We start from the raw sequence: 65106 nt of genomic DNA on the forward strand, positions 1-65106 counted from the left end.
ACATGGTTTACATGCTAGATTTAGCAGGATCAAATGGAGAGATTATCTCGAAGTCTTTGGCCATTTTGTGGCAATTCAAACACGAGACTGACAGATTGCGACGTACACACAGCACAATCGTCGTATAACTTTTCAGGAGTGCTGAAAGGTTATACTACTGACAAGTTGTCAACTTTGTGGCATATGAACTGTAAACAAGGTACATGTCCACATTCTGACTTCTTGAGACCATGCCCTGATAATCCTCCACGGGACTGAGAAATCATGAGGGCAACAGCAACAAGTAGCCTATATCCTATGTAATTAAAATAAAGTGGCCACTAGACAAAGGGACATTGGTATGATCCTTGCAAACATCAAATGTGCTGCAGGGCAGAGAAAATGAAATATTTTATTTATAAAGCTAGATCATTTATCACTTCCTCAAAATCACCTTAGAGTTAGAACAAAACATTTTATAAGTGGTTTAACACATTAGTTCAACAAAGTTTGTGCAAAGATTAGGTTTGCATTGTCCTAAAGTAAAACAAAAACGAATATAGGCTGCATTTTGGTGGGACTATATATTGTCAGCATTTACTTTATATATATATATATATATATATATATAAAGCAGAACATACAAGGATTTAAGGCGTTGAAACATTAAAAAATATATGTTTTTCTATTTCAACATTTATAGCCATTCACCAGGAGGAGACATCAATTAAAATGGAGACTAAAGAAAACCATTAGAACACCATAGGGTCATTAATATTGTACAGTTTCAGTCTAGCATTTAAAAATATTTATAGCAAATAGCAAGTATTTTCAACATATTTCAGTTAGGATTGAAAGACAGATTATATTTGACTCCCTTAAAAAAATATTGGAAGGTGATTGCTAGGGGCTGGCTAAAGCTAACAGATGTTACAAGCCACTTTTTGGGGTTTATGTTCTGAATAATTGCTGATGTTCCCCAGATCTGAGTTGGAAAAAAAAATACTAGAATGCAGTTATGCAAATGCATCCATACAGCCCACTTGTAAATATAATTTCAATACAAGTTACAATATTCCAATTGTTAAATTAGAAGAGAAATCATAACACATGGTCAATTAATGCAATTAAGCACATGATAGTCATTACAATGTATGACTTCCCACATTTATCCAGGGTTAAATTTTCATATGATAACTTTGACGGGACCTGGATTTGTTGTATAGGTCCAAAATAAGTGTAGGTATGTGCACAAAATGCTAACGCCCCTGACCCTGCTGTAGTCATATTCCAAATACACTCAAGACCAGACCATATAAATTACAGGTCCACTTAATGACCATCATTTCCCTCTCATAATTTCACCAGACTTTGTTGGATGCAGCCTTGCAACAAACAAACAGCCATGTGTCAAACCGTGACTACAATGTTAGCGGAGAGTACAGTACGTCAAATTGTGCGTTACATTGCAAAATACCCACCACTCATACATTCAGTGGTGAAGCAGGCTGTTGAAGCAGATGTGAGGTGGCTAGTATTCAGTGGTTAATGGCAGTCAAATAAACCTTTGTTGACACTGGTTTTCTTTGCCTACTAAGCTCTCTTGTCAACCATGTATGTGAATCAGCTTTTGCAAATAACACCCAATTAGGAGTCCTTTTTCTGCACCCAATTCCATTAAACAGCTAGGACTTTTTGTTAACCATTGATTTTTTTCTAGAAAATAAGCATAAAATGGCAATGACTTTTACATTAAATTCTATTCATATTGTTAATTTGCATTGATAAATCTTGGCCACCGCCAAATGTAAACTGTTATAGCTACTGTTCCCTATATGTACATCCCTTATTACCATGTCATTATTACAAGAATTATTGTTATTGAGTTTGATCTGTCTCAAACCTGTAACACACATTTGTTTTTTCAAAGTCACAAAGGTAGAACATACAGTGCAAAAAATTTGATTGAAGACTCAACCCTCTGCAGCCTACAGCCTTTTGGAGTATTTGGAAATTCAAATCTTGCTTTAATCATTTAAGGGTTGCAATATACCTCCCTGTTTACCATGCTTTGTTTCTTTGCATCTATACAAAGACTTCCATGCCTTTGCAGACAGAAAATGTCTACTGGTGAGAATTAATGGCATTAAGTCATTTTAATACATTTAATCTTCCATAAGATTAAATCACACAGGACGTCCCATTCTGAGCCATATCACAATATGCTGCACATTAGAAATTATCCATTAACCATTGAGAAGCTCATCAAAGACTGACCTCTGTCAATTAATGACTAACTATAAATTATCTGATGCCTCAAGGTGGTTTACTTGAATCAAATTTCAGTTGGCTTCCTGTTGTAGTTACTATATTAAATGTCCATGTGATGGTAACCAGTAGCAGAGTGGTGGTTAGAAAACTTACTGCATCAATTAATGTGGTAAGATACATCACTGGTAATATGTGATATGGCAGACAGTATGAAATAGGGACTTCAATACTTGACTGTGTGTTAAATGGTGTGTGTGTGTTTGAAGCCTTCCCTCACATAGTAATGCTTACCTCTAACCAGTAGGGCATCTATCAAATGACTTATGGGATTGGCCTACACACCCAAAACAACTACTACTGGTTAGAAACCTAAACTTGTCACCTGTCTACAAGGTCCTGTCTGTCATCACCACTGATATGGTTTGGAGTTCGAAGACTGTCGTTGAGGCCAGTTGAAATGTTTCTGTTAATCATCTTAACAGTTAAATTTCAATCGGATGAAAATCAGTTTGATTTGCTGTTACAGGACAGTCCGAGTAAAAGGGCAGCCAATCGCAGCTCCCCTAGGTGCTGTTGCTAATGGTCCGCTTCCTACACAGTGGAAGACCGAGAGATAGCGAGGCCTGCTTGCATCACGGAAGTCCAATCCTGACCACGTCCAAATGAACGGAAGCTCTTCCCTCGGCATCCGCGGTCAGAAAAGTGTGTCAGCAGAACGAGGGAAAGCAGCGTCCGAGATGGATGTCATTTACAATGTTACGGTAATAAAAACAATCTTCCTCACTGCTGCCCCGTCAGCCCCGGCTTTGTCCATCGAGTCATCTCCCGCCCCACTTCTGCACTTGAGGGGTGGGGCTTAAGGACAGACCTCAACGCATCATTGGACGCCGTCCCAGGAAAAAGCAGCGTGGCATAGGTCCGTGCGATGCCATGTCTAAGCCCAGGTTAACCGAGGGACAGGGCCCGCCCGTTGACATGGTGTCCAGCCACTCGACGGGGCTCTGGGGAGCTCAGCAGGGCAGACGACGGGTGGCAGAAGTGGGTGGGGTGCCTGAGAGGGATATTGGGGGGGGTGGGGGTCGGTGGAGGATGAGGTCCTCCTCCGTCATTCGTGGACGTCCCAGATCTCGGACAGTAAGGGCGGAAGCTTCTTGTCCTGAAGGCGGAGGGCAAAGACTTGCTCGGAGTGGACGCTGCTGAGGGTACGGAGGCTCACAAGCTTCATCAGCATGCGTGGGAACATCAGGTGGTCCTGCAATACATCCACCAATCAAAAGCCTCAATCTCTCCATCTTCAAAGGAAAACTTTGCTTCACCTATTTAAATCTGTATGTTGTTACTTAAGCTTACGGTTTTAGTAATCTATACCAAACATAGCTATGAATCATAATTATGATGTTTAACTATTTTTATGCAAAATTGGTCCTCTGATTTGGCATTATAATACAATATCTATCAAGCAATTCTCCAACATCTGATAGACATCACAGGCAAAATAAGGAAACAAGGCAGATTACTTGATTGATTGAGAAGCAGCACATACAGAATGAATAGGATGAGACATTTGGAAATAGTAATAATGGCAAGTAGCAGAGAGCATGAACGCCATGAATGCTCATGTGCTTTTGGTGTAACACAAGAGCAGTGTTCTTCACATCCATTTTATAATGTGCGATTTGCCAATTATACTCTTTTCTAAATCAGAACACACTTTCTGTTTTAAATTGAATGCTCCTGAATTACAAATATTTAAACAGGTTAATATGAAAAATTTTAAATTATATTTTCTCTATAGAACAATAATTGTTTTAATTATTGTAACTAAATGTTCTGCTTCCTTTGAGTTTCCTTTGTCATTTTTGGGATAAGCAAGGGTGCACACATCCACAGCACTTACATTTGGTCTTTTTATCCTGATGTAAGAATTAAGTGCATCCACATATGGCTGCTGCAGTCTTTCCACTAAATCATGATCTTGCACATTTGGACGGTCTGAAAAAAAGCATAAATACAGACATTTTAGATATAAATAGACATGCAAATTTATTCTTCAGAAATTGGAAGGCCTAACTCAGCATTTTCTTACATTACATTACATTACAGGCATTTGGCAGACGCTCTTATCCAGAGTGACAATACAACAAAGTGTATAACTATAACCAGGAACAAGTATGACGAAAACCCTAGAGAGAAGTATGGGTCCAAGTGCAGGGAACAACTGCATAGTTCAACTTGGACCCTGAAGGTTAAACTGATTAACACTAACACAACGAGAACAGCAACAACGCAGACTATGGAAAAAATACAAGCAGTAGTTAAGACAGTTAATGCACCTAAGTCACCTACGAAACAGCTACCTAGTTACAACCCTAAGCTTACAGTCATTTAAGAGATTACAGGGAGGTAGGGAGGGATGGGGAGAGGTGCAGCCTGAAGAGGTGAGTCTTCAGTCGTCGCTTGAAATGGGTCAGTGTCTCAGCTGTTCTGACCTCATTCCACCATCATGGGGCCAGAACAGACAGGAGACGTGTTCTGGAAGTGCAGGTGCGAAGAGGGGGAGGTGCCTTGAACTGAATACGTCAATAGCAACAGTTCCAATAAATACTACTACTACTAGCACTCAACATTACATTACATTACATTACAGGCATTTTAGCAGACGTTCTTATCCAGAGCGACTTACACAACTTTTTACATAGCATTTTTACATTGTATCCATTTATACAGCTGGATATATACTGAAGCAATTTCGGTTAAGTACCTTGCTCAAGGGTACAACGGCAGTGCCCTACCCGGGAATCGAACCTGCGACCTTTCGGTTACAAGCCCAGTTCCTTACCCACTGTGCTACACTCCGTCCTCCGTCCATAGTACAGACATATATGACATATAGTCAAATATGAACTGCAGTAATAAGTAATAAGAATACTTTAAAAAAAAAACAGCTGACCAAACACATAAGGTGAAAGGTAAAGCTTAAACACAAACAATGGTAGAGATGCAGTAAATTAATTGGATTAAATGTTAAATAAGCCTTTAATATACAAATTCATCAAATGTAATATAATTTCATAAATATCAAACACTCACATGATATTAATAACTGTCAAAAACTATTCCCACTCTATGCTGCAGTGACATTAAATCAAACTTAAATGTTCTTATGCACAGTTTTGCATGTATATTTAACATTTACACAAGTATTAAGTATGTCCATTTCACATCAACAAGTAATTGCTCTTTTGTTAAGTCGTGTGTGAAAGTGAAAACACCCTCACTATGTGTATTGATACAGGAGCCAAGGAGTTTGTGTTTTAAGCAACACTGGTCCACTGTGTTGCTTTTAAAAAATAGATAAATAAAAAACTGCTACCTCTTGCCTCACTTAATACTGACAAGAGGTAGTGGTGTCATTTCGGTGCCTGAAGATGGCGCCGGTACGTGACGACGTCGTGTGGGCTCTCGTTTTCCCTGTTCTGGTTGCCATTCTGTGTCTTTCTACCATTGTATCTGTAACATATGCTGTGATTATTTATGATCAGGAAACGCTTTGGACATGTGATGAAACTGCAGGGATTTTTAATATTAATTTTTAAGTGCAATTGTAAAGACTTTGCACTCCAAAGTAAGCCTTGGAGTTCAACGCTAAAGACGTAGGAAGGAAAGACAGGTGGTTACAAGTTAAAAGCCTGCCTTTCAAGCCCCCACTTCCTACATTATATCTGGCGAAGAAGCAATCCATGCCAAACAAAATGGATGATTTGATGAGACGCATTCAGTTCCAATGAGAGGCTAAGAACTGTTTAGGTTTTTTCTTTGCCTCACTGACACTAGATAGGACAACAACATGCCGGAGTCTGCAGTGAAGCCCACATCGGTCTCCGTGTTTCGCTTGGACCATTTGAAGGAATATACCGGAAAGACCGAAGGAGGGGCATGCTTCCTTATCCATCAAGACTGGTATGTTACGTGTTTTACGTGTATTTTATCTATTGTATATTTTGATGAGCTCTGCACTTTTAATTCCAATTGCGGTGATCACAAACGGCAAATAAACTGACTCTTGACTCTTGATTGATCTATTCAAGTGTATGCATTCTGCCAGATCCTGCATCCATAATGATCTGAGATTGGTCCCAAGAATATATTTATCAGCTACAAAATACTTCCAGGTTAGGTAGCTGGCTTGCAGTGCTTTTCCACAGACTCGGCAGTGTCTGGTGTTTCTGGCCAGCGACAACTGAATCTAACTCTGAGCCGAGAACCTAACCGGACAGATTCAGTTAAAAATAGCAGCAATCAGCGTTACAGGCAGAAATGCTGCAGCTATGCACCCTCAAGAAAAGGAAAAGCCAGAAGGGCTCCCACCTGCAGAGAATATGTTGATGGCAATGAGCAGCGCATATTCTGCCTCGTCCAGGTGCAGATCATTCATCCCCTTGGAGAACTCAAAGATGGGGTTAATGAACTCCAACTGAAGCCCTGAGAAACAGACAAGAACAGCCAGGTAAAATAACGTTCAAATTACACCTGAGCCCCCCCCCCCCCAGTCTGAGACCTCACAGACCTCCCCCAAAAGCCAGAGCATAATTCAAACCCAGCATGCAAAAATCAAGGTCAAGGTAAACTTTATCATCCCAATGTAGGATGTTCAAGTGGCGACAGAAAAAAATAAAAGGCAAAGAAAAGCCATGCAATCGAAATAAATGTCATATACACATTTCCCTCCTAACCCCTTACTACCTACACATATACACCACACATGCACACTCTCAATATAATAAGAGCAGAAAATGACTATTGTAAAATTGGTCATATAACCTTAGAAACCTTTTCTCTATTATACTCATCATCCTATCAACAATAGTAAGTAGTTACACTGTATATGGCACCCAGGTTCAACATTAAATTAATGTGGGCTTCCGGGTGGCTCATTCGCTAAAGGAGCCCACCACGAGCACAGGCTGGGTCCTACAGCTGTTGGTCCGAGCCTCTGAGATGACCAGTCATGAGCTGCCTGTGGCTGGAAGTGAGCAGCGGCTAGACGTGGTTGGTCTCGTCCCCACAGCAGTAGGCTGGGTTTACATCAGTCAGGGTCCCTCTGGCTACCACCACATTCCTGTTTCCCTGGTGACTCTCGAGATGCTTACTGTCTACCAGCCGCTGTCAGAGAGAGATGTGTCTCCCCTCTGAATCGGCTCTGGCTCTCTACTTTAGTGCTGTGCGGGTGCGTGCGGAGGGTATAAAACAGACACCGACTGGCAGGTAGGAGCAGGGGAGGAGTGCATGCAGTTCGACTGCAGCACTGCCTAGTGTGTCAGTATGGATTTGCCATAGGTAAATCTACAGGCATGCTTGACTGCTCTGTTATATTTGGAATAAAATAAGGTTTTTAAAAAAGAAAATAATCAATTTTACCAGTAAATTTATGGAATGAATGGTATCTTGCTCAAAAGGTTGCCATATACACGTGGGGAGTTGAAAACATCCAACTTGCAAAGGCTTTCCACAGAAAGTAAAATTAAATACCTGCTTTAGCAAAATCCTCCTTGTTGTAACTGAAGTCTTTCAAAAAGGTGATACTCTCTATAGCGGGATTGTATCTCCGTGACGTCTCCAAAAGCATGATCTACAAGGGGAAAAATAACGATGTCTGAGAATGCAAATGGTGAGCTTATTATAATATCACATTTAATATCAGTAATTTCAGACATCCTACACAGCCAGGTTATTAGACGTAAGCTATTCATCTCTTTGGCAAGTAAGCCGCGCAAACCTGTGTGATTAGACAGGCTAATTAATTCTGGGATACACTGCAGCACAAACAATCTCAAAGACGGATAATGAAACAATGGGGAAACAATTGTACTCCTATGGGCGGCTTCATTTACCTCAATAACTGTTAGGAAAATGTACAAAGTTTCAATATAACTGGTTAAGTATTAGCTGGGTAAATCTGCAAATGAGCACACAATGCGGTCCACGGCTGCTTACCAAAATAGGAAACATAATGATTTAAATTAACCTAAAGCACTTGCACTGAAATTTCCTTAGTGAAATACCCAATTAATAGTTACTACTAATAAAACCGAAACCTGTGATTCAGATGTGTTTTTATAACACAGAAGATCAAAGCGGTCTATGCTGGCACTCCAGCAGGATTTCATCCGTTTGGGAGGTGACATTTTGGCAAAAAAAACATTATGAGCGTTAAAAAAAACAAACTGTGAGAGCATTGTGCTCCTCCTGTATCCTGTCATGTCATCACCGAGGGAGAGCAATAGTTTTATTTTTCTCTAATTATAGAACCATGACAATGAGTAATAATGGTCCAAACCAAGTTTGTTGTATAGCTTTGACCGCTACTGCAGTGATTATTACCACATCTTATTATGACATCACAATTCTCTGCTTACAGCACTGGCCAGTAGCTGAGAAGTTATTGGTCCAGAGAGGCAGAGGAAAATTTACCTGAATGTCAAGCCCTGTAATAAGACAGTAAAATCGTATTGTACTTTGTGATGCATAGCTATAAAGTGACGATTCCTACTGGGTATAGGTCACAACACAAGTTGGTTCTATCTTGTTAGGTCACTAGTGAAAAATGATCACATAACCGGTCATCAATTTGATACCAATTTCAAGGTTATGATCCCTAAACATTCCGAACAAGCTCCATTCCCAAAGTGCCCATGTGCCTGTGGTTCCACTGCAGTTGCTGTCAAAAGGCTTCTAAACGAGAGGCTGCCTCTTCAGGCTTCGACTCCCTTGTGGCTGAGCCGAGTCGAGCAAACAGCCAGCTCACCTCGATGGTGGAGGTCTTGAGCAGGGCGATCTGGTCCTCCCGAGTCAGCTCCAAGAAGCCCGGCAGCTGCTTGGCGAAGTCCACGATCTCCTGAACGGACATGATGGCCAGTTCGGTGAAGTGGGCGAAGCGCTGCTGCCGAACTTCGCGGTTCAGCGGGTCCTGGCTCTGCGGCCACGGCTGCGTTGGGGGGTAACAAACGAGAAAGCGCGATTTCACTGATAAATACTGCATGCCACACGTGTCATTGAATATTTAACTTATCGGCTCTGCTCTAGCACAAACGGTTGTGCATGGCTATGGTAAATTGCATATTGTGAAAGTGTATTTTGCTAAAACTAGTGTCTTGTTAGGTTTTTGGCTAATCTTTTTCACATCTTTTTTTACTTTTTGGAAACTGTGAATGTCATTGTGTCCTTGGAGGCCAGACCAGGAAAAGTACTGATCTACTGCACTCACTGTGACTTTGGGCCGGTCAATGAAGGACCGTTTGTTGCACTGCTTCTGCATGGCCACCAGCTTCTCGATCATCTCCTGCTGCTCTGGGGCCAGCTGTGGTGGCTCCGCCCCTGGGGCAGGGTTCGGTGGCGCAGTTGAGGTGCGCGTGGAGTCGTCCTCATGCTGCTTCTTCAGTTTTTTCAGGCGGATCTGCTCTTCTGAGAGGACGCCTGGGGCGGGGATTCAGAAAGCTTTCAGAAGCTCTAAGCTTTCTGCACTGCAGAAGATCACCTTTAAGCCTCTTTCACTCTCTACTCTCCCATTTAAAGGGGCAGTTCACCCTAAAAAGGGAATTAAGGTATGTTTCCACTTATCTAGAGTAACATCTATCTATCCAGATGGTTATGCTGAGGTTTGACAACTTTTCTAGATATCTTCTGCAGCTCACCCTGATACAACAAACCTCAACGAGTCTGTGCTTTTGCAGTGCTCAATGCTCCAAAAACTTACATTAAAAGAAAAACTCAGCAGCAATATCTCTATACAAATATAATGCCATGGTTACTCGCAATCATCCACAAACTCAGCAAAACCAGTACTCTGGGTAAGTGGAAACACAGCTTCATTTCAATTCTGGGGGAATTGCCCCTTTAACTATTTAAACTGCCTTCAGCTAAATTCAATTAAACCACACGGTGTTTTGCCCTCAGTTTGAATAATGGTGTCGAATGACCGGTTTTAGGTATATACAGGTACTCGTACAGTCTACAAGATACAAGTAATGAGCATGTCAGTGGTCCTGCTGTGTTAGCACTCTGCTTTAAAATTAACATACTGTCCCATGCTGCTTTTAAAGTGAACATCTGTTCCAGTATCACAAAGAAATTAGGTAGGTCATAATCAACAGTCACTTTTATACAAAGCAGAGAAAATTAAGGTGAGGAAGGAGTCTGGGTAATATAAAACTGTCTGGGTGGCCATCTTGTGGAAGGCGAAGGACTGAAACACGGGGTGACCTCTGCCCACGTGTTCACCATTAGGGCGGCCGGGTACTCACACTGCTCAAGCATGCCCGCCTCGCGGCACTTGCGCAGGCGGCACTCCTGGCACTTGCGGCGCATGTACATGTCCATCTCGCACTTGCCGCTGTTCTTGCAGACGTACTGGGCGCTCTTGATGACACTGCGCCGGAAGAAGCCCTTGCAGCCCTCGCAGCTCAGCACGTTGTAGTGGAAGCCCGAGGCCTTGTCCCCGCACACGCTGCACACCTCGTTCCCCAGCATCTTGGGGGCCGGGCCCTTCTTCCGCTTCACCGGCTGGGCCTCTGTGGTGGGGACATGCAAGCAATGACGTTCATCCATTCCTCCCCTTCTTCTAAGAGAAAGCAGGCATTGCAATGAACAAGGTAATAATTTGGGATTCAATCAGCAATCTTGAGACTGCCAAGCATTTCATGGAACCATAAGAACATGCTGATGAAACAGCATTAAATGAGTCACTTTAACCCCTTAGCGCACATGCCAAATCTGGCCAATCCTTGCCCATTTAGGGGGTACCCTATTTAGAGCTTTATAACTCCAGATGTGAACACCACAGAGACTTTAAATGGCTTAAATGAAGAAAGACATTATGTACCATTTGTAAATGTACCATTTACAAAACTAGCTTAGATTACTTTATATTCATAATTTTGGAAGAAATAAAGTGCCACAAATGCAACTGTTTAGGCAAAAAATGAATTTGCTCTTTTTTAGTTTGTAATGAAATACTGAGAGATTGCATATATACAGCAGGTTAAAGTATACATGTCCTGGATAAAAAACTTCTTGACCACAAGCTCATAAAATCTAAGGGTGGATATGTAGAACTACTAAAGATCTATGAAGCAAAAACAGTGTACCCAGCGTCTCCAAATCTTCCCAAAATGTCTAAAATACGCATTGCTGTAAATCACAACATATTCACGTATTTCACTACAAATCAACTGTTTTTACTCAAGAAACTCAGTGTTACATCATTTTCAAGTAGGAATTACAAGCTTTCCTTCAGTACAGTGATCTAAAATCGCTAGGGGTCCAAAAACATATCCAAAATCTCTCCAAAATGGAATATAATGCATTTTGTCTATTGTAAAGCATATAAATGAGCCCCTTATGAAGGTGTAAGATGAAACATTAATATCAGATTTAAAAATAATGCAAAGATATTGTCACACAATGCGGTACAGTACCTAAATGTGTAATAATTAACTTGTGTGTATTTCTATACTCTATACTCTCGTATGTTTTCTTGTATGGGGATGGAATGACATGAAAACAATTTTCAACCGTCCACCACATTTTGGCAATGTTCCAACTCTCACGTCATCACTGTTGCATGCTTCAAAAACTATTACACTATTAACTAACGCTTACATTACAGTGTGAAATATCCACATTATATAATACCACTAGCTTATGTAAAGACACTCAATTTCAAAAATAACATATATAACCTAAGTATTTTGAGCAGTAATACTTACACAGCAATGATTAAATCTTATCTATGTTCAGTAGATGGAGACAGAGACAGTAAATCAATGATACTGTTCTATTTGCTTCTGTTTTGCTCCAGAAAACGATGTCAGATAGGTCTGTCAGCAAACATATGGCTTAGCTCTGCCCAGAAGTCCTCAATAATAATAGTATTTTCCAAGAAATTACGAAAAGTCGTTGACAACGTTTCGTTAGGTGCAGCGTCTTTTACTGCTACCACAGAGTGAATGTGTAAGTGAATGCGATGATAAGAAAAATTTTGGTTACGCTGACCTAAAAAACGCTATTCCAAAAGCAAAATTAGACATGTTATACATCGTTAGAAAGCTTATACTCTCACCTACTGAATAAATGAATTGTCAATCAAGCCAGACTTTACTAAAAAAGGGCGACGACCCTGTAAACAACACGTGTGGTATTACGCACAGCTATTTTGGAAGGTACCCAGGCATCACAAATGCGCCTATATTTCACAAACGGATTGTCCAAGACAATATATGACTACTCAGTCTCAAAACAGACATCCCTACGCGTAAAACCAACGGTAAGATTGTATATTAATTCAATATTTAGTCACAGATATTGACTGTAGAATGACATGGTATCATTTTTAAAAACCTTTTCTCGTTTATTTTGTTATTCAGTGAGCAGCGTTTTCACTGCTGTATTGGCATATCTTAGGGCTATTGTCGGGTTTATCTTGTTGCTATGACGGAATACGATTTTTTAGTGGTGAAAGAATATTTTGATGAATGCCAAGATAGACAATATTTCCATTATGTCAAGGGTGGGGGGTGTTTTGAAGATGAGACTGCAGGGAGGGGGTGCGTGTTAAATCAACGACCAGAGCGACAATGGTGGCGCTGCGAAACTCCGTATTTGGCATAGTTGTCATGTATACTAATGAAACTAAAACAGCGTTTCTGTTTTTAACTCATACTTTGGTTGCAGTAGCACTGAATGTCTGAGTTCAGTAATATCGGCCATGCCGGCGTGCCGACCACTAGGGATTTTGCGCTAAGAGGTTAATATGGCGCGATTGCCCTACCTGTTGGCACGAACACAAAAACCACAACTGGATGTTTATTCAGTGAATGTAAAATTACACACCCTAGAGCTGAAGTACTGTTTAAATGCAATTAAACTATTCCCTGCTTTTACAACTGGATTAGCACTTACATACTGTATTCTCTTTTACAATCATTTTAGGAAAAAAAAAAACTCTGAAAGAGATGAAATGCTAAATGCCAGCAGTGCAATTGCGGGCCAGATGGGTGGGGCTACCTGAGTTGATGGGCAGCAGGTCGCCCGTCATGTCCAGCTTGATGTCGGCGGACTCCATGGAGAGAGGGCAGCTCAGGTTCTGGCCTGTGGGCTCTCCCAGCGAGGTTCCGTTCTGCAGGCCCGAACAGCCAGCGAGGTGGGGGAGGGGTGACGGCCCATCGTGCCTGCTGTCCGTCACCATGGGGCCGTCTGCGTCCTCCACTTTCGTGTCCAGCTGCAGCTCGGATGCCACGCCAAACACTTTGCTCTCACCTGGAAAAGCACACGGGTCACTTTACCGAGCAAATATACTTTCCATATCACACAAACGCTTGCCCAATAGAAACGTATGCACATTATCTACACAGACGCTTACATACGTATGCAGGTACACACTTAGCCTGTGTACACAAACACTTCCCTCACCTTACATGACCACCTTCACTCGTGACACGAATACACTTTCTCGCATGCAGTAGGCCCATTTGGCCAATATATTTCATGCAGAATCCAGAACATCTGTCAGACATGTTTGTCAGGAAAGACTTTACACATGTCTGCAGGGCTCACTAATCTCACTATGAATAATTGCTTTTTTCCGGAGAAAACCAACAGTTATATTGTCCTTGTACATAAAGAATAAAATTTAATTACAATTAGAATATACACAGATTGAACAATTCAAGGACCTTCAAGTGTAATTCTGGGAAATCATTTCTTTAAGGACAGCCCACAAAAAATTGAGAACACAGCAGATATTTGAAAATGGACAAAACAACTGACATGCCTTGATACAATGACCATAAAATACAATATAACCGAATATAGGCATTGAACAAACCTGACATAGGAAAAACAATGCATGTGACCTTTGAATTTTTGACCACGGACAGGAAACAAAACCCAGAAATAGACTGTACATAACAATAGAAGGTACATAACAGTGTGTGCACACATGGGTTTCTGAGAAATGTCTCCAAAAACAGCCTCACGGTCAAACCTGAACTGAATGCCATTCAGGACCCAGAACACACCACACAGCTCTTTTGTTCACTTTTTCATCTCTACGCTGCATTCACAACACTAGAGAGAGAGAGAGAGAGAGAGAGAGAGAGAGGAGAGAGAGAGAGAGAGAGAGAGAGAGAGAGAGAGAGAGAGAGAGAGAGAGAGAGAGAGAGAGAGAGAGAGAGAGAGAGAGAGAGAGAGAGAGAGAGAGAGAGAGAGAGAGAGAGAGAGAGAGAGAGAGAGAGAGAGAGAGAGAGAGAGGACGCGTTTCCACCGCAGGAACTATACCCCGGAACTAGGAACCTTTTGAGGAACTCAGTGCGTTTTTTTGTGTCTATTTTCAGGCGCCATGTTTGAAAATATGCAGGCGCAAACCGATTTATTTTCATAATAACTTCAAATCAAACTTGTATGTTATGCGGCGCAGTAGCCTACTTTTGGTTATAGCCTGCCAACGTCTTGGAATTATAACGTGTGCTCTTCTGTTATTTTCTTGCTTTAGTATTTGTTTTATAAAATGCTAAGCATTCGTGCTGGGACAGCATATTACGTAGGCTACCAAAACATTCAAACGGATTAATTCGGTTGCTGAATATTTTCTTCCGGATTCCGGAAATGTGAATGCATTCTGTCGCTTCGGATGTCAAGACATGAAAGCAAATGTTCGCATAAAAACATAATGAATGTGTTTGAGAGGATATATAAAACAGTTATAATCTGACTATTGGTCTGTTATATCCTATTTGTTGCATAACGGTCCAAGTTCAACTACCAACGACAGTTTTGCTTGACAACGGTAAAATATGCCCAAACGGCTGCAGAAGAATATTTCAATTCCATGTGATTAAATCGATAAAAATCAATAAATACAAAAGTAACCATATATAGTCATTGTTGGTAACCCGTTGTATACAAGTGGAATAAACCCCTCCGGGCTATCCCGGTTATTAGAAAATAATGTAGGCTACTTCGGTGGTAGTATGGGGTTACAGAAGAAATCATATGACAGATGGACCGACGACAACGTCGCTTTTTCATACGTCAGTGGGCTAATTTGCCTAATCTTCGTGGGACTTTAGACCCCGGTGGAAACGCAGACAACCATTGGCTGAAGGAACCTTTTAGTTCCTGGTAAAGTAGTTCCTGGGACTGAAAGTTCCGGGTAATTTTGGTGGAAACGCGGCTAGAGAGAGAGAGAGAGAGAGAGAGAGAAACCTCCTGAAAGAAAGCTGACAGTCTAACGGGAGAGAAAGGTTCGCGTTGGAAGGAAGAGGAAGCAGGGCCAGCGAGGGCCTGCGCACGCAGGTCCGTTTGTTTCCACAACACCGGAGGGAGCCGAAGGTGCCGAGTCACAGTCACATGCTGGTCACGGGCACACTGGGGGAAGGGTCAGGGCTGACCGCTTGCGTCCCTCGTTACTCAACTCGAACCCGATCGGGTTTCAACCGCAAAAGGGATTCCTGACCTACTCTCCTCACAGCAGTTTTTTTATCCCGCGTGCGCACTGGTGGACGGGGCAGGCGGGACGGGTGAAACGGTGAAGGACTTGGCCGGCGCGGCCCTCTGTGGCAGCAGTACCAAAACCCCGATATGCACCCTCGCAGTGGTTCAGAGATGAAGGAAGTGTAACAAATCAACACGTCCACCTCCTCACGGCAACTCTGAACCAGACTTGGGCCTAGTACTCTTTAGATGCAGCTAAAATAATTTTTTAAAACAGCCCTCCTGATCCATGAGATAGTTTCACAGAACATGTTAAAAAAAAAAGTAATTACTGAAAATAGATGTTTTTAAATAGTTAATAAAATAATCCAAATTAGTTTTACTAGTGCCTCTAGTTTTTGCCCCAGACTGCACACAGAACTGGCGGGGGAGGGGGGGATGCTCCGCTGTGCCCCAGTTCTTCCCCGCTTCCACAGGCAAACAAACTCCCCACCCCATCACACAACTTGTTGTGAAACATGTGTTTACCAACCCTTGCACCCTTCCAGCAAGTTCACCACGTCCTGCCAACAACCTCTGAAGCCTCTCCAGGAAGGACACGAGGGACAGGCCGTACCGTGGGAAAGAAGGCGGGGGGTTCTGGATCACTTGCTAAGTCTTGCACATCTTTCCCTCCCGGACAGGTGGACACTTATAATTGGCCACACTGTTCACTGTTTCAAGGGATCTCAGCACTGCATAGCTGTAACAAATTTTGAAAATGCTGGTGCGCACTACTATTATTAAAAAAAACAATTTGAAATATACTCTAGGAGTGTAGGGTCATAAATAAATCTTTTTTTTTTTTTTTTGCACAAAACAACTGCAAAAACAGCACTGGTGACTTCTGAGTTTTTAAAATTAATTTGTTTTTACCAAAAAATGATTTTTGCAGCATGCAATCAGCAGAGCTATATTAAAACGTTTCACTGCCAGTTTGTAATCGGTAGAGGTTCTGACACGCTGGACATTACCCGGGATTGCATACACCATTAGGAAAAGCACTGAAATAACAGCAAATTGCACACAATCAACAAAAAAACAAGGATTTTTGAATATTGGAACGAGAGCCGTTTCTCAGTTTCTGCTCCCGTCGAAGCGTAGTCTAGGCAAAACTATTATCTGAACAAAAGCACTGCTCTGATAATTGGTGATTTGATGGGATCCCTGGCTGGCTTCAGCTGCACATGCCCAGATTCTCTCTTGTTTGCACTGTCTGAGGGGCGGAGGGGTCAGCCACGGTGGCAGGGCCGCGTTGACCCACCGAGCGTTCAGCGTCCCCCTGCAAGGGAAGTGGGGTAAAGGCCGGCGCTTCCGTTTGTGCAGATTTGACGCGTCACGGCCCATCAAACCTGCTAAGCATCTCTCAATCGGCCAGCTCAGCTGATCTTTCGTGAATTCATGGATCTATTCAAATTACATGCCAATCTGTGACCAACAGTGACAAGTATACTGCAGTGTACAGTAAATACAATTAGTTTACATCAAATGAACCCTTTTACTGCTGACATTGAAAAAGGATGTCATTGTATAGGAATAATGATCACATATCCCTATTTATGTAAGGTATTGTCAGTGAAATAGTTGTTCATCCTCAAACAATGTGACAACATATTAGTATAAAATAGCTTTTTTTACTGTAATGTACGTTCTGGTTACATACCGTACAGACATTCTTATAAACTTACACAAGCAACTGTGAAAGATACCATTTCTATTAAACATTTAGCATTAAATTAAACAGCATAAGATTTAACTTTAATCACAAGTACAAAACAACCCTTAACGGTGTTGTTCTGAAGGAATAATAGAAACAACAGTTAACTTTAGTAAAAATGTAGTATCGACCCAAGATATCATCCATGTCTGCCGACTGCAAGACTGATTTCTGCTACAAATTTTACAATCTGATTGATTGTGGTGACTTTTAGCCAGTGTCGTGTTCTAGGTCATCAATGTTGAAGCTTCCTCCAAGTGCAGCCCCACCTACAAGATTATGAGTCATCAGCAGTAGTAAATGACCGTTGGTTTATTAGCAACGCATATGTGTGGAACTTGGGTAGAGTTCTCACACCAGTTTCACACTGATTAGGTTGGTGGTGCTATAAGGTTATGAGCCTGACAAGCGAGGCAATATGCAAAAAGATTTGCTCAAGGTAGCATAGGGCAGCAGATCTATCAACTGTTCTTTCTATACATGAATATGACAAAGATTTCTCGCTTAATTAAGTATAATTCATAATTGCACCTTAACCCAACCATTGTAAAACCCAAATGCAAACGCAATGCAACCATTAATGCCAATCAATAAAGACCTATAAGTTTCTTGCGCATCAAAAAACAAAACAGGCTATTTGTCAGAACTGAGCAGTTGGCTTTTCCATTGGATTCCAAACCAGATGTTTTCACATAGTAAGAATACCTATACAACAGGGCTTTTCAGTCTTCAAAATCTATGGTGTACCGTGTTTCATTGTCAGATCTCATTCTGAGAATGAATAAACTAGTGTGGTTGCTTCAGCGGTTGTTTAGCTGTTAGCTGATGAAGAAGTTAGCAAGCCGGAGCACCACAGTCATCCGCATTGCGAATCGGTCCGCTAGGTAACATTACTGGTTGCTGTCCAAGTCACGAATAAGGTTTGGTACTGTACCAAAACCCTATTCATGACTCAAACAGTTACACGACTAGAAGGTAGGCTCTAAAACCTTTGACTACTATTGAAGGTTTCACCCAGCCAAGGGCTCATTCTCTGAAGCTACTCAACAACGTTATACATGCAGCAACCTAAATGGTCTAAACCTGAAAGCCTACAGGATAAAGATAAATGACAGCCAAATTGACCATTCGTGGACATTTAAGTGTTTGTAATTTTATTTCCTTTTGCAATATTGACATTAAGAATGTAATATACATATGTTATGTTTAAGAAAAGTTACAAAGCGGTGCCATAGGCTATGGATTTCATGACAGCAGGTTTATGAAGTCTCTTAGTGACAACAGTCAAATTGACCGCTGTGGCATTTCTACTGTTAAATACTTTTCAACTGTAGCTACCTTGAAAACTGCACATTTTGAAATTAATGTTAGTTAGCCCTGTAGATCCTCTACCGATATACAATTAGTAGATCCAGGGCTCGAAATTGCGACCATTTTGGTCGCATATGCTCCCGAAATTTAATCTGTGCGACCTCGAAATATAATTGGGAGCATTTGTGCGAGTGCAAATAATTGTTCTGGTGCGACCTTTTTTTTTTCTTTTTCCAGTCGAACGTCTCTTTCTCTGTACATTCGCTAGTTAGTACACTCAGCATGTGCCTTGTGAGCTGACAGTGACCCTTCTAACCAATCGTGAGCTTGGCATTCTTACCTTTAATGCTGATTTTAAATTGGTTAATATTAGCCTTCAATCACTCCCTTTCGCTACACTCCACTGTCACGCGACACAGAAAGCTAACGCATTAACTAATGTTACCTGAAGACAAAAGTTTATGTTCAATTTATTAGCGTTATCGAAAGCTGAAAAGTTGAAGCGAACGGTTACGGCATTTTTTTCAGAAACGTTAACGTAGTGTTTTGTGCGGCGACCCGGCTGAAACAGCTAATTTCTTCGATGCAGTTTACTGGCGGTTGATTTAATATAGCGGTATTAATGTGATGAGAAGCGCTTTGTCGTTTGAATGCATAACACGCAATTCCTTGAAGAGTCGACACATTTTAAGCGTGACAGTTTAACTGTTACTTGTAAACCGTACTGTTATATTGTCGTTTTTTATCACTAAAAAATCTATTGCATATATTGTTGGTGCTCCTTACATATTGGTGGGTGCTCCTAACTTTTTGAAGTTGGGAACACCAGTGCTACCAAGTAAAAAAGTTAATTTCAAGCCCTGAGATCTATCATGTATGGAACACTCCATTAAAAACACTACCACTTACTATGACAAAAAATGAAAGTGTTTATCATCAAATGGCTGAATCCATGTCTGTGTTTCTTTGAGCTAGAATGTGTTTGCATGTATGCATGTATGTGTACGCATGTCCCTCTCATACGTTTATAAGCATCATTATCAGTAGGCCTAACTCATAGCAAACACAGTACAAAAATAAATTATATCTGAACAAAAACATATTTTCAACGTACAAAAATGCCAAGTTACACACAAGCACTGTCTATAATTTATTAAAACTTGCTAAATCTAGGCCTGCCATTAAAAGCATAAGTATAAATAGAAGGCCAAGTTACCATAAACAATATTGGCTCTTAACTCACACAAATTAAACAAGCTCTATTCCAAAGCAATGCTATCCAATGTTTCCAAAATTAAAGTAACTTGGCCCTGTGTTTTTTCATTTCATCATCTGAAGAAAATGTGTTCATTAAAATTTTATGTCACATCAAAGTGTCAAATAACAAAAATTGCCTCATAGAAGAAGACATCATTCAGATGGTGGCACCGCGGCAACACATAAGGTACAGATATATGTTCCAGATGAGGAAATTTATCACTAAAGTAAGTTTTAAATGTTTAAAAGGCAACAGTGATTTTAATGAATTTATTAATAAAAAAAATACTGTGTTCTAAAGCGCCATCATATAATTCAACTGAGCCAATACTTAAGGAGGTGGGTTCATGAATCAAGTAGCAATATAGCTACCAAATTTCATCAATTTACATCAAGGTGCTTCGGAGGTTATTAGCATTTTTGTGATAAGCCATGCCCAAATTATTGACTTACCACAGCCATATTGTTGATCTAACAACTATCTTTTAATATACCAAATTTTGTGGCAATTCATTCAGCAGTCTAGGAGGAGTATTCTAAAACATGTTTTTTTTTTTTTTTTTTTTTTTAAATAAAAAATAAATGGCAGAAAATCAAATTCAGAAATTGACGATGATTCAACTCAGCAGGACCTTAGAATCACAGAGAAAAAAGAATTATGACTAGGCAAAATGCTTCAAAAATTTACAGGCAAAAATCTAGCACCCAATTTGGCCTGTTGGTGGCACTAGAGTTCTAGAGTGGCAGCCAATTCAAGATGGCGTTGACCCAATAGACACAGTACTATGTTCCAAATTAGGGCTTTTGTCATTGTAGCAAGACTGAAATCTCTGCAAAGGAACAGTTATTTTCAATGAATTTTTAAATACTATTTATAGTTGTATCTCCATAGCACCAGCATGTGGTTGGATTGGGCTAAACCTTAAGTCTTGATCTAACTGTCAACGTACATACCAAGTTTCATAACTTCATGTCAAATGATTTTGGAATTATCAGCATTTGTGCTAAATAAATGCAAAAAAAATAACTTGAAAAAGGCATGTAGTGTGATGAACCAAAATATTCAATTTCGTGCAAATCGGTCAATTTTTGTTGGAGTAAAAGCATTTCAAATGTTTTTCAAAAAATAAAAAATGGCTAAATGCACAATATGGTGGTCTTAGGGTTTCTTGAGGCAAATTTGTTATGTTACAGCCCAAAAAAAAAGTTTAAAATTAACTTTCTACATACTACGTCACCATCTGTTCAATCTGGGTAATATTTCTCATTTTAGTAGCAGGTGGGAATGGGAACCAATCTGCCAAATTTTGTTGCTCTATGATGTACAGTTTTTTTCTAAGCTAACACTATTATGGCAGACCAATAAAAAATAAAAATCAGAACAATCCCAATAGTGTTCCAGCACCTGTGGTGCTTCGACGCCTAATAAAAGCTGCCCCTGGCAGCAGGATTACCAGACAAGGATCTTACAGGATAGGGAATGGAAAACTTCCTGTGAAAACAATGCCAGAGATACCTGCTTCAAACAGCCACCAGCTGGAAAAGCTACACAAACAAATTTCAAAATGAAACCACACAAATCCTTCCGGCAACAACAACATTATAAAACGAGCATCCACAAATGGCATTAGGACTAGCAGCGCGTCAACGTCAGCCTCCTATCTCCTTGGAAACATTATTAACAACAACCTGGTCCATGCCCAGTAAAATGCACAGACAATATCCCCAAGTTACACTCGCATGCCACACCATCCCTCTCAACAATCCTGAGGAGCATATCCATCAAGGGACAGAATTACAAAGATTGGTTTCTGTAATGACCCTAGGCTAGGAGAATAGACAGCTAGCAGAAGTCACTCCAGTTGTCACTTCAGCTATACTGTACATCCCTACTGTAATACCTCCCAAACCCCAGTATGTATGTCTTCCTCATGAGAGGGACCTATGTACCGAAGAGGTTGAGGAGCCTGGGTGGCTGAATGTGATTTGTTTTTAAATGTGCAAGATAGCGCCACCAGGTGGGTAATCACTATAATATTTTAACCGTGGCATGAGTTTACAAGCCTACAAAATTTGGTAAGCATCGCTCTTTACAACTAAAATTTATTTGAGTGTAAAGAGGAGAATAGCAACAACAAAAACAACAACAACAATCCTAAGAAAAATAAGAGGGTTCCAGGAACTGTGGTGCTTGGACCATTAATAATTGCATGTAGCAAAAACAAGTACACACCAGCCCCTGAGAACTGGATTTGTGAACCCCCAGACAAAGGCCTACCATTACCAAAGAAACTTTTATTAAAACCTTGTTTTTTTTGTACAATTCATTTTTATTGAGGTGTTTAAATTCAAATTATCAATACTCTGTATGACAAGATTTATCAATAGAGAAATAAATAAATATATATACATAACACAACAGATACAACATGTTTAATAAATTCTAATCTAATAATCTAATTAAACATTGTATAGTAAAAATAATAAAGGTCATTGTATAGATTATTTCTTATTTTCTCTTAGTGGCAGAACCCCTGAAATCAGCCAAATAAGAAATTATTGACTTCTATTAGCCCTCTCCTTCATTTTCAACATCAACCAAAGTTTTTCACACTTACTCCCAAATATGGTCAAATTGCCCAATTTTCCCTATTTTCAAAGTAAATACTTTCAATATTTAGATAATATACCATATAATATTTTCATAATTTCCACCCAGGACATCTCAAAGGGTGGATAATAATGTCTCATCCTTGATCGTAAATAAATATTACCTTTAAATTGTAAAACCTTGTTTGATTGAAAGAAAACTGCCATGGTCAGGTTTGAAAGTATGTCTTGTTAAAAAGAAAAATTGAAAGCAGAAATGCAATTTATGTAATTTACTGGAGGTGACACTAACAAATCAAGAAGCCTATATCCAAGAGGTTTAAATCCAAGCTGTTTACTGGTTCTAAAGGTATCCACAAGCAATCATCTGGCTTTTTCCACCTCAAAATTCACATCAGAAACCGTAAAAAGAAATGATTTGATAATAAGTAAGGATGTATGCCTAATTTTATTTGTCACACCAGATGGTAAACAACTGTTGGTGGCAAGTGGCAGACAACATCACAGAAATGTGAACAGAACATAAGAAAATCATGGCTAATTAATCAAATTAAAAGCAGGCTAATGAAAATGGGGAAACCTACAGGTTTACTAATTAAGTAAATTGCATCCAACGAGAAAACGTAGAACAGCAATCATTAAAATCATACTGTTAAGAAAGTGGTATGATAGAAAGCTATTTTTTTCTGTCATGCAATTTTTCTCCTGACTTTTGTTCTTTATAGCAATTACATAATTCATAAGGATATGGTATTTTCTTTCACTTTGTAGTCTATGAATGACTGGAGCTAGCAAGTGAAGGTTATGAGAGTCACTGTGACTGAACAAGGGATATGCATGCAAACTGTTATATGTAATATCCTATGCCCTGTGTAGATGAATATTCAATTTTTTAGCAGCAATGAAAGTGTTTTTAGAAGGTCTGATTAGATCTGAAATCGGCTAACATTGCAGTAGTTTACTTAAAACAGCTTAACAGAACAGCACTCAACTTGGATTTACCACATTTTCATTTACAAAAGTATTCTAAGCAGCACTTTTGTTTCTGAGCCAGTTGGTGGGGATTTAAAAAGTTAGAAACGCAATGAAAGTCCAGAGCATGATGCAGTCCAGAGCCTGACATTTTGAGGTGTGTTCGACAAACTCTGGACCACATCTCCCATAAACCCCTTCACAGAAAGTTCTGCCATACTAGACTGGTTAGGTCTGAAAATGGACATGACACTATTCCTGTGCCCCCTCTCAATGTCCATTGTGTACACTGTCTTTGATATGACGGAAACACATTTTAAAATTATTTTTTAATTTTAGTAGACCAGAATCGAATAGTGCACTGAACACATACTGGTGCTTATACAAGTGAAATTATTCCCTTAAGACATGGAGGTACTGATGAAATTTCAGATCTCTGCTCCAACTGAAAACCTCAATGCTCCGATTGCCAATTTTGTTGTATTTGTTAAATAGCCTTCTGCAAAGGACACCGCCAAACAAAAGACAAGCTGCTTCATCTAACAGCTGACATTGGACTGATACTCATTGATAGAAAATATGTTGACCTTTGAACACTGCGCTGAAGTGTGGGGATTGAGTCTACTGAAAACATACCAAGCAACCCACACAGCTGTGAAATAAAGGCTGTCTGTATGCGGTGCTGAATAATACCTCACATCACACTGAAAGCCTTTATGACACTGGTCACGACTGGACAGAACACAGGACGCTTGCAGACTGCAGCAGATGCAAATGTCAGATTTATTTAATCAAACATGAAATAATGTGAAATAATGAGACTTTATATCAACTGGAGACTATATCAACACTAGGAATGAATACTACTTAAAAGATGTGCCTTTGCATACCCCTAAATTGTGCGTTCTAAATTTTAAGAAAACTTTTCATCATAAAATGATAAAATACAAATACAATGCAAATAACCAATTTAGGCATAGTTTGCACAAAGGTCACCCTTAAAGTCAAATTATTTTGCCAGTAACTGGATTTTCTAAGGCTGGTCCTGCAATAGTACTGGATGCCAAACGCACTCCGGTTAACACCAGCAATGGAAATTCTTACCATGACCAACATCAGTGATATTAGTCGCAGACAATGCGGACATCTTCTGCCCAGCAGCTTGTCATAACGAAATCAATCTTCACCCTGGTGAACCCAAGACAAAATGAGAGACGCAGCATTAATTTTAAGGTGATCCTCTGCATGTACAAACATCACTATATGAAGGAAATTGTCACTTTGTTACCCAACAGCTTTAGATTTCTGGCACACGCATCAGTAAGGCTTTACAGCCAAGCAAATATAAAGTGATATAAAGAGATGAAAGTCAGTGGACAAGTGCAAGATAATTTCACATACCAGGCAATGAAATGTGTGAGAATCTAGTGAGATTAATCACAAAATTTCAGTTTTACTCTCCTACCCGTGATCGTTCCGTACCCCGTTTTGTCGGTCTACTCTGCCTGCCTCTGTCCTCTCGTCTCCAGTGTTTCTGACTGTCCCCTGAGGTTCCTGCCTTTTCTACATGACCAGCAATCACAGTCATCATTTAGCAATCATGTTCTTTCCCCTCTCTTCTGAATGTTCCATGCAAAGTTTCAATCTTGCCCTTTTCTTTTGTCCATTTCGGCTTCTGTGAATAATCCCCTTCCACATTACCCCCTCGCTGTGACTGTATATTGTATATTATGTTGTATATTCCAGATTATACAATAGATTCTGTAATTGATCCCCCTTCAGTTAAACCCTGGGACCCACTATAATGTACTAAGTTCTAAGTTACTGTCCTGGTATTAGTACAGTTTTCACTTTAAATCAGATCACGTCATTCAGAAGGCTCAATCCACCTGGAAAATATCAGACATACAGACATACCTTGGATTCTTAGGGTCTACTATTCCTTAGAACACCATTTTTACCTTACATTATCACTATTAGCAGTACATAATTTTGAACTGTAAATGCATTTTTGCCAGAATACTCACCACACATCAGTCCAGAAACATCATATCACAGTTTTATTTATTTTTAATCATCTCTTTATTGGAACATCTTCTGTATAGCATGTCAACAAAGCCACTTCACTGACAATAGCCTCATAGCAACCATGATGGTCCCTCAAGAAATGTGTCAATATATACACTCGCTTTGTAACATTTCTGTTGCTAAAGTATATAATCTTCAGCCTCATACATTGTACTATCTCTGTTCTGTGTCAACATAGCTATGAAGATATTCTCTTTAGCTAACCAATGCATCAAAAAGAGTAGGGCCAACAGAGTGGGCTCAGGTGGCACGTGGACAGCTGGGTGGGGTCATGCCTCCCAGTCCAGCGGTAGTGAAAGTGATGATCTGCAGACTTTTTGGGAGCAGAAACCTCCACGTTCAGCAGGGCGTCAAAGGTTTCCTTCTTCTTTTTCACCTTGCTCTTGCTGACAAGTGGGAAAATGCTACATGTACAAAGGGGCCCGGGAGTAGGCTACAACCCAGGGTGGAGCACACAAACACGGGTCCCCTCAGCAGTAGGACTTCCTTATAGTTTAACCATTGATATCCCAGAGGTCAGCAAAACAACCAAAACACTCGATTAATCTAGCCTGAACTATTCCCAAACTTGCCAAGTTCAAAACCGGCTTGTCCTTCCTTTAGTTGAATGGTAGACAACTGGATATGGATTCCAGATATTAAAAGTGCAAAAACTGTACATGAAGTAAACTGTATCTTGGTTTCTCCATCCACAAATTATGGCTTTTATTATGCAAAACAAGTCCTTTTTCCCCCACTGCAGACAGCCTGGCAGTACAGAAAAGGAAGATCTTTGCAAACAACAAAAGAGTTACATGTTACATCTAGCCAGGATGCAAATGTAACATACTTTAAAATAACACCACAATACAAATACAATTTTCAATTCTTAATTTATAGCGTAATAATGATTTCACATCCAGAGCTTACTACAGCTGCATTAATACTGCAGCTACGCAGATTAATATATTTGCTCTGCCAAACTTGTAACAAAACCAGACACTTCTGTACAGTCTTACAAGAAACTGGAAACTCCAGATAAAATCCTCTTACTGAGAACACCGAGATCATTCACGGCTGTATGACTCCTATAATTTTGCATATTGCTTCATCCAAGAATAACCAAAATTAAAACCAAAATGATCTTCGGTGATAGGTCTGCATTTTGATCAGGTCAGACCAATCACTTAATTATTAAGCTGAAATGATTCATTGAGTTTATGATGCCTTACTTAAATCACTAATCTGTGATCATCTGTGGATGTCTTCACTATACTATGGGATCGTTTCAGTTTAAAAGCATTACTTCCCTTCAAACTCAACTTCAAAGTTATCAGTACTTTAAAATAAAACATAAGGAACATTTTAAACATTCAGTTTCATTTCTGCTAGATATAAATTTTAATTAATTTAATCATATTCGTAAGAATTAAGACACTACGTAGAATGTGTATTTCTATTTCAAATTTCAATATCATATTCTCTTTAAAAAATGCAAGGAAACAACAAAAAATCCACCTGAGGTTAAACTGGTTCCTATTTAGGGCTTTAAAGAATCTGTGGATTTCAGCACACAGAAAATCAAATATGACCTTTTCCATTATTTTTCAAACAGCAAAAGCAGAACCAGAAATTGTTTCGCTGAGCCTTAAATGAAAATGTTAAGCCAGTGAGGGGCTAAGAGACCAACATTTTTATAGTGATTGTTGTATACCGTATATTTACTTCCCAGGTCTGTGATAAAGTACGATTTCCACAGCAAATATAATGCAACAGATTTACAGATGAACAGATCCACCAAAAGCAGGCTTGATTTTGAACAATGCTGAACTAGAAATGTAGTAAGCTTCTTACAGTCTGGCCAGTGCTGGCACAGACTGGGTAAATCCCCAGCAGCTGAATTTTTCTTGATCGATTATGCCAGCATTAAAAGCAAGGCCTGCTGCAATCTACTAGTTCACATTCCTTGTTAGATACACAAAATTAAATTTTATTCCTCCAAAACCATTTATTAATTTAAGTGATGTGTTCATATATACCTTGCATGCTACCGTAAGTCCTATCAAGATGTTTTAAATAATCGCTGGCCCAAATGCGCCCTGTGGTAGAAGTAATAACTTCCACTTATGCCGAAAAAATCGAAATGTTTTACATGCATCATTTCACTTACGTATGCAATTAGCTACGTATATAAAAGTGCCTAATTAAGTCAACAATTGCATTTGGAACATCTAAATCCCACTCATTGCATGTAAAATTAAACATTATGGAACACTAGTGCCACACTAGCACAGACGACAGCACTTATTTTATACAAAAGAATTCAGAAGTCATATACAGCGGTCAACAGCTTTCTAAGGCTTTTACTATTAAACCTGGCTGTCCAGCCATTTACCAGTAATTTCCAGCAAACTTACAATTTCCACTTACACTTTCTCACGGTATCCTGATTTTGTCGTAAAGCATATTTCCCTTTCAATATGAGTATTTCAGTTCCCCTTTAATCACACATCTTCTGCATTGCTTTATTCCATTATACTGAGTGAGGTTACAGCAGCCTGGGAGCCTGACCATGTGTTATGATATTATTGCTCAGCAACAGGTTCGAAGGACCATTTCCAGGCACTTTGGTCATTGCTAGCTCACTAGTAGTATGGCTACAGTGGCAGCCTACCGAAACACCAATGATCTGAGGGTCTCTCGACCCCTGAACAGCCCATTTAGAAGGCCCAGAAAAAAACACTGGATTTTACACTGTTAAAATGTCAGTGTCCAATCTGATCTTAAAGGGGTCAGAACCCTTCGTCCCATACAATCCTTTATAAAAGCAAAGCAAGTACACAATTTACTCACTGTCCATCTGGCCTATAAAGCCTTCCAGGGCTTAAGACTCCAAAAACAACTTTCACATCTAACATCAGGCTACAGTTGTGTCACACAGTCGCAACCTTCTCAGCAGACCAAATGCCTTCATCAGCCAAGAGCAATAAGGTCTCTGTCCTTTTTACACAATCGCTCCTGTTCTGCAGGTATCACGCATACAGAACTGAGAGGCTTGGCACCACATTAGTCTAGGGCATCACTCTGCGCTGTGGTGGGAGTCCAAAGGTTCAGACTGACTAGCCTGTTTATAACTGCTGAGGCAAAGCTTTTGATTCATTGGACTTCAGTGGACGCATACTATAATCGTTGGTCATTAATCAGGATCCTTCATCTACATGTACCGTAATTAGTACACCCAAGTCTGGCTTCATTTTTCAAGGACCATGCTGACCTCTGGTCATTGTTACTCTCCAAACCCATTCTGAGTAGTTGGCAGGTCTGCTAAAAGCTGAGGCCCGATAGTGTTCCCTTTTGAGGTAAAAATAGAGAAAGCAGCCAATTAACTGAAATATCCATTCCAAAAGCTAGCAAATGCACCAACTCAAATTGTACAGCATTTTCCCATATTCAAGTTTGAACAGGTAGATACACTACATTCCCAAACGCATGTGGACACCTGAACATCACACCCTTATGTGATGTTCAGGTGTCCACACCCATTGAACATCTCATCTTTAATATGGAGTTAGACCCCCCCCCCTTGGCTGCTATAACAGCGTCCACTCTTCTGGGAAGGCTTTCCATTAGATTTTGGAACATGGCTGCAGGGATTTGCTACCATTCAGCCACAAGAGCATTATTGAGGTTGGGCACGGATTAGGCGATTAAGCTTGGCTCACAGTCAACATTCCAATTCATTCAGGTGTTTGATGGGGTAGATGTCAGGGCTCCATGCAGGCTAGTCAAGTTCTTCCCCAACAAACTCATCAAACCATTTCTTTATGGACATTGCTTTGTGCATGGGGGCACTGTCATGCTGAAACAGGAGAGGTCCTTCCGGAAACTGTTGCCACAAAGTTGAAAGCGCACAATTCTCTAGAATGTCATTGCATGCTATAGCATTAAGATTTCCCTTCACTGGAACTAAAGAGCCTAGCCCAAACCATGAAAAACAGCCCCAGACCCTTGTTCCTACAACACCAAACTTTACAGTTGGCACTATTTGGGGCAGTACAGTTGTCATACTGCCAAACCCAGATTCATCCACCAGACTGCCATATAATTCAGCATGATTCATCACTCCAGAGAACGCGTTTCCATTGCACCAGAGTCCAATGGTGGTGTGCTTTACGCCACTCCAGCCTACATTTGGCATTGCACATGGTGATCTTAGGCTTGTGTACGGCTGCTAAGCCACAGAAACACATTTCATAAAGCTCTTCATGAGCAGTTCTTGTGCTGACGTTGTTTCCAGAGGTAGTTTGGAACTCTGTAATGAGTGTCGCAATCAAGAACAGATGATTTTTATGCATTACACGCTTCAGGACTCCACGATACCCTTCTGTGAGCTTCAGTGACCTACCACTTCGCGGCTGAGCACTTGTTGCTCCTATAAGTTTTCATTTCACACATAACAGCACTTACAGTTGACTGGGGCAGCTCAGGGCAGAAATGTGACAAATTGACTTCTTGGAAAGGTGGCATCCTAGAACAGTGCCACATTGAAGGTCACTGAGTTTTTCAGTACAACCCATTCTATTGCCAATGTTTGTCAATGGAGATTTCATGACTGTATGCTTGATTTTATGCACCTATTAGCAATGGATGTGTCTGAAATAGCCAAAACCACTCATTAGAGGGGGTGTCCACATACTTTGGAAATGTAGTGTATTTTACTCAGTTTTCTGTACTGGAAACCAAGGAATGCTGAGAAGGTAAAGATCAGTTGATCGGCAAATCATTATACTGAAATGTTCAAGAAATTAATTCACCGACTTGTTAGACTTTTATATTTTTTCCTCAGTGAACAAGTCTGGATGACTAAAATACAAGGTTAAGATTAGAAATACTGTCAGTGGAATAGTACTTGTAACCAACTCCTACAAGACAAAATATTTGCGGTTATGAACTAGGCTATCGCTTAGTGTTGCTTAGAAATGCTAGACCATGTTAACAGTACATAAGTTATGTTTATGATTTCCTGCACTGACTAGGTTTGCACCCTAGCCTGACACAGTTTCTTGTTTGTGTAGCTATACCAGGTAAAATCTCTTTTACACACAAAATTCTCTTTTTGTGCCAGTACTTATTTAATTACAAACATATTCCATCCTTCCCTATGGCAACAGGTTGAAATCATTTCCAGTGGAAAGCTGTTTTTTTTTTTTTTTTTTTTACCACATTTAAGTTTTAATTTAATTCACTGGTACCTAATCCTGAGTGTACCAGTGTCAACTGTGGCCAACAACCCTGCAGGGAAGCTCATAATTGGTCGAAACATCTCCCAGAGAGGGAGAGCACCAACTGGCTGCATTTTCCAGGTTTCATAAGGCGAGCGTGATTGCTCTACTCTAAATCAATGACACCTGTCAAAGTAACCCTTTGCCAGGGTTGGGAGAGGGTAAAGGAACATAGCATGTTTGGACAGACTTTTCACAACACACCATAAATAGGCTTTAATGAGGTTCTGTCACAGTTATCATCAGATTCCCTGTAATTACAGGTATGAGAGACTTAGATTCACTTTGTCCTTTTCACATCTGTGTAATGCAGATCAGTGTACATCACCTCTTTCCACAAGAGAACACAAACTTAAAGCCATCTGAGACTATAAAACTCAAGAAAAATGTTTGGTTGACTTGCAAGGGTCAGTGATTCAAAGTGTGCTTGGCAAAGCCAAGATAATATATTCCCAAGGGTTCACTTTTAAATAGACTGCAACCCACTTGTAAGAACAGCATGTGATTCATGTATTACAGAAAATGTATTCATGAATTACAGGGATGTTTTAAGATGATATCAGTACTGAAACCCTAAAACACCTCTTGTACAAGAGTTGAACAAAATACAGTACGAGTGGCTCTGTACAGCCGAACAATCTCTCACCAGTTCTTCAGAAGGTTATTTCTACCGAACGAACAAAAATGTGATGCTGCATATAGTATGATATATAATACAGTTGGCTTGCCTACTTATTCCAATGAATAAAAACGTTGCTTCTGCCAACAAAGCTTTTGCAACAAATACTTTCACTCACATCATTGCGTGATTTAGCAGATCACATCGCTACGTTACTCTATGATAAACCCGCACATTAATAAAGACAATTTCTGCACAGTTTTTGATGTTCGGCAATTTGCATTCTTTTCCAACTCCCTTCCTCTGCACAATTTTAACTGTATCTTTGGGAAGTTTTACACGCCCAGGCTGGGAGATGTTCACACCCTCAGCAGCTTTACTTCTTAATTAAAGGTCATTTAGGGACTTTCATACGGTTCAAGCAGGCAATGCTTGTGTCAGCAGAAATTACTTTATGGTGTTAGGTAACTTCCAAAATGCTGTAAATACACAGAACAGGGTTTGCAAATAAAATGATCATGTAATGAAGTGTCATTATTGTGTCACTAATGTGACTACCTCAACAACAATAAAAGGTCTACCATCTGAAAAATGGCCCAAAAAAGTTGAAAAGCACCCAAAGCCCAATTGTGGGTTTGAAGTTAGGATCGAGTCTCCAAAGGACAAGTAACCCACTTCATTACCAGGTGTTAGTGAAATAATAGCTTCTAATAGAAAAACACACTAATAAAAAAGGGAAAAAGGACAGCAAGCGAATTAGATAGCTACTTTTTATAGCTTGCAAGATTGAAAATGCATTGAACCCACAATATGGGGCAGATAAACCGAGTATCATTTTTATAAGTCAGCAAGTAACTGAGCAAGTCACCAGTTTAATACATTTTCAACGCAAAAAAATGGAACTGGCCCATCTAGTCAATGTGCAGCTATATAGCTTTGTCTCTAGTCTCTCTAACTTATTCAATCCACTGCTAAAATAGCTAGATAGCAAACAAGCCAAATCAATTTTCAACCATATAGCTTGCTAAATCAAATAATAAAACATAGCTAGGTAGCTATCAGTTTAAACACCAAGCCATTCCATTTCAAACTCACTCACTTAATATCTATAATGTACTGTAGGCTTTCATTGTGGCTCTCTAGCTAGATAGCCAATTGTCCTGTCAAGTTAGGAAACTAGCAAGCAAGACAGTGTGGCACCACCTCAAGGGTCAGCCATGTTCCACACAAGTTATTTTCTATAGGAAGCTTTTATTCCTACTTCTGTAAATGAAGTAGTAACCTTGGCCATTGCCAATATGTCATCTAAAAAGGATTGTTAGGAGCTTTTAGAATACTCTATCTGCAGTGTCATTGTAGACAAGCTCATAACCACACTATTGATCACCTGATACTAGGCCATAATGAACGCGAGTGACTGCTGGGTGGATGTATCCATGTGGCTGTCTCAATCTGCTCACAACAGACTGCTCTTGTACATTAGGAAGAAAGTCGCATGTTTATGTGGACCTTGGGTCTCACATTTGTGACCACCACTATGAGCAATACATTTGTGAGTTTTGGCAGTGAGGACATGCAAAAACAAAAAATCAAATGGCCCACAACTGAATGCCCATAATGGAAGTCACAAATGTATTAAATGCTGATATGCAAATTTTGCTAATCATATTTATTCAAGTCATCCATCTGCACATTTGACAACACATTTGCCTATCACAATCTATGTTCACAAATCATTTATTTCATTTATTTATTTTTGTTAATCAAGCTCCATTTGTGAACTGCATTCGACATTCATGAAACCTGCTTTGAACTGCACTGTACTTTTGCTAATCGCATTCTATGCATTTATAACATTTTGGCAGCAATCTAACTCCATAACCTTTCTAATTGACATGTTGAAGAACACTTTCACGAAATCTTGTTCAGCTAAGCATTTTATGAGAGCCTGCAAGATATTGGGGTAAGCTACGCAAGAGGATACATATGTTTTGAACCAACATGGCATCTTTTAGCTCATTTTCGGAATGAAAATTGGAGAAATTAACAGTTGCATGGCATTACAACATCCATGAATATTACATGTTTTCATTCAGCCAGAATTCCTCGAAATAGGGTGCATTAATATTATACACACAAGAGTTAAACATCTGAACAAAAGTGAATCCATCCAAACAGTTTTCATCACTAGGTCCACGTTATTTCTACATCTGATATGCCAACAAATGGGTTGCACTGTATGCATGCTGTCCTCGTTTTTTACTAAATTTTCCAAAAGATGCAACATTAACTGCAACCTCCAATTAGAAACGCGTTTTAGGCCTGCGGGATACTTGTAAAGAGATCCACTGATCATTTCCGAGAACAGCCCTAGGTGTTTTTAATGGTGCATTAGTGGCCACCGCTTTTTAATGTACCCTGAAAAGTATTCATTTTAATACGCCAGATGACGCAGTCGGTGTATAAGAGCCTTCTTCGTGAATACATCACTATATAGCATGTGAAACAAATCTGGTAGGTTCAAAGTGACATACAACAACATCCAAGAAATATTAAAATGTGTTAAAGCACTGGTATTTCATGTTTGCCAATGCTACACAGACCGTCTGCCCCTAGATATGAGAGAAAGCGATGATACTTTTGGATTTTCAATAGTTTAGGAGCACAATTCACAGATGGAAAAGGCACCAGTTGATAGTACATAATCTAATAATGTCCCAAAAAGCACAATTAATATTAAATTTCCCCCTTTGTACAATTTGCTTTAACTAAGCCACCACTAAAAGACCATGTTTCAGAAAAATAAATGTGCCTTTAAAAGTCTTGATTGTTGGTGAAGCAATATATATTCATACAAACAATATATGCTTCAAAAAGACTCATCTCAGTTCATAAAACACAAAAACAAAAGGATATAGCCTAATTATTCACACATACCTCTGTATTATTCCAGTTGTGGGTTTTGATTCTTCTAAAGTGCCAGTAGAAGACAAATAAGGGAGGGGTTTTTTTACCCTCTTTCTGTCCCCCGAAAAAATTGGCAAGAACGTCCAGGAAAAAAATATACTGAGAACTGAGCGCTGAAGTGTTCCACCACAGGCAGAAACGGTACCTTGGTTTGTTTGCCTCAAAGTTTAATGTGTCAAGTTCCTGAGGACAACAAACTCTCTCTTGGCCCTGTGGAAACAAGATGAAACACAGAGAGAACAAGAGGGAGATGGAAGGGAGGGAGAGGGAGAGAGAGAAAATGAGAGAGGTTACTATAGGTCATTCACACCACTTATATACCCGCAGGGCCTTTGCAAGTCTCTTCCTGTTCGACAGTCTGCACTACCATCCACCAAGGTAACCACTCTTTCCTTTCCATAATCACAAGCATTTTCATTCTGTTCCATGTCTTCAACAGACTTAACGTAAAGGGTACTTTTATATCAAATTAAGGAATTGGTGTGGGGAATCCATCATATCCTCTTCTGTCTTTGTTGCAACAGAATTTTTTATGACTCAGAATAGTAATCACTTTCCAGTGATGTGGAGGGAAAAGTCCAGAATAAATCAACAAGCTCACTCACAGAAAAGGAGGGGTAAAACCTAATTCCACAGATGTCCACTCTCTAAACAGCTCCATTTCAATCCTCCCCATCAAAAAAACAGGCTTTACCAAGTCTACATCTCAAAACTGCTTTATGTCACAAATATAGGTTTAGGGTTTTGCAATCACTTCTTGCCTGGTGACCCACGCCACATTTACACTTGTACTCTTCTTTAAAACACACAGTCGACTGTAACTTCTGCTTTACTTGTTTAAAGAGAAAGGAGGCTAGCCCTTAAGATTTGAATCACACTGGTTATGACAAATGTGCAGATGTTGAACTGTTTATTTTGAAAGAGTCCCGTAGTGAAGCAGGACGATTAAGCATCATCGGGAGATAATAAGAACCATGTCTGGAATGTTCCCTTCACACCTGCTTTTTCCACACTATGGATTCTGCCAGGGATAAAAAATATCCATATATCAACTTCACAATAGAAATGTTATTACAATGTAGCTGTAGACTGTATGGAATGGGTCTACTACATTAAAACAAAAAAGAACAGCACAATAGAGTGCTGCAGCTACTCCACATCGCCTATCCTATGTCCTTTTTCCCTACCCCCAGAAAAAAACCCTCTTTACCTTCCATTCAACATGTTAATTCTAGTAAAAAGCACTACCTATAGCAGGGTGCTATGGCCAGACCACTGCACTCTCATTAATTGTTGATTTAAGAATTGAGGCCTTTTCTTTTTGCACTAATTAGAAGTCACTCTGGAAAAGAGCCTCAGCTAAATGCCTAAAATGTAATGTAAAAGTAGTCCACCGACATCGCTAGCTGCAGACATGAAAATAAACTCAATGTAGGGGAATGACACATTTAACTCAACAAATGCTGTTGAACTAAAGTAACCCTACAACCCAGAGTCTAATGTCTGTACCACTTATCAGTCTGTGATTTACCTTTGTACAGAGAATAGGTGTGCTGACAAAAGCAGACATTTAATAGACATTTATAAAAAGTAATTAAACCATGAGTTAAATAAGGTTCACAGTTATGCCAACAGTTGCACATGGTGATCATGGAAAATGAATTACAATAAACATTCAAAATACTACCATATTTGTAACTGAAATTTTTTTAACTTTCAAAGTGAAATCAAAATGTATCAAACTTTAATATCTATCAAATTGTATACTTATTACTTACAGAAGACTTGTCTTTATAAATGGGCTATTCTCATCATAGCTATAATCCTTCAGTTAACAATCATTGATAAAACCAGTGGTAAAAGGGATGTTGATAGATTAATTCCTAACAATGAATCTTATTTTCACTAGCGTCTCCTTTCTAGTCTCTTATGTGAAGTTTGATTTTTATCCTCCAAATTATTTATATAGGCAACGTTTTATAAACATTTTATTTTTTAGCAGTAGTAGTGCTGAGCCTTCGCCTTTGTCTAAATCAGAATTTTTTTTTTTTACTGATGGAAAGTGTGACTGCTATTCCTAGAATGCTTATACTTATTAGTATAATAATAGTATCAGTATTAATAAGGAGCTTGATAATGGGTCAGTTCTTTTATACTACACTGTCAGGAACACCATTTGTGGATTCTGATAGGATAGTCCTTTTTATTACCTTCCTGTACAGCATATAGGCTATTCAATTATGGCAACAAATAACTGATGGCAAGAGGCAAGCCAAACGTATTCAATCAATGAGCCTTTGACGAATATTTTAGGACGCAAAGCAAATAAAACGATTAACCCGTCTAATTCAATTATTTCTGCTATTGAGAGTTAGATTCTCGCATGTAAAATCCTTTTCAAAGTATTTAGAGATTCTGCAAAGAATGTAGACTGCGCTTGAAACTTAACCAATAGCAAATAGTTGGTTTCAAATGGGCCAACTTTCTGGAGAATTTAATTAAAGGCCAAATAAGTTAAATCAGTTATAACATCGGAAACATTTGCAGAAATACCCATGAGTGTCCATATTTACCAAAATGGGGTGAATACACGAATGCATACAACATGTACCAAAATGTAAATAAAATACTGTGCTAAGTAATCGATCTCATTTTGAACTGAAACTGTTCGACAACTACAATGAAGATGAAAATTACATTTACACACTGCACAGTATAGACAGGCAGAGGTTCAGAAAGCCTTAACAGAAACAACAATCTTATGTCCAGTCCCAATCCCAATGTCTTTTTATCATGGTCTCATCAGGCCAGCAGGCCTACTTCAGTTGAATCAAAAGACATCATTAGTGTTTGGCTCAGGCTTGAGGCTCTCGCGGTGCTGCCATCGGCTAATATGGCCAACATTAGGACTTAGTGCATGCCATACCCCACAATCTAGCATCAAATACTGAATGTAAAAATGCCAACTGTGACCAGCTGACCTGCACATCAGTGCATAATCAGCTGCAGCGAAGTCCAGGAAGGGAAGGCATAATTTGGCTTATTTCTCCATCGTATTGCAAAGTGGGGGTGAATTCCTCTGGTTGAACACATGCCGGCAGTCTGTCTGTTTCAACTGCAGATGAAGACTACTTTTTTTGTGCAGTGACTGAGAAGCTCAGCAGGTGAATGGGACCATGAAAACAAGCAGCGGCTAGCATCGTGTGCTCTGGAACAGGGTCATGTTTGTCTGTGCTGTCCCACAACTCCTGTGGACATTGCAGTGACGAAACTGCCTTGCAAATAAACTGGGAATTCCACACAGGGAGAAGAATGAAATCTGAAAAAAAAAACGTATTATAAAAAAGGTATAAGGCAGCCGGGTGACTCATCAAGTAAAGGCACCGTTTCAGTGTGAGAATGGGTTCAACAGTCCAGTACTTAATCTGGACTTGGCCATAGCGTCACCAATGGACAGGGGGCAGGACGAATGCATCTTATCACACATAAAAAAGCACTTTCACTCAGTTGGGCACCCACAATCTGTCTGCACAAGTTGCACATGACAAGTCAAGCTTCTGCTTCCCACACTATACCTGCTGTGAGATAAATTGGTGAACAATTTTTATCTGTTGAGACTGAAATGTGAACCAGGACACACAAATCTTGCTAAAACAATCAAGTTTAGTCAAAATAAATTATCTTCCAACAGAAAAATCCCATGCAGGTCTCCACATCTCCAAATCTACAGACCGCGATGCAATAAAACACTTCAGGTCCGGACACCGGAAAGCTTGAAGAAAACAGATAGCTAAATCTGAAGGTCAAGAAATCCTCCCTGAATGAATCACCATAAATGCATAGATAATTATCATTACCGTATAAAACGTTACAGTAAGCAGATTCTGAATATCATTACAGTCAGGTTGATTTCAAAGTGGAGAAACAAAATAGAGAATCAAGGGATTTGTGACTACTTTTTATTATTATTTTTTAACCCTCCAACAGCTTGCAAAAAAAACATTTACACAGTGTTATTGGCCTAAAAGAACTCCTTTAGTATTACATATTTTAAGTATGTTTTTTCTTCCATCTTTAAAAATCTAACAATCAATGTCTAAAGTCTAAATCAATGTGTAAACCTTTGGTTCCAGACCACAATCCGCACATTTTGATACTGCCAAAACCAACGGTGATCATCAAGCAGAGACCTGATAAAACAGTCTATCCAAAAGCAGCCTCAATAACAGGAATTCTGGCCACATGTCGGAATGCCTAAAGAGATTATAACCGATAACAGTGCATATTTCTTCTCCTCTTGAATAATTTTGGAATATCCTAACTACATCCTTTGCGAAAACCGTTATGCAAAGTTTTGAGTTGCCAATGAGAAGCAGCATAATTTGCTAAATTGGATACTACACATCACATTACTTTCATAAGAGTTTTTAATTGAACCTTATGCATAATAAACTATCAGGACAGGCAATAGCCTATATGAAGGATGAATTTCACCACATTTCAATATAAACTCATGATATATGGGATTACAGAGGACCAAATATAACCACCCGAAATGTAATGAGTTTAGTAGGGCTCACTGACAGGCTAACTATTTTTAAACAACCATGATAAGCAAGTACACCTCAACACAAGTGAAGACGGCTCATAACTGTAGAATCATATATACATATACACATATACATAGATAAAAAACAAATAAGTTAAACAACCACACTTTGACAATTTCACAGACAAACTGTACGATATACATGTACAAATTATTATACAAGCAGAAATGAAGAAAAAGCTAATAAAGATTCATATGAACAGCATAATACTGTAGTTTTCTCTGAAGCATTAGCAATAGCTAACATAAAATACAATACCAGTTAGACTATGCCTCATTTTAAATTGGCTAATTCGTTCGGTAGCTTTGACAGTGACACCCTGTGTGATATGGATTCATGTTCATAAAGTAGCTAGCTAGCTAGCAATTAAATTTAATAGAAAGGGTATTCTATAGGGTGCCTCCCTAGACCTACGTCTCAGCTAAACATCATCGTTGCTTAGCTAAGGTTAAAATCCGTTGTAGATTTTCATTAAAATTAGATATCTAGCTTGCCATCCTTCTTATACGCACACCATCAAAGTTACGTTAACGTACTGATGTGGCTATTAAATAATAATATATTAATAAAAGAAATACTTAATTTGACGATTTTACGTTGACTTAAATTAGGTTTAGCCAGCCGTCGAAGCATAAAACGGAAGTTAACAAGCTAACGCTAGTTAGCCACCAAACTAGCTCGCAGGTATTTAGCTGGCTAGCAAACTTGTTGATATTTATTATGAATAACCATATGAGTTAGCCAGTAACCTAACTCATAACTAAGCTATTCTCTCTCAAGACGTCCCTCCCAACAAACTAGCTAGTTCATCAGCTAATGTGAGCTACCCAACTTAGATTATTATTTCATTTGTTTTGCTCACTGGTTTGTTAGCCTACCTATGTAGCTAGCTATACGTATCCTGTTTTTAGTCTTCGATTTCGTAACCACGCAAGTCAGATAAACGAATGTTGTCTCCGCTTTTGGGAGCTACAAGTATTTCCAGAGCTTATGCGCACAGCTAACAAGCTCCCATAATGTACCTAACACCCAGTAGTGCTAACTAGAGTAGCAAGTTACTCTGAAGTAGGTAAGGGCATTACGATATTGTAAATAATACTGATGACTCGTTAATCCCAAAAATCGCCAGTTAACAGTCTGCCTACCTCTTTTGTGGCTAGATACAGACTGTTTATAGTTAACGTAGCTAGATCTATCTAGCTGTCTGCTACGAACATTAATTTAGAACGTAAACATCATTATTTAGCAAACGTTCGCTGGCTTGCTACATAAGGTTAGCTCAGCTGGTGCTAAATAGGTACTTTTCAAACTTAGCAAGCTATTTGTTGTGATGGTAGTGTTCCGTTCAGACGGGAGCCAGATCCCTCTTTAGTACCTAGAAAGCAAGCTGAACTTGGTAGGCATTTACTCCGATCCCTTTGCGAGCTTGCCAGTTGGCTAGCTAGCTGATTTAATTGCTGGTTAGCTCACGCTCATTCCAAATGTTAGATAGCTAACGTTAGCTACTTAGGCGAGATAACAAACGATATCTACCTGATTTATTGGAAGACTTCTTCAAACGAAGCCAGCACACCCAAGCACATCCAATCATGTGACCCAAGCAGGAAATAGGAAGGCTAGAGGCAAAACCGAAAAGGACCTACTTTCAATGTTGATAATTTAATTTTAGAAATTTAGCACGCAGGCTTTCCACTATTACCGAAAAATAGTGACGTCACTTAAAACCAGGCGACGCACGAAATCACATGTTGCCAGTTATGCTTTTACGTATCTCCTCCTACTTCGGCCTTTGTCGCTAATCAACATGCCATGGCTTGTGGAAAACACATGGGGTGCTGTGTAGAAAATAAATACTCAATTTTGTGTATGTACATCTCCACAAAAATACGTTTTCAACGTGAACAGTGCCGAGTTACTCACGCATACAAAGCACTGTATATATGTTATTAATCATAACTTGCTTCCCAATGTTTCCTAAATTATTTCAGGAAATTTGGCCTTGTGTTTTTTCATCTTGCCATCTGAAGAGAATTTGGTCATTGAAAGTTTGCACCCAGTGCTTTGGTTGAGTGAAAAAACGCATCATGAATAAAATGCACTATTATACTGTTATATTATACTATTATACTTATTTGGCTAATCTTTATTTGACCCACAGACATACAGTACATTCATGGGGAAAACATGTCTGGATATGTTTGTAAGATTCAATATCTATTTAATAGGCCTAAATATTTGAAATTTTTATGTTCATTTATTTATTCCCCACTTCTTTTTTCTAAAGTGCAAATGATTGTATGTTTCTTGGTATGAATTTGTGTTTGTAAATGTGAATGTACTATGCTACTACAAAAATGTCGACATGTGGGTACATCTGTATTTATTTTAAGTTACAACAAAACATTTTGCTAAATTAACTCGACAGCCAAGCAGAAACATATCATTTCTGGTCACTGGCCATCCTTACTAGTAATGTATGATCTATTAAGTGCTATAGTGACAATTTATTTTGAAATGTAGATAATATATAAAAATTGCTAATTATCTCTGATAAGAAGACATTTTGTTGTCCAAAGTGTCTTCTTATGCATAGTTCTTAAAATCTATGCTTAGCATCCTGTCAGCAGGAGCCACCACTATGATGGCTAACATGACCCACATATGCACCATAACCATGTTGGCATGCAAATTATTAAAAAGAGGGTCTTGCTAAAATCTGTAAACACTGTATATGTAACAGTCCATTCAAGAGTTAACCCCTTGCAGTGTTCTGCAGTATGGCAGCAGTTGAACACCCCAGGTTGATATTACAAGCAGGACATTCACAGTATCTGCTTATAGTTAATACTTTATAGAATATTGCCCACATTTATAGCTGATTTCTCTATTAGTTGTTTTAAAGTATTGGTTTTGTATTAGTTTGCAAAAAAATAGTAATAACCTGAGTACATGAACTTCCAGACATCATGAGTTTAAACTTGGAACTTTAGTATGACATCAAACTCAATTAATCATAAGATGAACAAATGTACAAATATGCAAATCTGAAAAATCAATAGAGATTGTGTATTGTGTATGTAAAATGTAAGGAAAGCTACCTATATAGCTTTCCCTGATCAAATGGAAGTATGCTATCAGTAGAGCCCCTATATTCATACATGTTCATTTTACAAATAAAAAACGAATAATTTGCTGAAACTTATTTCACAACAACTGGATCAGTTAGCACTTCATGCTGTAAATGGTTATTTCTGATGGCTGCTTGCAGTCTCTCGAATCTTTAAATCCAAAGTGGTGCAAAAATTTGTTGAACAAGCCTGAAATCCACTCACAGTACTCAGAAACTTACATGGGCATCCACCATTGCTGGATGACACTTGGATACAATGCTTGATATAAGGTGCCACCTGAGGGAAGATGTCTACATCCAAATGATATATTTATATGGCAAGCCATTTTAGCTTTAATTCATTTCTAGAGGATATCACAAATACAATTCTAACTAGTTAGAATGCAAGTTCTTGATATCAGAAATTCAATTGTAACTAGTTGTAATTCAAGTGTTTTCCCCATTCATTTCAATGGGACCTTTCATTTTTTATATCAAGAATTAAATTTTAACTAGTTAAAATTGGACATTCTAATTTTAACTAGTTAAAATTTAATTCCTGATATCAAGAATTCCTGATATCAGAAATAGATATTTTAACTAGTTAAAATTATATTGTTGATATCAGTAATTGATTTTCTGATATCAGAAATTGGCATTTTAACTAGGTCAAATTCAAACTCCGATTGAAATGAATGAGAAAAACGTTTTCAATCTGACTAGTTAAAATAGAATTTCCGATATCAAGAATTGGCATTTTAACTAGGTAAAATTTAATTTCCAATATCAATAATATGCATTTTAACTAGTTAAAATCGAATTTCTGATGTCAGAAATACACATTATAACTAGTTACAATTGAATTTCTGATATCAAGAATTTGCATTCTAACTAGTTAGAATTTGAATTTGCGATATCCTCTAGAAATGAATTAAAGCTAAAACGGCTTGCCATATATTTAACTCTTAGAATCACCAGGCTCATAGCAACTATCAAATGCGCTAAGCTAGAGTTGAAATTGCAACGTGTTTACTATGTGTTTTAAATTAAAGGGACTCATGGTCCACCTAATTATCACTGTCAGATAAAGCACTAGTTCTTGGGGCAGTGACACAGCCCATAGTCCAAAATATCCTGACAATGCCAGTAATAACTGTGACCTGGAGTCCTGTAGGGCAGTGCACAATTGGCAATTGAGGCAGGGTTACAATAGGGGGTGACATTACATTACATTACATTACAGGCATTTTGGCAAACGCTCTTATCCAGAGTGACGTACAACAAAGTGTATAAGCATAACCAGGAACAAGTATGACGAAAACCCTAGAGAGAAGTACCGGTCCAAGTGCAGGGAACAACCGCATAGTTCAACTTGGACCCTGAAGGTTAAACTGTTTAACACTAACAGACTGACATACTTTATGCAGCTGGCATTAGCAGATTGCAGGCAAGCAACTGAAAAAGGAGTTGCTATTACATGATGAAGTAGGGGATACCGTGCCAATTTAAAACTGGGCAGTGTCATAGCCATATTTGCATTGCTCTGTGGGATTCTGAGACTCAGTTGGCACTGATATGGTCATGTTTTGAAAGAAATCGAAGGCGTATAGCTCCTCCAAGACCCTACCTAGATCAGGCTATCCTCCCAAACTGGATGCACACCCAAGGAGGCTTATCACATGGACCAATGGCAACTTTGAATGAGCTGGGGCTGCTAGAAGGCTCATCCTATTAAGATTTGTATGCCCCATGGTCTGGCATGGAAACTGGATCAGCGAAACACAAACGGATGGGAAGGTTTCAGTCGGGGGGAGAGCAGTGTCTGATCATCAAGTGCACCTCTTGAGCCCCTCATGAAGTGTTTCCCTACAATTCATGTTTGCACAATCCCACCATGTGAACTGCAGTGTGATAAGAAGCAGTGGCTGACATTACGTGCTTTAGAGGACAGCACATTCTTGTCTGTGGTAGGGTGGCAAGAAGGCCATATACTGGACCACGTTTACACAAATAGACACTGAACATATAAAGCCACCCTATGCCCCCATCTTGGCCTCTCCAGCCACATCTCCAAAATGTTAATCCCAGCAATCCCCAAAATCCCCAAACCTGGAGGAGTATGCCTCATCTGTCACTGCTTTTATTAGCGAGTGGCCTGGTGAGCTTGAAGCCTGCTGCCAAGTAAATAACCTGTTCCTCAACATCAAAAAGACAAAAGAGATGGTTATTGACTTCAGGAAGACTCACATTACTCAAACCCCTCATCAGTGGAATAGCAGTAGAAACAGCAAGTGACCTCAAACTCCTGGGAGTGCACATCTCACACACTTTCATGGTCCCAGAACATATTTTCCATCATCAAGAAAGCTCACCAATACCTACTTTCTGAGGAGGCTGAGGGGAGCTGGATTGAATACTCCAGTCCTCGCCAGCTTCTACACATGTAGAAGCTGGCGAGGAGCATCCTAACTAGCTGCATTACTGTATAGTACAGGAACTGCACTGCTGTGGACAGGAAGGCTCTACAATGGGTAGTTAAAACTGCCCAATGCATCAAGCTACGCTTCATCAAGGCCATATATACAGAAAGGTTCTGGAAGAAGGCCAACAATATCATGAAAGACCCCACCCATCCTGCTCATAGACTGTTTGCTCACTCCCATCAGGAAGGAGGCAACACAGCATCCATTCCATTACCACCAGACTGATAGATTTTTTCCTCAAGCCGTCAGTCTGATCAACTCCTCTACCCATTAACCCACCCTCCACCATTACTATACCCACAGCAGCCACTCCACAGACCCTTGATGCACATCATTGTTCCAACTGTGTCACTCCATGTAGTTATTGTACAGTTACAAGTATCCTATTTTACTATGAACATACAATCACCCTGTGTATATACGCTCCTCATATATAAGCTACTACAAGCTATATATAAGCTATATGTAAGCTATGTAAATACAGACTTTATTTTTTACAGTATTATGCTATGTTTTTTGTATTATATTGCTTTTATATTATTTGTCTCCTATAGTGCACCTGGCTCCAGAGTAACAATTATTTCATTCTCCCTTGCACTTGTGCATTGAAGAATGACAATAAAGAATCTTGAATCTTGAATTTTTCCTATGACGAAAATGCAAACATGTACCTTCCCTTGTCCACTCATTCTGACAAATCATTGTTTTATAATAACTATGAACCATCTAATGGTTTTTCTTTTAATGAAACACCACATTGTACATATGTTTGCATACATGGTAAGTATTAACACAATTTGATGATATGCATGTGATCTTCTATAGACACTCTGATGTCTAACTATCTAGTCTGGTAGACCTTGATACAATAGTGCTGGAGGACAATGCAGTTCTTCACACACAGGCAAAGGAATGATCCACTAGATCCATGCAGATAACATGAATACACACACACAGAGGCCTTTGAATGTCATTCAGTATTCACTGTATTGATCATGCAATGCTCATTTATCGTATTCGTTGAATTATTTTTGCAGTTAGATGGCACAATCCTTTCTTTTGCCATCTTTCCCCGTTTGATCCTTGTCCATTCCGCATTAAGACATCATCTGCCACCCCCTAGACCTTGAAAGGGAAGGAGTGGGAGTACAGGAGATAACAGATGTAGCCGGTTGGTGAAAAAGACAAAAACTTCTTATTCCACTTGACAAGACACAATTTCAACAAAGTATTATGTACTGTGTAATTACAATATGGACTGATGCCATCTTGACACCAACCAGAGAAACAGAATTTAAATTCCAGGCTGCAGACTTTGTATGAAAACTCCCTGTAATTTATGTCACCTTTGAGATTATTGACATTTTGTGCAGAACTTTGAAACAGCAGTTGATGCTCCTATTAATGTTGCCTCAGAACTGCATTCCTGACTTACTGCCACTGGTTCCTCCCAGTGTCATGGTTCTGCCTTTTCTGTTACAGTTATTCTTTTTTGGGCCGCCAGATGGCGGCATTTCTCAGCTTTGAATTTGGTTTGTTTGCCTCATTGCTTTCTCCTCCTGTATTGATTCTATCACCTGTTGTCTCGTTATCCCTCTCCTTTCTGTGTTGATTGTGCATTGTGTTCACCTGTGTCTGGTTATCCCTCTTGTCTATTTAAGTCCTTTGTTTACCTGACTCGCGGACTGGATCCTACTGTTTTCTGCCCTTGCTGGTGATTCCTGGTATGATTCCCCAGTTTTCGAGTATTCTGTATTCTGAATCCTCTGTACGTTTGCTTGTTTTAGTATTTAGAGTGTTTTGAGTTTCTTTGTTGTTTTTCCTTTTCAAGTATTTTTTGTGAGTTTTAGGAATTGCCCCTTGTGGCCTTTTGTTTGTTCACTGGTTGTTTTGGAAACTTACCTGTTGAGCCTCCAGTGTGTGTTTCTCTGCGCCTGGGTCCTAACCCCCCCCCCCCCCGTACCCTCACACCCAGTCCCTCACCATTACTACATTTGATGTAAACTCAACAAAATAGATCATCCAAAGAATTCCATCCCTATGGCAAAACATGGTGGTGACAGCTTCATGTTACATGGATGTTTCTCATTAGTAGGCAGTGTTGGGGAGTAGTGGAAATACACATAGCAGAGCTACTAGCTTAACTATATTTTCCAGTGGTGTGTAGTAACGAAACTACTTTGAGAAACAATTAGCTTACGAGTAGTTATGTTTTTAATCAAGCAGCAAGGTAGTATGGACAAAAATACATTTCCAATAGGGCAAACTGCAGAAGCAAGATCAGCCTTTTAATTATTCATCTAAAAAAAGGCAAATAGGTCTGTCCTGTGTGATTTGGCATGTGGTACACTGTCTGCGTTCTTGTGCCACTTGGCATGAAAAGTGAGGGCCGGTGAAATCAATCCGCCTGTATTCTTTTCCCTCAACACTAGGCTATGTCTGAATCAGTAAACTTGACTATTATTGAGTGCACAAATTGTATACAATTTGTATGCAACTTGTATACTTAATAGAAGGTATGCACACTGATTCAGACATGGCCGTAATCTTCAATTCTTCGAGAAAATCACATCATGGCTGAGGATTCAGAGTCTGTGGTACCACAGTCATACCTCTCACCATTCTTTCTGTAAGGAAGGGCAGGGTTCCTGGATAATTTAGTTTACATCCAGACATCACCTGCTCCCTCAGATCCCAAGGTTTAACCGTCACTTGAGGTGTGATCGCCACGGGGTGTCGGCAAGAACACTGACGGACAAGGATTCCAATTTTATTAACTTTATTACAGGGGCAGACAGGTGGAGGTGGGCAATGGGATGAGGTGATGAGGTGATGAGGGGTGATGATGTGTGATCCCATGTGATCAGGTGTGGTCTTTGGGCATGCAGGCACACCTTGCATGGTCATCTCTTATCTCCCAGATAAGAATCCCTCTCTGTCTTCTCAGTCCAGTATTCTGCCATTAACTGGGGGGATGAGATTGACCATAAACTATATGCATGGTGCCCCGTGCTGATTGGTGGGAGTCTACTGAAGCCTGTCGCCAGGCAATAAACCTTGCCAATCTCCTTACTGTAGTGCCTGAGGGGGTAGGCCCAAAGGGTTAGCCAGTGGCTTGACCCAAGGCAGGGGGGAGAGGTGGGTCTCCGGAAGCAGTAAAACCAGTTCCATTAGGTGATAACAGAACTTAATTCACAGAACGTGGCACCCAACACCCAGTCCTGCTGGTCTTTCATACACTTTCAGTGTATCTGTAAGTATACTAATACTAAATGCTGTAACAGCTTCAAGCATACAGCCAAGAATGAAAAATAAGAAAAGGTTTGATTGCCAAAGTCTTTGAGAAATTATTTATAATCGATCTTTGCAACATCTTAATGACCAAAATATTTTATGTTCATTTTAGTTAGGAAATAAACCCAACCATTCCACAGTCTTAAGCCGCGTTTCCACCAAAATTACCCGGAACTTTTAGCCCCAGGAACTACTTTTCAAGGAACTAAAAGGTTCCTTCAGCCCATGGTTGTCTGCGTTTCCACCGCGGTCTAAAGTCCCACGAAGATTAGGCAAATTAGCCCACTGACGTATGAAAAAGCGACGTTGTCGGCGGTCCATCTGTCCTATGATTTCGTCTGTAACCCCATACCACCACCGAAGTAGCCTACATTATTTTCTAATAACCGGGACAGCCCGGAGGGGTTTATTCCACTTGTATACAACGGGCTACCAACAATGACTGTATATGGTTACTTTTGTATTTATTGATTTTTATCGACTTAATCACCTGGAATTGAAATATTCTTCTGCAGAATTTTACCGTTGTCAAGCAAAAATGTCGTTGGTAGTTGAACTTGTACCGTTGTTATGCAACAAATAGTATATAACAGGCCAATAGTCAGATTGTAACTGTTTTATATATCCTCTCAAACACATTCATTATGTTTTTATGCGAACATTCGCTTTCATGTCTTGACATCCGAAGCGACAGAATGCATTCACATTTCCAATATAACTGGCAACAACAGCAGAAAACATGCACACGTTGTAAACAATTTGCTGTTTGATTACTTTCTCATCAATTCCATATAGGCTAATCGCAAAATGACAAGAATAGAACGAAAACTCGGACTTGCGTGAAAATTTAAATTAGTAGTGGTACAGCCACCGTTTGCTTTCCTTCAAAGTTACTGCTAGCCGAGCAGCGAAGTGTGCCCTCCAGATGCGAACCATGCACCATAAATTAGTCCATAGTCTTCCTGGTCTTTTCGTGGAATTGAAGAATGGCAGTATAATGAAGTAAAATTACGGCAGTCTGAAAAAGCTAAAGGGACAATTACTAGAATTAACCTGTTATTTTACCCTGACAAAAAGTGCGGAAGGTGATTTCCAGTTTGCTTTTACTGTATCACCAATGTGAATTACGCAGAACTACCGCATACCTCACATAACTGTATCAAACGTTTTGAGTCAATTACAACGGGCTAACAAAGAAAATCCGGAAGAAAATATTCAGCAACCGACTTAATCCCTTTGAATGTTTTGGTAGCCTACGTAATATGCTGTCCCAGCACGAATGCTTAGCATTTTATAAAACAAATACTAAAGCAAGAAAAGAACAGAAGAGCACACGTTATAATTCCAAGAAGTTGGCAGGCTATATCCAAAACTAGGCTACTGCGCCGCATAACATACAAGTTTGATTTGAAGTTATTATGAAAATAAATTGGTTTGCGGCTGCATATTTTCAAACATGGCGGTTGAAAATAAATACAAAAAAATGCTGCGAGTACTCGACCAATCAGAAATGTTCAGCGCTGCAAGCTCCACCCAAAAGGTTCCTGTACTTTCGGAAAGTACTACCCCCCAAGCAGGAACTTTTTGGGGTAAAATAAACCCCCAGGAACTAAATGTATACCCTAGTTCCTGCGGTGGAAACGCACTGAGTTCCTCAAAAGGTTTCTAGTTCCGGGGTAAAGTTCCTGCGGTGGAAACGCGGCTTTATAAAACTTACTGTAAAATTTGTTTGTTTTTGTTTTCCTCTTTCAACAATGTTGTCTATAGCCGCGTTTCCACCAAAACTACCCGGAACTTTCAGTCCCAGGAACTACTTTACCAGGAACTAAAAGGTTCCTTCAGCCAATGGTTGTCTGCGTTTCCACCGGGGTCTAAAGTACCGCGAAGATTAGGCAAATTAGCCCACTGACGTTGTCGTCGGTCCATCTGTCATATGAGTTCTTCTGTAACCCCATACTACCACCGAAGTAGCCTACATTATTTTCTAATAACCGGGACAGCCCGGAGGGGTTTATTCCACTTATATACAACGGGTTACCAACAATGATTATATATGGTTACTTTTGTATTTATTGACTTTCATATATCCTCTCAAATACATTCATTAACAGCAGAAAACATGCACACGTTGTAAACAATTTGCTGTTTTATTACTTTCCGTCGTCAATTCCATATAGGCTAATCGCAAAATGACAAGAATAGAACGAAAACTCGGACTTGCGTGAAAACGTAAATTAGTAGTGGTACAGCCACCGTTTGCTTTCCTTCGAAGTTACTGCTAGCCGAGCAGCGAAGTGTGCCCTCCAGATGCGAACCATGCACCATAAATGAGTCCATAGTCTTCCTGGTCTTTTCGTGGAATTGAAAAATGGCAGTAAAATTAAGTAAAATTACGGCAGTCTGAAAAAGCTAAAGGGAAGATTACTAGAATTAACCTGTTATTTTACCCGGATAAAAAGTGCGGAAGGTGATTTCCAGTTTGCTTGTACTGTATCACCAATGTTAATTATGCAGAACTACCGCATACCTCACATAACTATCAAACGTTTTGAGTCAATTACAACGGGCTAACAAAGAAAATCCGGAAGAAAATATTCAGCAACCGAATGAATCCGTTTGAATGTTTTGGTAGCCTACGTAATATGCTGTCCCAGCACGAATGCTTAGCATTTTATAAAACGAATACTAAAGCAAGAAAAGAACAGAAGAGCACACGTTATAATTCCAAGACGTTGACAGGCTATAACCAAAAGTAGGCTACTGCGGCGCATAACATACAAGTTTGATTTGAAGTTATTATGAAAATAAATTGGTTTGCCGCTGCATATTTTCAAACATGGCGGGTAATGGCGGAAAATAAATACAACACAAATGCTACGAGTACTCGACCAATCAGAAATGTTCAGCGCTGCAAGCTCCACCCAAAAGGTTCCTGTACTTTCGGAAAGTACTACCCCCCGAGCAGGAACGTTTTGGGGGGTAAAACAAAGCCCCCAGAACTAAATTTAGACCCTAGTTCCTGCGGTGGAAACGCACTGAGTTCCTCAAAAGGTTCCTAGTTCCGGGGTATAGTTCCTGCGGTGGAAACGCGGCTAATGTTACCTGGGGCAATTTTTGTTGATCTGACTAAGGCTTTTGATCTGGCTGATCACTATCTCCTCTCAGATAAGCTTGTCATGGTTCTGTGTTTTCCTGTCTGTGTTTCCCTTGTTGGGCCGCCAGATGGCGGCACTTCTGTTTTGTGTCCTGCTTCCCCCTGTCTATTTAAGTTCTTTGTCCCCTTGACTCGGGTGCTGGTTCCTTGTGTTTGTTTCCGACGTATGTTTCAGACCATTTGTACCTGTCTGCGTTTTTGACCTGTTTGTGTTTGTTCCTGACTTGTGTTTGTTTGAAATGCCCTTGTGCTCTGCCTGCCTGTGTTCTGCCCTGACCGTGTTCTGCCCTGCCCGTGTTTGTGAGTTCCTCTTGTTTTCTGTTTTGTTTAGATATTTTTTGAGTTTGTGTTTTTGCCCATCGTGGCCTTTTCTGTTCCCTGTTTGTTTGCCTTTTTGTCAGTAAAGTCTTTTGTTCCCCTCCCATTTTGGATTTGTGTTTTTTTCCCTCTGCTTTTGGGTCCGTACCCCCCACGAGTCCTGACATTCATGGTATTGGTCACTCTCTATTCATTCTTACCTTCATAATTAAAGGTAGTGTGTTGTCCTACAAGGGAATCAGTCTGATCTTTTAGTCTTGGAGAATCTCAAAGTCTCTTTTGGGAGCATTTCTTTTTTCCACTCCTTTTTATTAACAATCTTCCATTAATCTGGTCTAACTGTAATACACAACTACTGTTTATACAGATGACACAGTCATTTATAAATCAGGTCCTTGTATCTCAAATTTTACTGCAATTTGACTGCAATTTGATTTCAATACTGTACAAAACTGTGTTTCTGTTTCAGTATATAGATTACAGCTAAAATCCAATATTATGCTTTGTGGTACCAGACAACGGCTTTGATCTTCTTCAAATAATTTAGCAATTGCTTTTATTGATAGTTTTCTACTTGAAAAGCTTAAATCGATTAGGATTGTTGATTCAGAACTCTTATATAGGCATCACATTGACTATGTCATCAAAAAATCTACTTTTTTCATCGTTTTGTATTGATAGAAAAAAAAAACAAGTTATACAATTGCATACTTATGTTTATTGCATATCTTGTGTTATGCTGATATGAAAATTTCACAAGAATATACCCTCTTAATGAGGTTTCTAATCTAATTTCATTTCTAGGTTTGATTTGAGATTTTTTTTCTAACCCATCATTGTATCATGCTTGAAACAGTTAATTGGTCTCCTCATTTGTGTTTTTAATGACATTCCCTTTATTTCCATTGTCTTTTTTTATTTCATTAATTTATTATTTCTTATTTGTCTCTGTGTGGTCAATTGTTTTTCATTACTTTTGTTTCATCCTAGTTAACATTTTTGTGGTGAAAAGCTGGTGAAACGCTGTCTAGGCATTCAGGTGAAAAGTGAAAACCTGGTTATATTGCATTGATAAGTGAAAAGTTTTCCATCCAACTGATGATATGTTCTGAGTAAGGACCCACACGCAGACCAGGGAAATCCAAAAAACGTTGTCTTTATTCAGTCCGAGGTTCGAAGCCAGGTAATCAGAGAGGACGGTGCCGAATCGAGTTTCCAAAAGAATAGTGAAAAGACAGGCAAAAAATCAAAAACCAGGAGATCAGAATGGCGAAGGTACAAAGGGACAGGCAAAAGAGAAGTCAAGGCAAAGCGAAGGTCAAACCAGAAACAAACAAAACCAAAAGGGGCAGGCAAACTCGAAGTCAGGCAAAGGGGTGTCGCAGGAATTTCGATAGACAAAGGCTTACTAACAATCGGCACAATGAATTCGATCAACGTTCTGACTCTGAGCTGGTGGAAAAGACTGACATTTATACACTGTATAGAACCTATCAACTATGGTGAGGATAGTGGTGAAAGTGTCGGATGGGGGTAAGCCTGTGATGAAATCTAACGCTATGTGAGACCAGGGGCGGTGTGGGATGGGGAGGGGTTGTAACAGACCTGAGGGTGGGTGGTGAGAGGGTTTGTTCTGGGCACAGACCAAGCAGGCAGCCACAAAGTCCAAGATCTCTTGTTTCATGGAGGGCCACCAAAAACGTCTCTGAATAAATGTCCTGGTTCTGGTGGCCCCCGGGTGGCATGAGAGTTGCGAAGCGTGGCCATAAAGGAGAACTTGAGAGCGGACTTGGGCAGGAACGTAGAGACGATCCGCTGGGCAATTACTTGGACCAGCCTCATCCTCCTGGGCCTTACGAACCATCTCCTCGATGTCCAAGTGAATGGCATTGATGAAACAGCTCCGCGGGAGGATGGTGTCAGGTGAAGGATCCTTGGTGGGTGGTTCAAACCGGCGGGAGAGGGCGTCAGGCTTGGTATTCTTCGACCCGGGGCGGTAAGCAAGGGTAAAGTCAAATCTGGAGAAGAATAGTGCCCATCGGGCTTGGCGAGAGTTGAGGTGTTTGGCTGTGTGAAGGTACTCCAGGTTCTTGTGATCAGTCCACACCAGAAAAAGTGTTTGAGAGCCCTCCAGCCAATGGCGCCATTCTCCCAAAGCCATCCTCACCGCCAACAGCTCACGGTTCCCAATGTCGTAGTTCTGTTCCGTGGGTGTCAGGCGGTGAGAAAAGTAGGCACAGGGATGGATCTTATTGTCCCTGGGTGAACGCTGAGAGAGAACGGCTCCCACCCCAATGTTGGAGGCATCAACCTCTACGATGAACTGAGCCGCAGAGTCAGGATGAACAAGGATGGGTGCAGAGGTGAAGTGGTTCTTGAGGGCTCGGAAGGCTGTTTCAGCCTGGGCGTTCCACTGGAATCGGGTCTTAATGGATGTGAGGGCGGTGAGTGGGGCTGCCAGAGAACTGTAATTACGGATGAAATGACGGTAGAAATTAGCGAAGCCCAGGAAACGTTGCAGTTCCCGACGACAGTCTGGCTGAGGCTATTCCACAACCACCCGGATCTTCTGGGGGTCCATCTGAATGCTGCCGGCGGAGATGATGTATCCCAGGAAAGAAGTGGTGTTACAACTAAATTCACATTTCTCCGCCTTGACGAATAAGCGGTTCTCCAACAGTCTCTGGAGCACCTTGCGGACCTGGATGATATGTTCCTCCTTAGTTTTGGAAAAGATCAGGATATCATCCAGGTATACGAAAACGAACCTATTTATCCAGTCCCTCAGAACATCATTAACCAGTGTCTGGAAAATAGCTGGTGCGTTTGTGAGCCCGAAGGGCATCACCAAATACTCCGGTAGGTAGTGTCCGGTAGGAGTGTTGAAGGCTGTCTTCCATTCGTCGCCCTCTCGAATGCGCACCAGGTGATAGGCGTTGCGCAGGTCCAGCTTGGTGAATATCGTGGCTCCTTGCAGGAGTTCGAAGGCGGAAGCCATGAGGGGAAGTGGGTAACGATTCTTGACCGTAATGTCATTGAGGGCTTGGTAGTCGACGCACGGCCGGAGTGAGCCATCCTTCTTCCCCACGAAGAAGAATCCGGCCCCCGCTGGTGAGGATGAAGGACGGATGATGCCGGCAGTCACGGACTCCTGGAGGTATTTGTTCATTGCTTCCGTCTCCGGCCGAGACAGAGAGAACAATCGACCTCTGGTGGGAGTGGTGCCGGGCTTCAGGTCAATGGCGCAGTCGTAGGGGCGGTGAGGAGGCAGAGAGGTGGCTCGGGATTTGCTGAAGACCTCTTCTAGGTCCAGGTACTCGGGAGGAACCGCCGACAGATCCGTCGGCTTCTCGGGATGAGGTGACTCGGGAACAGAAGAATGGGCCTCTCGCAGACAAGATGCTAAACAGAATGAGCCCAAAATCTTGTGCGAGTTCCATTCCAAGGTGGGGTTGTGCTTCTCAAGCCAGGGGTGCCCGAGAATGATGCGTGAGTGGGGAGATTCAATGATGTGGAGCCGAAGCTCTTCTTGATGGTTACCGGAGAGCCGAACCTTGAGAGGAACGCTGGTGAGAGTGATGTCTGCCAACTTCTGACCATTGAGCGAGTTGGCCACTAGGGGGCATGATACCTTCTCCAAGGGGATTCCCCATCTCTCGGCGGCCCCAGCGTCCAGGAAGTTCTCCTCGGCCCCGGAGTCGATGAGAGCGGTGGTCCCTTTGGTTCGTCCCCCCCACTCAATGGTGACAGGCAGGCAAGTCCGGTGTTTTGAGGAGGATTCAGTCGGAATCATGCCCACTAGTGCTCCTCAATACACTAGCGGGCGTTGTCTTTTAGCGGGCAGGCTGCGACATAGTGACCTGGTTTCCCACAGTAGAGGCATGGCCTGGTGTGCATCCTTCTATCCCTCTCCTCCTGGGTCAGGCGAGCACGGTTGACTTGCATAGGTTCCGGGTCCGACATCATGACTGGAGGAGGTTTGGGATTGGTAGGGGGTGCAGCAGTGGTCCTGGACCTCTCAGTGACTGCTCGGTTGTAGACCCCTTGACTGCGAGCCCGTTGGCGCTCCTGGATGCGTGAATCCACGCGGATAGCCAGGGCAATGAGATCGTTGAGGTCCTCGGGCAGGCCCCGGGTCAGCAGCTCGTCCTTCACGCGCTCAGACAGGCCATTGAGGAAGGTGTCGTACTGAGCTTTCTTCTCCCAGCCACTGGCAGTAGCCAGAGTACGAAAGTCGATGGCGAAGTCCGACACCGTCATTCCCCCTTGGCGCATGCGCAGGAGTTCTTGCACCGCATCATGGCCGTGCTTGGAGCGGTCGAAGACCCGTTTCATCTCTTCTGCGAGCAGCGTGGAGGTCTGCACGCACGGAAGCCCCTCCTCCCAGGCAGCCATTCCCCACTTCCTAGCTCGCCCGGTGAGCTGCGTGATTATGTAGGCAACTCGGGCCTGCTCAGTGGAGAAGGTAGCTGGCTGTAGCTGGAAGATCAGCCGGCACTGGGTAAGGAATGGGCGGCAGCCACCAGGTTCTCCGTCGTACTTCTCCGGAGGAGGAAGGTGGGGTTCACGAACACGTGCAGGTGGGATGTCAGGCGTAGCGGGAGCCGCAGGTTGCTGGGGAGCGAAGCCAGGCGAGGAAGCCCGGAGTGCAGATGTCAGCTCCGCCACGCAGGAGGTTAGAGTCTGCAGCTGGTGAGAGACCAACTCCAAGTGGGACTGGTGGCGTCCCAACATGGCTCCCTGCTGCCCAAGTACAAATTGTACCTGGGCAGGGTCCGCTGGGTCCATCCTGGTCAGAACGTACTGATATGTTCTGAGTAAGGACCCACACGCAGACCAGGGAAATCCAAAAAACGTTGTCTTTATTCAGTCCGAGGTTCGAAGCCAGGTAATCAGAGAGAGGACGGTGCCGAATCGAGTTTCCAAAAGAATAGTGAAAAGACAGGCAAAAAATCAAAAACCAGGGGATCAGAATGGCGAAGGTACAAAGGGACAGGCAAAAGAGAAGTCAAGGCAAAGCGAAGGTCAAACCAGAAGCAAACAAAACCAAAAGGGGCAGGCAAACTCGAAGTTGGGCAAAGGGGTGTCGCAGGAATCTCGATAGACAAAGGCTTACTAACAATCGGCACAATGAATTCGATCAACGTTCTGACTCTGAGCTGGTGGAAAAGACTGACATTTATACACTGGGGAAGGTAACAATCAAGGAGGGGCTAAGTGAGTGAGGGAGGAGTAACAAACAACATCCAGGTGAAGAACATTAGGAAAACTAATTAAATGACAGGGGACTGACAAAACGCGGACTGGAATCACATAGACAACAATGATAATAGACGGCCTGGGTGAAGCAGGTAAAACACGTGCAGAGAGAGAGAGGTGCAGTTAGAGCAAGAGACAGGTGCAGGCAATTGCAGAACTCAGCGTTAGAGCAGGCTAGAAAGAAAAGGGGCGGAGCTACAGTGCAGCATGGAAAAGGGGAGACTGGTTAATGTATTAGTATAGTGATCTAAACTATCAAAAACCCAAAACTAGTGTGTGTTAGTCCATTAGTAATATTCACATGTTAGTATATTAGTGAGGTTAGTACTTTACAATCTATAAGTTAGTAGGGATTAGTAGAAATTAGTAAAACTAGAAATAAGCAGGAAGTAAGTAAAGCGAGACTGGAAAGAAGGGGGGAAACCACGAAAACCCGGAACCACCCGAACAGTGAAATCACACAAGTACAGGGGAGTGAAGCAGCTCAGGGAACACAGACACAGAGACAGTACTGGGGAGACAAGTGACCGGGAATACAGACTACAACAACTGAGGCATAGATAGGCTATATTCAGGTAAAATCTGAGCTATATTGTGGTTACCCAAAGCCCCTTTCACAGGCATCTTAACCCGGAAATGTTCCGGCAATATCTCTTACATCTCTGCCAAACTATTCAGTATCTGGCTCTCTTAAAAATGAACTAAGGTAAAATTAAGTTTAACTGTCCTGCATTGCTTTGGGTAGACATCCTGCCTTGCCTAATCTATCTGGAAAATCTGAATTTTCCACCTCTGTTGATTATTGACTCCAGGCGTAATAATAACATCATGTTAACTGATGGCATAATTTCTGACCTCCAGTCCCCAATCTAAATTTTCCAACTCAAGACTTACTTAAGTATTTATCAGTTCCTCCTAAAATTGGACTCAAGATTGGATGCAAGTGTTAATATTTATCTGTAATATAGAAACAATTTTGTATTTTAGAAATATTATTTTCTATATAATTGTATTTTTTTGAGTTTACCTAAATTAACACAATGTCCTTGATGTCCACTAGTCCACCAACGTGTTCTTAAATTGAAAATACACATAGTTCCATTGATTTGTAATTCAAAATTAATGGCAACTGTTCATTGAATCCTTGCCTAAATTATTATCCTGCCTAGACCCAATTCAAGTTGTAATTTTGACTGATTTTTTTCATCTCATTGCATTGAGTAATTAAATGTGGATTCCTCTAAGTCCTGTTTGACACTGGTCATTCATTTCAGTAATGTGTATTTGCCTGTGTTACATTTGCATGCACAGAAATATTAAATTATCATCATTAACTCCACAGCCTGGTCTTGCACACCCCAGGGATCTATGGTTCCACTATGTGGCCTGGATAGCTTTCATATGCATTAACAATACTAATTTGTTGTTAATGATATTACGAATGTAACTATATCTATACTGTCATCTGAGTGGTCACTCATTCTTCCTTATTTAATTGAAAATTGCATTAAATATTGTTTATGGTGGAGTGTTATAACTGGAGCTTTCACCGGTTGTCAGATAATTTAAATGGTTTATGTGCAGTTAAATGTGAACCCTCCTACCTATGGGCTGGTGTAGAGGCAAGACTTTGTTCTAGTCCAAACATCAGGATACTACTCATGGTCTTAAATCAAAACCTTTGCAGGTGAATCAGGGTTGGGCAGGTTGAGCTGGGATAGAAAGAACACCTGCACCCACACCAACAGTTCTCCGATAAGCCTGAACACATTTGAGTTAAATAAATCTTTTCTCTGGGTTTCTCTTTCTCTCATCCCAGAGGGTGTGCTATGGGGAAATGATACACTGTTGCTCCAGTGGCTACACCTGTGACCTCCATCACCAGGTCCTGTTACAAATCAGGAGAGCTCCGCTGGGACACTGGCGTGCCCTCTTCAGGAAGAGATGTCCTTCAATTCGCTTGTGATGCTGAGCCAAGTCTGTTAAAATGAATACTTTTCTATACAATGATACTTAAGCACTCATTTTAAAATGCATGTAGCAGGCTTGTTTGATGCATTGAATTTGATTACAGTGACTGCACTATTTAAATGAAATTGCATCTCCAATTCAGATTCCTCTATATCCTAGGTCTTCAAAAGGGGGTCCACAGACGTAGCAGCCTCCCCCATCCATGATAAAAACCTTCCCTCTGTTGGCCTGTGGTCTTCTGCCCCAATCTGCATGTATAGTCGATTCTACTCTGTTTTTCCCCCTTACAGAAGTTGTGGAGGCCAGCTGTCCTCATAATTTAGGTCTGCATCAATTACATTTGGTTAAGTGAAAGATGGAAGTAGCAAATCAGTGGTCACAGGGGTTCAGTAAAGTGAATCTGATATTTCTTAGAAAATGACTTTGCACTGTTAAAAACTTATGCATACAAAGATCTTAGCCATTTTCCATCCTCAGAACTGTAATAAGTTGGTATGTTAGGTTTGTATGTGTGCTTGCAGACCAGATGAAGTAGCATCAAAAGTCGCTTTTCCACCACATGCAGTGGGGTTGGTGACATCTGGTGCTCCCCGCATCCCCCTAGTGACGCCTCTGACCGCATGGTACCGGCTCAACTCGACTCAACTCTAATTTTTGGTTTTCCATTGGGCAAAAGTTGTGGATAGTACCTGGTACCTGGTATTTTTTTTGGTATCACCTCCGTCGAGGTTCCAAGTGAGCTGAGGCGATACCAAAAGGTGAAGTGAAAACCCTGCAGACCACTGATTGGCCAGAGAGAATCGTCTCGTCGTCTGAGCTCTGATGTAGGATTTCCCAAACTCTCCTGTTTTTTTCAGCAGTCTTGTCTTGCTGCCTTCAGCCTCTTCTGAAACAAAATTTGTCTCCTTGCTGTGACAAACAGCCACGTGCAAAGAAGAACACCATCCCTTCAATATCCTCCATTGTTCCCGTGTGTGTCGCGTTAAAGATGACGTTATGGCAGTTTCATGCGGAGTCCCTATGACGACCAGCTACATTGACTGGGGTACTATCTGTAGTGGAAAACTTTTGATGACAATTCCTTCGCATCGCAGAGGCCATGCTGGTAGATTGCAGTGTCATTTTAAAAATGTGTCTAATTCTTTCTATTTTCATCCCATTTTCCCACGGATTCTGCCTGACAGAAATGCCCAACATTACGTGACAGCATCACAATAACTTGTATTTTAAATGGGGCAGAGCAGTTGTGGTGACAATAAATCGGGTCCATTTTAGGCGGGGAATTTCACTTTAAATATCCAATGGAAAATGGTGTGAATATAAAAGCTGGGATTTTGTCCAGATATGATTGGTGTAATGATTTTACTTTTATGTCAATGTAGATTTCTATGAAATTTGATTTATATTTGTACGTGATAGTAACAAACTTTGCCAATGCAATTGACGCAGGGCAATTGTGGTGGTGACACAATCTCGTCCATTTTAGGTTTTGCTTTCCATATCCAATGGACAATGGTGTTTTAAATCTAAACTGCAATTTTCTTTGTCCACAAATGAACCAATACTACCAGCCTATAGTTGTAGCTATTTGATTTTAAAGCCATTACAGGCACATTACATATTAGAAATAGAAACTACACATGGTACTGGGAAACTGCGTGCAGCCATTGTCCAACGATTTTTCCTATTTGTTTGGGTACCACATTATTTCATGTCACTTAGCCCTATGTTTGGTTGTTTGTTTTTTTTATTTAATTTTTTTTATTTTACCACCTGAAGAGAATGTGGTCATTCAAAGTTTATGTGTTACAAGATAGAGTAGCAATGTGGAAATAACAATGTAGTCAAAATAATATTGGGGAATCATATCAGCATCTTAGAATATTAATTTAAGAGCAATTTATTCATTTATTTGTCACGATTCATCATCAAGAGCAATGGACACAACAAGAACATGAGGTATTATTAATGAGGTTGATAGCAATAATATCAAAATAAAAATATAATCATAACAATCATGGCACGGAAGGCGGTTTCATTAAATCATCCTCCTGGGTGGAACGCTCAACGCATCTCTGACACGTCGGTTCGGTGTAAGCAGCACGCACATTGTGACGTAAAAAAACATGCGGATCAAATGGGCGTATTCATGTAGAACGTTTGCAGTAAACAAACGTATCGCTTTTTCCGGTTTCACATAACTTAGCCCGTAGAGCTCAACTATTGGCCCCTTCCGCTCTCTCAAATTCCTATTCGCTCTTGTGAAGACATCGCCCTTCAACTTTACATACAGCTCAGTGGTCGGCCTGTGTGGAGAATGGAGAGTAGGACTCCGCCTCTCGGTTTTTGTACGACTTGGTGTGCATGTTGCCATTTTGTAACGTTAGAAGCAAGACGGAACGCAGCGACATATTTTTTTCTGTCGGTTCTATTTTGATTTTTCGTCATGCCAGTTTCCTGTGCTGCTACAGGGTGTACAAATCGATTCATAAAAGGGTCAGAGATACGGTTCTACAGGTACGATTAAGATTGTTTTTTTTATACCCCAATAGGAGGTGAAGCGCTAGGTTGCTATCTTTGTTTTTTCCTGTCTTCCTAGCCTGAAGTGCTTTCGTTTGTCTGCGCAAACTCAGTGCCAGCACGTGCTGCGCTGTCCTGAAGCAGTATTATTTTGAAGTAAACCAGGTTATGTTGCACCGGAAGGTTATACATTTGCAGAGTAATAGTTGGCGGCTTGTCTGTATTTATTCTTGTCTTGTATATTGGCATTACCGCATCATTATTATCAGTACTGCCACTTCCATTATTTGCGTTTTGCGTATACCCCTCACCATTATTAGTCGCTAGCTAGAAGCATTTAACAAAGACAGCAGGCGTGCCAGCTTGCCGTATGAAAATGATGGGTAAAAAATGGTATTAGCCTAAAATGGGGTATTAATCTGTTGCAGAGATGATTCTGACAAATTGTGTAGACTGCACAACGATGTGTGTGTGTGTGTGTGTGTGTGTGTGTGTGTTAGCTTCGCAGTGATCAAAGATCCAAGATTACATACATGAATAACTGCGGTCTGAACTAAATCTCCATACACTGGCATTCGGTTTTTTAAAATTTAACCCATTAACCTTTTGTCTCTGCAGGTTTCCAATCAGTAAGCCTCAGCTTGCCTCGCAATGGGTGCAGAGTCTGGGTCGGAAGGGCTTCATACCAACACCAAATTCATGTCTCTGTTCAGAACACTTTGAAGCAGACTGTTTTCGAGACTACAATGGAAGACAGTTTTTGAGAGAAGATGCTGTACCCACTATTTTCACAACCATCCAAAGCCCTGGCCCAGACACACAGAAGGTAAAAAATAATTAGGCTATTTAAATAGAAAATGTAATAATAATAATAATAATAATAGTAGTAGTAATAATAATAATAATCAAATAATAATAATAATATTCAATGCATAGGTTGTGGTGGCAAGTTTTTACTTTTTTGACAGACTTCAAAACTGTAAGAAACTATATGAGGGAAAATGAATCTTTCTGTCTTACAGTAGGCTGTAGGCAAAGTAAAAATTGAAAACTGTATCCAAAACTAGGCCTTTGATTAAGTTTCAAACTGTCGATATGCAGTAGATGGCATGAATCATGCATTAAGTGATTTATTTCAGTAAATGGTCCATTGTATTATCTTACAGATAGAATTACGAAGAAATCGTGGAGGGATTGTAACTAAAGATGCTAATAAAGTTCCAGCCAACCAGTTCAACAGTTTGTCAGAGAAGGACAAGCTACGAGAGAGGGAGAAAGCAAAACTACGTGCAGGGGAAAAACAGCAAAAATTAAAGGAGGGAGCTGCCTCCTTTAAGGTAAGAAGCTACAAATTAATTTTAATGCTGCACATTCTTGTTATATGCAACTTGTATTCCTTGACAAGTGTGGAAACTATTCGAATGAAGCTAACCCAGATCCATAAACATTTTGAGTGCTTATAATTGGGGCCATCAGTTCTGTCTCCTCTTGTTTAGTCACATGGTACTTCAGTCCTTCGCCAGCTAGATGTGGCAATAGCCTCTGTCAAGCCCCATCTCAAACAATTATCCCATTTGCACCACTTCAATAATCTAAGTTCATAAATTGCCACTAATTCAGCTCAGATGATGATCGACAGTGATATTTACAGGCGACACTTACATGTGAAATTCAGTTTGATTACGTACTGCTAGGGGTGCACCTAATGGTAAGTATGAATTTTTGGCTGGACCGCAACAGCGGGGCCAGCCCTACAAACGCGAATGTCTGTGACTGACTGAGTGATGAAGTTACACCATTGGTCGGCCGTGTTATGAAGTTACACCATTGGTCGGCCGGAGAGGTCCAGCCATATACTAGGTTTTGACCTGGTCTTGTTATGGCTGATTCCAGTTGCCAGCTTTTTAAAGCCAAATCAGCATATTTTTTAAAGTGTGTTTTGACGGCTTCACACCATGATCTGAGGCCAGCGCTTTATCTTAGAATACGTTTCAGTGCAACGATGGACAAAATGACGTGCTGCGGTCGCTGCAGAAGAGTCAATTTTTCTAGTAAGCTCCTCAAAAGGTGCAAGTAGAGTCTACGAGTTTTACCTATAACGTGGATTATCTTTATAAGATAATGTTGAAAATCCAAATCCTGAGCATGTTGCACTAGCTAATTATTCATCAGACTATTACGAGTATGTTGCCAAGGCTCTTCACTTTGATGGCCGACTACATTTATTTGAACCGGAATACACAGATGAAGAGCTAAATTAAATTTGTGCGCACACAGAATGCTGTTGCTTATGGTCAATTCTGCATGCGCAGGATTATTTTTGATTTCTACAAATAAATTTCAACATTCACAGGCATGTTCACTTACCAATAACAGTTTTAGGTTAACTGGGCTAGCCTGAAGGTACATTCAACCTGTAGCCTATCTTGATATGTCCCTATAGATGCCATGGTGAAGCTACTGGCATGGGGGGGGTATAGCCATATCAAAGTGTTTTAAAATGGGCAAAAATAAGAATTACCAAATCAGAACACAAGATTACTGAAGTTAAGGCAAGCAATATTTACAGAATAAAAAGGCAACGTAAAAAGATTGCGCATAGTGGTCCTTGTATAAGGTCCTTGATAAAGGCGTGGATGATTTCCTGTGCTTCTAATTGGTTGAATAAGGGTTAACTTATCTAGAAATGTTTTTTTTTTAAGGTAAAGTTGGATTTGCTCAGGGAGGTATTAGCTGTGGTGGAGACAATGGCTTTGTCCGGTCCCTCTCACCCCACAATAGGTTAAAAAAAAATAATGGTTGTTGATATGAGCAATTTTTAAGCTTGTAGTTCAAATTTGGTAAAAAAAAATCTAAGCTACTCGGCTGTTAAAGATTAAATACCGGTGAACTGTCTAAACCGTTTTTTAAACCAGTGTTTGTGTTTACATTGACTTATGTGTAAGATGCACGTTTAACTGATAGCCTAAACTAACAACTGGTTCATGTAAAATCCCCCACCTTTGACAAAACACTGACGACCCTGTGCTACCGTTAGTTTTTGATACCTAACATATTCTGTATATCAGGTGCTGTTTCGGAACAATAGCTGTAGATGCGCCGCCTGGAAAGTGCTTTATAAAGCAGAGCTACCGTTAGGTTGAGGTAAGGAGTTTCTCCCCTGCCGTCGCTGTTGCCCATTATGATAGAGGGGGAGTTCAGATGTTCCGCGCAGCTGCCGCCATTGTTAGCATACATCTTAGCAAAGTGTAACTGGGCAAGGAAGCTGAGGTGAGGTGTAAGATAGAAGGGATATTACGCGAACGTTGCTTACCGGAGCATACAAGAAAAATGTTTTTGGTTTGGCTTGCTTACAATGAACTGGAACGACACTTTCCCTGAGTTTTTTCCTGTTAGTAAGATAGCAGCGAACTTGGCTAGTAGTTTGCCATATATCTTTGTTGTGCATTCGCTGGGGTTTTTGCACCAATTTAAATGGTTTGACTACCCATTGTGAACGGTGACTTTAGCTGAGGACGTTATGATTAGACGGACGAGTGTTACGTGTTCGTAGTAGCAGCTAAGAGATGCAAGTTTTCGTACATATTACGATAAGAGGCTGGACACATCCAATATCCCTTTGTTTCATAACATTGGTATCCCCTTCTGATACGGTGGGTGGACTTGCAAGTTAGCTAGTTTCGTTACTTAGCCAACCATCCGGCTGGTTAGCCCCAGTTGAGGGATTTGAGAAAAGTAACGTTAGCACTACAGCACTGTAGTACAGGTTGTATTTTTATTTGACACACCTCGCTTGCTGCTATACTTTT

General features: G+C 40.5%; 2 protein-coding genes and 1 long non-coding RNA gene across 18 annotated transcripts in view; 2 read left to right on the forward strand and 1 right to left on the reverse strand.

The window, feature by feature from the left end:
• Positions 1-373: 373 nt before the first annotated feature.
• nr1h3 (nuclear receptor subfamily 1, group H, member 3) lies at positions 374-40928 on the reverse strand. 11 transcript variants are annotated; one of them, XM_064335757.1, is made up of 12 exons: positions 40723-40917; positions 37561-37898; positions 34550-34789; positions 24749-24832; positions 13312-13563; positions 10551-10817; positions 9515-9723; positions 9056-9235; positions 7780-7879; positions 6619-6732; positions 4148-4242; positions 374-3502 (listed from the first exon to the last, which is right to left on the reverse strand). In XM_064335757.1, exons 4-12 carry the CDS (start codon positions 24789-24791, stop codon positions 3356-3358), a joined length of 1407 nt encoding a protein of 468 aa, XP_064191827.1. In that variant the 5' UTR covers positions 24792-24832; positions 34550-34789; positions 37561-37898; positions 40723-40917; the 3' UTR covers positions 374-3355. The 11 variants fall into 11 exon arrangements, with proteins under 11 accessions (XP_064191827.1, XP_064191823.1, XP_064191828.1 ...); XM_064335753.1 differs by lacking the exon at positions 37561-37898; XM_064335758.1 differs by lacking the exon at positions 37561-37898 and having other exon boundaries at positions 40833-40857.
• Positions 18768-19030, forward strand: LOC135255047 (uncharacterized). Its single transcript, XR_010330055.1, has 2 exons — positions 18768-18873; positions 18910-19030. It is a non-coding gene; the product is annotated as an uncharacterized LOC135255047 (long non-coding RNA).
• A 20132-nt stretch (positions 40929-61060) lies between the features above and the next one.
• The window catches only part of arl14ep (ADP-ribosylation factor-like 14 effector protein), a 9215-nt gene continuing 5169 nt past the window's right edge, over positions 61061-65106 (forward strand). For 2 of the 6 annotated variants that reach the window (XM_064335766.1, XM_064335765.1), the window contains exon 1: positions 64448-65106. This exon is cut by the window's right edge and continues 348 nt beyond it. Coding sequence is in view for 1 of the 6 variants with exons in the window: in XM_064335764.1 (XP_064191834.1) it covers positions 61224-61294; positions 61916-62123; positions 62464-62634 (450 nt within the window). In the remaining 5 variants the exon portion in view is untranslated. The other 4 variants (XM_064335764.1, XM_064335767.1, XM_064335770.1 and 1 more) reach the window with 4 other exon arrangements.

This window comes from Anguilla rostrata, chromosome 5 (assembly GCF_018555375.3).
Source record: "Anguilla rostrata isolate EN2019 chromosome 5, ASM1855537v3, whole genome shotgun sequence".
Lineage (NCBI taxonomy): Eukaryota > Metazoa > Chordata > Actinopteri > Anguilliformes > Anguillidae > Anguilla > Anguilla rostrata.

Bases quoted from the DNA above. Each gene is read 5' to 3' on its own strand.
- nr1h3 (XM_064335752.1), bottom strand. From the start codon at position 40,780: ATGATTGGATGTGCTTGGGTGTGCTGGCTTCGTTTGAAGAAGTCTTCC. The intron at 9,724-10,550 runs GTGAGTACCCGG...TCCCCGCCCCAG, and splicing joins GGCGGGCATGCTTGAGCAGT to GCGTCCTCTCAGAAGAGCAG. The intron at 7,880-9,055 runs GTGAGCTGGCTG...TTCCCCTTGTAG, and splicing joins TCAAGACCTCCACCATCGAG to ATCATGCTTTTGGAGACGTC.